Below are 67695 nucleotides of genomic sequence, written 5' to 3'. Positions count from 1 at the left end.
ACCCTGAGATGGTGTTTGCTCGTACCAGCCCCCAGCAGAAGCTGGTGATTGTGGAGAGCTGCCAGCGACTGGTGCGACCCTGCTGATGAAGGCAGGCAGGTGGGCTTGGCTGGCCCTGGGCTGCCCTCTCACTGACCAACCTCCCACCTGTACCCACTGCCTGCAGGGTGCAATCGTGGCTGTGACGGGGGATGGTGTGAATGACTCCCCAGCCCTGAAGAAGGCAGACATTGGCGTGGCCATGGGCATTGCCGGCTCGGATGCTGCTAAAAATGCAGCCGACATGATCCTGCTGGATGACAACTTTGCCTCCATTGTGACAGGCGTGGAGCAGGGTCCGGGCTGGGTCAGAGATGGGGGCAGGCGGTGTGGGCACAGGAGGAAATGGGCTCTGAGGAGACTGAGGCGCCTGCTGTACTTCCACAGGCCGACTGATCTTTGACAACCTGAAAAAGTCCATCGCCTACACACTGACCAAGAACATCCCTGAACTGACGCCGTACCTTATTTACATCACCGTCAGCGTGCCCCTGCCCCTCGGGTGCATCACCATCCTCTTCATAGAACTCTGTACCGACATCGTGAGTCTACATGATGCCCCAGCGCCCCCCACCCACACAGTGCCCAGAGACATATGCCCACAGACAGGTGTGAGGGACAAGAGACCACCACGGAAAGTCTTGAACTCAGAGTGATACAGATGTGTGTATACCAGACAGCCAGATGTGGACACACAGGCAGGCAGGAAGGTAGCCACGGACAGAATTACAGACGGGGACACATAGGTGGACACTCAGATAGGCATGGACAGATTCATGGACACACATGGACTCAGATATGGACACTCAGACAAACAGAGATTTTACAGACACGGATATCTGGCCAAACTTGGATCACAGACAGACATCCCTCAACAGACATGGACAGATAAACAGCATCAGATAGACTCCAAGGCAGAGAGACAGAAAAGATCCTCAGGTCCAGCCACAAATGCAGCCAGGTGCATGGCCATGTCACGTCTTTATTCAACAGCACTTACATAATGTCTGCTCTGGGCCAGGCACACATTAATTACTTAATTTTGTCCTCATAACTACTCTATGAGATGAGCTTTATTTCTTTATCATACCTATTTTACTGATGAGCTAACTGAGGCTTAGACAGCTTGAGCGGCTTGCCCCAGGTCACACAGCTAATAAGTGGCACAGCAGGGATTCAAGCCCAGGTATTCAGGTACCCCAGAACCTCTGCCCTCAGTCAGTGCACTCTGCTACCACTCTGTGTCCACAAACAGGTGGGGTGGGGGACAGGGAGGAGGACACATGTACACAGAGAGACAGAAGAGATTCAGAGCTAGAGAGAGACAAAGAGAGATATGGAGACAGGAACACAGAGACAAAAAAGCAGAGGCACAGTCACAGAGAAAGAGACTGGAGATAGGGACAAAGAAATGAAGAAAGTAAGGGACAGAAAGAGAGAAAGAGCGCGCAACAGGGAAACAGGCCAAGACCAGAGGACCCCAGAGAAGAAACAGACAGAGAGGAGGACAGAGAGGAGGGGGGCCAAGAAAGGCAGAGACAGAGAACACCCAATAGCAGAGGTAATGCAGATGCTTCGATGGAAACGGACACCAAGGCAGACGGGCACACACATGTGGACTGGATATGCTGACATTCCTGACAAGGGCCAGCTGGACCCAGGCTGTCCAGGCAGGTGTGGCTGTGTGGTCACCGTGGGTCCTGCCTCCTAACCTCACTTCTGTCCCTGCCCACTGCAGCGGGGAGGGGGGCTCCAGAGAGTCAGGGGCAGGGGCCCAGGCGAGCCATCAACCCCAGTTCCTTCCACTCCTGGCCAGTTCCCCTCTGTGTCCCTGGCGTACGAGAAGGCCGAGAGTGACATCATGCACCTGCGTCCACGGAACCCGAAGCGTGACCGATTGGTCAACGAGCCCCTGGCTGCCTACTCCTACTTCCAGATCGGTGTGTGCCCCGGGGTGGGGCGCGGGCTCCTCTGCAGGGCTGCTCGCCTGCCGTGGAGTCTCTAACGGGGGCTCTGCCTTGTCCTGGATCTTGGTGTCTGCATTTGACCCTGGGTCTCTGTCATTCTCTGAGTCTGTGTCTGCACACAATGGTCTCTATGGTCCCCAGTGTCCCTTCTCTGTCCCAGGCCTCATTCTCCATGACCCTGTCTCTGGGTCACTGCCTCCTGTCTTTTTTGGGTTCTCTGGGTGTGTCTCTGTTCCTGCCTCTCTCTGTGTCCTGTCTCTTGTGTCCCTGTCAATCTCTCTTGGAGTCCTTGTCTCTGTGTCTGTCTCTCCATGTCTGTCACTGTGTTCTTGTCTGTCTCCAGGCCACTGTTGCTGTGTTCCTGTCTCTGTGTGTGTGTCCCTGACCCTGTCTCTCTGTGTCTCCATCTGTGTCTCCCTGTGCCTCCTTGCCTCTCTCCCAGGTGCCATCCAGTCATTTGCTGGCTTCACTGACTACTTCACGGCCATGGCCCAGGAGGGCTGGTTCCCTTTGCTGTGTGTGGGGCTCCGGCCATACTGGGAGAACCACCACCTACAAGATCTGCAGGACAGCTATGGCCAGGAGTGGGTGAGCCCCTGCCCCATCCCATGAGTCCCATGACTCATGGGATGCCACCTACCTTGAGTGTGGCCCACACTCATTCCTCCACGTGAGACTGAGCTCAGCCAGAGCCTCCCAGACACCCAGGCTCTCTGCCAGTTCTGGGGTGAGTGGCCTTTCCCACCACTGTCCTGAGCTCCGAACTCCTGCTTCTGATGACCCCAGCTGCAGATGGGTCCTCTCTGCCCTGACAGCAACACATCGTCTCAGGTGTGGAGCCAGTACCACCCCCCCCACCCCGCCCCCAACCCCCATTCGGTTATTTTCCCCGCAGCATCACTTACACAGAGCATTTGCATGTGTGGCTGACTTGAGTGAAAGTCTGGAGCAGAGAGGCTAGATCTGGCTAGCGGGTGTGTTTAGTTTGCTCTACAGAGCGACAGATCAGGATATTCCCCTTAAACATTTACTGTCGTGGTTAAGAATATAGATCTTAGAGCCAAACTGCTTGGATTCATTGTCTGCCACCGCTCCTCACAGCTGTGTGACCCTGGGCAAGGTATTTTGCCTCTCTGTGCCTCAGTTTGCCCACCTCTAAAGTGGAGAGCATACTAATATACTGATATTATCTCAGTGATTTTCACCGCGGTGATTTTCACAGTGTGGTCCCCAGACCAGCAGCATCACCTGGGAACTTGTTTGAAATGTAGATCCTCAGTTTCCCCCTCAGACCTCTGGGATCAGAGACTCTGGGGGTGGGGCTTGCGTTTTAACCAGTTCTTCTGGGGATGCTGATGTATGCTGAAGTTTGAATACCACCAAGCCACCTCTTAGGATTATTAGGAGGATTAAATGAGATAATACATGGGAAACACTTGGGACCTGGAGCATAGTAAGTGTTCCTTACACAATTAACTGATATATATAAAAATAGTTATACTGAAGAAGTGGACTGAATAGTGGCTACCCCCTTTGAAAGGGCATGTGTCGTGTTCCTCAGAGGCCCATCTGGCCCACTTTGGTCATTTTTGCCATCTGCCCGGGTCCTGGAGTCACTGGACTTTGAAAATCCTGCCTCAGGATTCGAACTCCCTTTTCCCAGGTGCCTCCTTTCGGGTGCCCGGGACATTCTACATCACTCTTTTCATTAGGAAAGCAACTGGCCTGGCCTACCGCTTGCCCAGGCAGTGACGGCCAAGCTGCACTAGGCCAGGTTTCTAGGCCCCGCACTCTGGGGCCCTGCAAACGTGGCAGATCCTGCATCTCTCCTCTGCCCCCACCTCAGCCTCTGACGCAAGGGAAGGAGCATTTAGGGGTTCGTGGCCCTAGGCCCCGCATGCCCGGCTGCCTGCAGAGGCTCTCCGCCTGGGTTCAGGCTGCTCGTGTTCTCTCCTGGCCCACAGACGTTCGGGCAGCGCCTGTACCAGCAGTACACCTGTTACACCGTGTTCTTCATCAGCATCGAGATGTGCCAGATCGCCGACGTCCTCATCCGCAAGACACGCCGCCTCTCTGCCTTCCAGCAGGGCTTCTTCAGGTGTCCCCAGCTGGCCCCAGCCCCGCCCCCACCCTGCCCTCCGAGCCCTGGTTGCAACTCCCTGCAGGTCCTGACCAGGGCTTACCGCAGCCAGCAAACCCCAGCACTGGATGTGCTGATGTGCCGGTGCAGGTGCTGACGTTCCTTATCAATAGCTGGCCAATAGCTCCCACCTCATGCCTCTCACCTGGCCCGTCTATGTTTCATCAGCTAACGGGGTGATGCTGACAGAGTTGGTGTCCACTGCTGGAGAGGTGCGGGCCATGCCAGTGTTCGATGTTTAGAACATCTCCCTGCTGCCGCTATCTGACCTCCTCTGACCCAGTACCCTGATTCCCATCCGGTCCCCATCTCCTCATGGCCTATCTTTGTCCTGTGTCTGCCAGTCTGAGCCTCTCCCATCCTTCCCCACCTGCAGGAACAGGATCCTGGTGATCGCCATCGTGTTCCAGGTCTGCATCGGCTGCTTCCTGTGCTACTGCCCCGGAATGCCCAACATCTTCAACTTCATGCCCATTCGGTGAGGGGGTTGTGAGCCGCATCGGGGTGGGCCTGCAGGACACAGACCTGGGGATAGCCTTGACCTTGCCATCTCGCCTGTGCCTCAGGTTCCAGTGGTGGCTGGTCCCCATGCCCTTTGGCCTCCTCATCTTCGTCTATGATGAGATCCGGAAACTTGGAGTTCGCTGCTGCCCAGGGAGTGAGTGTGGAGACTGGGGACCTGGGGATGGAGGGCTGAAACTTTCTCAGAGCAGCGGCCCTGACCTTTGATTTCCAGTACTTGACCTCCAAGCCCTTGTCCCTCCATATCAAACCACCACTGAGCTATAACCTCTGAGCCCCTGGCTCCCCCCGACCCCAGCCCTGCCCCAAATCCCCCCAGCACTGAGTCTCCTTTCTCTCTCTCTCCCAGGCTGGTGGGACCAGGAACTCTACTATTAAAGGACTGCTGTCTTCAAGCCATCCTCGAATCCACCACAGTAGGGGTGGGGGTGGGGGACACATGGGACCCTCCGGACAGCCACCAAAACATCTGAGCAGTCAAGAGTCCCAGCCCCACCTGTGTCTGCTCTTGTGGCCCACGGCAACTCAACCTTGGGGAGACCCTCCCCACTCCCCTTCCCCATCCACCCTCCCGGAGGAGCAGTCACTAGGCCCAGTCCTCTGAGCTGGCCTCAGGGAAGCCCCCTCCTGAATGGTGGGGGGACTTTGAAGGGGAGTGGGAACGAGCAGCTCCCGCGACGTGGCTCTGTCCTTAGGACTCCAGGCCAGCAAGAGGGCTGCTTGGGGGGTCTTCTTTAAAAACACACTCATGTCTGCATGATAGCAATAAACCAGCTCACGTCCACTGTGTTTTTATTCAGTGCTGGCCATCGTCTTATTAAGTGTTTTTTCATGAGCCCCTTTGATCTCCCACAGCCCTACAACTTAGGGGCTATTTGTTCCTGGCTGTATCTCCAGTTTCTAGAACACAGCCTGGCACATAGTAGGTACTCAGTAAACGCTGCTTGGGGGAGTGAATTCCCATCTCTTTGCCTAGGTTACAGCATTTCTAGGTGAGCTGGATGTGGCCACGGGCCCTCTCCAGAGAGGTGCCTTTAACCGCTCCACTAGCTGAACACCACCTCTGGGCTCTCCTTTCTCAGCACCCACTCTCTCTCTCTGGTCAGAATCCTTTCCACCTCAAGCATCCCCTCCCCCCTTCACAGGAGTTTCCTCTCTGATTCCACTTATGCCTTTGCAGCTGCAATGGGCGCCCTATCACTGGTTAGTCCCAACCAACTCCTGGAGGCCACGTCACAGGTCCCCTCCTCACACCCCTCACCTGAAGTTAGCCCTCCAACTCCCCTGTTGGAGACTCCCCTGTCCACAGCACCCCAGCCACCCACCTTTGCCACTGCTTTTCCCAGTCCCCTTTCTTGCCTCTCTTCCCCTTTCTTTGACGAGTCTCTCTGGCTGGACCCCAGGCTTCTCCTTCCTCATCGGCACAGTACCCCCTGCCCCACTGGCCTCAGTTCTGTCTGCAGTGGTGCCCACATCTGTCTCCAGCCTGCCCCCAGCGTGTTCAAGGGGACGCACACTGGCCCCTGCATCATCCTCCAGACCTGACCCCACCCACTGCCCCATCATTGCAGCTCCTTCTCCCTGGGAAATGTAATGAGCCCTCGGGGAGCTTACAAACCCCCAACCTGGGTTACCCTGGGCTCCTTCACTCTTTCCTTTCTCACTGGTCATCTCCCTACTCCCCCCCCCACCTGGCCAAATAAGCTGGTCACCACCTGTCTACTCTGCTTCTAGCCACTCTCCTCCTACCCCTGCCGGCCCTGCCCTGGTCCAGGCCAGCCTTCTGCCTTGAGTCTCCCCACCCACCCAGCAGCCATGAGCTCTTCCTAAAGCCCAAACTGACTGTCCTTCGCCTGCCTAGAACTCTCCGTGGCTCCCCACTGCCCAGGCTCAGAGCCTTCTGTCATCTGGCCCCTGCTGACTTCTGCAGTCTCACAAGCCCCCGCCCCCCGAACTCATTCCAATCAGCTCTTGCTTCACTGGAAAGGCCAGGCCCTCTCTCTGACTTCAAGGCCTTTACACGGGCCTTGATACCTGCTTTCTTCTCTTTGCTCCACTAACATCCTCTTGGTCTCAGCTCACACATCCTCTCCTCCAGGACAGACATAGCCCTCTTTTCCCATCACAGCCCTGATCACTGTAGTCTAGCTAATCAGGCCCACCAGTCCCACCAGGCTTCACCCATCACAGCCCTGATCCCTCTGGCCTGTGCTCCCTTATTGTCCCTGAGCCCCATGACAGCTGGGACTGTTTCACAGACAGGTGGCTACCAGTAAGGGGCCGGGAGCAGAGTGCCTGCTCAGCAAATAGTTGTTTAACAGTCATTTCTGCAACCTTCACTGTCCCAATATGTGCAAAAGGCTACGTGGGGCACAGGATGGCGGTATGGGAGAAAGCAATGCCACTGCATATCCACCCACGTGGGCTGGGGGAGTGCCCCATCTACTCCCTTTTCATATCAAACTCAGGGTGACCTCTCACCTCCCCACCCAGGACCCCTGTGGACCCTGTCTTGACTAGGAGCGATGAGGAGGAGGTGGGGCTAGATGGTGGTTGCCCCACCTTAGGGTAAATGCTCCCTCTGAAAACACCAAGACTCACAACAGAGCTGTGCTTGGTGCCTTCCTAGGCCCAGGGTCAAATAACATTATCGCAGAACCTGGACAGCCTCGTGGAGGGAGGGAGGGGGCACTTGCCCTATCCCATGCCCTGGGGGATCCCACTGGGAACACCAGGACTGGGGAGCACCTTCCCAGGTGGGCAGGACTTGCATCCAGGTGCAGCTTAAGCATGACATTCAAAGCCCTGCTTCTAATCCATCCCCCTCAGGGATGGGGAGAGAAAGGGGCAGGAAGCTGGCCCTACTAGACCAGGGAAGGGCTGGGATGAGAAGGGTGGCATTCAGGACAACATGCAAATTGGTGGGCTCAACAGCTCTACTACTGGGCTGCAGCTGTCTCTGTACTCCACCCTAAGAAGACTCAGGCCGGGATTTAATCTGAGGATCTCAGAATCACAAAATAGGCCCTCAAGGGCAAAACCAACAGTCAAGTCACTGGACTGTTCCTGCGCAAGGAGGAGCCCCAGATGGTTGTAAGCAGGGAAGGGTGAGCTAGTAAGACTGAGGTTTCAGAGAGATCCCCTTGGCTGCCACATAAAAGGTGGATGGGGGGAATTTCCTGGCGGCGGTCCAGTGGTTAGGACTCCACACTCCCATTGCCGAGGGCCTGGGTTCAATCCCTGGTCAGGGAACCAAAATCCCACAAGCTGCGTGGTGTGCCAAAAAAAAAAAAAAAAAAAAAAGAAAGTGGATGATGGTTTGGTTTGGGGGCTGGGAACCTAGGAGGTGACCAGCCGGGGAAGGGCCATGTGGGAGAGGGCCAGGTTAAGGCTGTGAGGAGCAGCCCCCAAGAACCATCTCTTGGATTCTAGCTCCCCTCTATCACCTGTTCCCTGAGGGCCCTGGTCTCTGCCACTGCTTAAAGACTGTCTGCTTCAAGCCCTCAGTCAACTTGTGGAAAACAGGAAGCAAAGGAACTGGTCCAGGAACACAGGACAGATGAGTGCTGGCTAGTCTCCCAGCTTGTCTACCTGGCTCCAAAACAAGGGCCTCTGGGACCCAGGAGAGCACACTGTTGGTAGATAGTTCCAGACAGGGAGACAGAGGCAGAAACAACTTTCCAAATACTGTTTACTTCACTGAAACCTGGAGACAGGGAAAAGGTATGTGAAAGTCTGGGCCACCAAGCCTAGGAGTGCACGTTGACAACAGCGACATACAGGGCCAGGGTGCTGAGGGCCAGCAGCCCCGTCACCACCGCTCGGGCCAGAAGTGCCGTCCAGCTGCCCAGGGAACACAGGTGGACGAAGGTCCTGTGGGGAAACATCGCAATGAAGAAGGGAGAAGAGATAATCCAAACCATTTGGGCCCATCCTCGAGCCCCACCCAGCTCACTCCATGACGAAGGCCTTGTAGACGCTAAGGAACATCAGTAGGAGGACAGCTGGCCGGAAAGTGTGGTACAGGTCGTAGCGTGTTATCATCCACACCTGGGCAGATGCGACGATGTAATGGACCTGGAGGGAAGCGGGAGGTCAGGGCCAGGCCTCAGGAGGAGTAGAGTCACCAGCAAAAAGGCGCGTGTGTGGGAAAGCAGGACTGCGTACCAGACTGATGTTGGAGTCAATGCTCATCTGGATGTATTTCCAGTCAAACTCAATGCCCCGAGCTCCAACCCAGAGAGGGATGCAGCTGAAGAAGGCAAAGGGAAGGGTTCTCCAGTACCCAGACACCCTCAGCACCCAGAATCTGAGCCCCCACCCTCCGGCACCCTCCTGGAACCCAGGTGTCCTTTCTCAGGAATCTGGGCTCCAGGCTGCTGCACACACCGGGACATAATGAGCTCGGCGGTGGCCCAGCCCAGGGCAGCAACCATGATCTTGTATTCCCCCTTGCCGGCATTCCGGGACATGACAAGGTTTAGGCCTATCAGGTCTGCCACATCCACGCTGGCCTTCATGAACTCCTGTGGGTCAGGTTGAGGCTTGAGTAAGCACAGGTGCCAGGGGGCCCCACTCCTGCAATCCCTCCCCCTCCCTTGCCCCACTCACCCCAATGAAGTCATAGATGCCGCCTTCCCAGGTGGGAAAGAAAGTGGCCAGGAACAGCATCTGAGACCAGAAAACAGAGAGGTCACCTCAAGGTGAGGGAGACCAACCACGTGGGTTTGGTGGGAAGTTAGTGTGTTATGTGGAGGGCAGTACACTGGGGTTCTGGGGGCCCATGAGGAGAGGGACCACCAGATGGAGTCAAGAAGGCAGGAGCAGGGGAGATTGTGGGCAGGGGCTTGGAAGTCTGGGTTCTGTGGTGATCACAAGGGATTGGGGTCAGGCCTGAAGGTGCTGGGGCTGGTTGCCCACCAGGGCGGTGGTAGCAGTGCCGGTGGGACCTTGGGGGTTAGTTAGAGGCTCTTAGCAGTATCCAAACCCCTCTTAGTCATACAATTGAATGTTCTCAATGTTACTAAAAGTGCTATACAGAAGTTGCTTGCGGACCTCTCCTCGGGCTCCAGCCCATCCATGCCCGGCTCCTCCCCGGGAGGTCTGGGCGGGGGGGGGCGAAGCCCTCGCGCGGCACAGCTGGCGCCCTCACCTTGCACAGCTGCACGAAGAGGTAGGTGACCCCGGCCTGGACGCACTTCCAGAAGGCGTTGTACTCGGACCTGCGGGAGCGGGCGGTGAGGGGTCGGCCCGGCCCGCGCCCCCCTGCCCCGCAGCCGCCCCGCAGCTGCCCCGCACTCACAGGCCGCTGCACTTGTAGGTGATGAAGTAGGGGAAGTAGGCCAGGGCGAAGCAGTTCCCGAAGTGGAACAGCGTCATGGCGCCTGCCGCCCGGCTCGCCGGAGCGCGCCTCTCTGCCTCGGCTGCCTGGCGCCCGAGCCCGGGCCTGGCGCCCACCGGCCTCTGCCGCGGCGCGCGCGGCCTTCTGGGAGCCGGAGTCCGCGGCGCGGTGCGCTAACGTCACCAGGCTCCGCCGCGGTGCCCGGGCGACACGCGGGAGGCCGAGCCGGTGCCTGCGCGATCCCGACCCCGCGGGAGCCGCTCTCGGGGTCAGGGCGCGGGGCCTACCGAGCGCGTGCGGGGTGGGCCTGGAGCCCGGACCCGACCCCGCTGTGACCGGCGCGGAGACACGGGGCGCAGCTGTAAGCCCTCAGCGTTTTTATTTCACCGTTGGCCCAGCGGCGCTGGCCCCTCGCGCGGGACGCCCTCTTTCTCCCGGGGGGCCGAGGGCGGAGACGGGAGAGACGGGTACCGGCCGGGAGCACTGGGAAACTGAGGCGGGCCAACCTGCTTCACTTGTCTCGGCTGAACATGTAGCGGAGGAGGTCCACCACTCGGCGACTGTAGCCATATTCGTTGTCGTACCTGGGAAGGGAGGGATGGAGGGGATTCAGGGGATCCCTCCCGACCACCCCCAGCCTCCCTTCACGTTCTCTGACCCCTTTCTTCCCCCTTACCAGGAAATGAGCTTCACGAAGTTGTCGTTGAGCGCGATGCCACCCTTAGCATCAAAGATAGACAAATGGGTATCGCCAACAAAGTCCGTGGACACGACCCGGCCATCAGAATTTCAAAGATAAGCGTGGATCGTAGAGCAGGGACCTCCAGGAGCTCAGGCTCGTGGGCACACTGTCCATCCATTCATCTACAGTATTTGATGGAGCCCCCCTCTGTCCAGCTTCTGGGGACAGGGTATGAGGAAGACAAATGGGAGCTTTTCAGGTAGGGGACTGGCCAAAGGATACAGACTGCAAACAGCCTCTGATGCTGCACCAACAGACATCTCTTCCGGGGAAAAATGCACGTGGAATGGGTCAGCGAGAGGCCCTCCCTGAGGGGAGGCAGTGAGTCTGGCTCTGGATGATTAGGAGGATCTGGTCAACTCCAGCCCTCAGCAGGGTCTCAGGTGGAAGGAACTGCAGCACAAAGGCCCTGGGGGTTTGGTCCTAGCATGGTGGAAGGCCACAGGAAGGTTTTCAGCCCTGGGGGTGATGTGATCTGATTTCTTTAAGAGATCCTGGCAGCTGTGTGAGGGTGGACCTTCAGGAGCTAAAGCAGGGAGACAGCACCAAGGTGGACGGACAGAACTGGCAGTACTGGGAGCAAAGAGATGTGATACCCATTCCTCACAGGGAAGGCAACTGGCTGTGGCCGGCCCCGAGCAAGTGTTGAGAAATGGGAGCCCTTGTCTTGTTCACTAAGCATATATCGAGCACCTGCTATGTGCCAGGCCCTGGGAAGATGGCTGGAGCTATGGAAGTGAAAAACAAGGCCCAAAGTCTCTGCTGCCTTGGAGTGTACATGCTAGCAGGGCCAACAGTGACTATGAAATGACATTTCAGCTAAGGAAAAGGGCCACAAAAAGAACATCTCTCTGAGATGAGAGGTTGAAGTAGCAACTTGGAGAAGGTGAGGACAGACTATGTGGCCACCTGAGGGAAAAGCTTTCCAGACCGAAGGGGCAGCAAGTGCAAAGACTCTGAGGTAGGGGAGAGCTGACCTTCCCAGCCCTGCAGTTCCTATCTTGATATGCTGCAAAAAGCTCCTTGGCAAGTGGAAAATCACGTTCCCTTCCCAGAGGGCTCTTCCCAGGGTCCCTTCTGCTCAGCCCCTACCTCATCCTCAGTGTAGGCAAGGATGCCGGCCATGGGCCCCTTGGCTGCTGCTCTTATGGCCTCCTTGATGCCTGAGTACGGGGTAGGCTGGGCCAGGCGGCAGGTCAGGTCCACAGCAGACACGACTGGGGTTGGCACTCGGAACGCCATTCCAGTCAGCTTCCTGGAGAATCCCACATCAGGGGCGGGAGTCAGAACCCAGGGACTTCTCCATCATTTCCCCCTTGTCTCTGCTTTCCGCTCAGTAGACACCTCAAGAATTGGGGGCTAGTCCAGTCCTCCTGGGTTGCACCCCCCACCCTTGTTGCAGCTTCATGCCCTCATACCCTTGGAGGTCTTGGATGACTTTGCCCACAGCCTTGGCAGCCCCTGTGGGGGCCGGGATGATGTTCTGGTGGGCACCCCGTCCGTCTCGCCAGGCCTTCTTCGATGGCCCGTCCACTGTCTTCTGGGTGGCAGTGTAGGAATGGACTGTGGTCTTGGGGAAGAAGAGGGCCGAGGTGAGGCCTTCTTGCTCCCAAGCTCCCACGCCTCTTTTTCCCAGGCCCAGGGTGGTGACCCAGGGGTGGAGGCTGGCGGGGCCTCCACCACCGTCACAGGAGGGGCACATGCAGGCAGGGTCCAGAGTTTAAAAGGCTTCACCACTGGTGGGCTTCTCGTCCCCAAGCCCGCCTCTCCCTGTTAACCCCACATACTAAGCGAGTATGGGAGGAAGAGGTACAGTTTCCCAGCCGTGCCTCCTGCCCCAGCCCCTCTCCCCAGCTCACCATCAGCCCTTCCACAATCCCAAATCGCTCATGGATGACCTTGGCGAGGGGGGCCAGGCAGTTGGTGGTGCACGATGTGTTGCTGAAATGGCCCGGGTGTGCAAGGCACTGCGAGGTGAGTCGCAGAGCCACCCTTCCACCCTTACCTCCTTTCAGGGTTTGCACCCAGGCTTGGTTTTGTGAAAAGTCAGGCTGGGGATGAGGGAGCATCAGGGATGCCGTCAGACCGAACGAGGCACCAGAGGTGCAGCTGGGGGAAGCTCCCCAAGCATGTTCTCCAGAAGTCGTGCAGTTCTAACAGATGGTTTTAGAGTAACATTAACAAGATGGCTGTTAAGACTTTGGGGAGGAGAAGTGGATTGATGTGAAAAGAGCACCAGGGGCCGAGTGGGAGTGGGAGTGGGGAGGGTGAGTCGGATTCCTCCCCACCGCAGGCTGGCTTGTCCTCCAGGCACACACTTCAGAATGTTGCTGCCCATTGCCTGACAATTTTCATGGAGCTGGGGTTATAGTCCTTCTCGTTCACCCCCATGACAAACGTGGGTGCCTCTGGAGAATGCGCGCAGATGACCGCACGCAGGGCACCTGCCTCAATGTGGGCCTAGGGAAGGCTCACAGGTGTCATGAGGTGCTTCAAGTGCCACACCCCCTGGGCGGCCCTGGGCACCTGTCCCCGACTTACTGTAGTTTCCTCTAAGCACAGGTGCACCCCTGTGGCCTCCACCACAAAGGGGCTCCCGACAGACTTCCAGGGGATTTCTTTGGGCTGCTTGCTGTGGAGGGGCGGTAGCACCGTGAGTCAGTCTCTCGCCTTCATAGTCCGTGGCCTTCACCATTTGAAAGGCTGACCAGACACCTTCCTGCCTGGCCGTCTGTTCCCCTCACCCCACACACCCCTAGCTGCCCCAGATGGGTCCGACCCTGCTGGCCTTGCCTCTCATCGCTAACCCCCCTAGTGGGCCACTTTTCTTGACTGTACCTGCTATGTCTGGGTACAAGCCGCCACCTCCCCAACTCAGGCCGCAAGCCCCGCCTGGGGGACCATCTAGACTACTCCCAGCCAGGTCAGGCCCTTAGTACATATGCTGCCCAGGATGTAGACCCCAGGAGGGTGAGGCCTGCCCTACTTCTTCTGGCTTCAGCCCTGGCAACTTCATCACAGCCCTCCTAGCCCTTCTTCTCTTGACTACTCAGCTCCTGCAACAGGGATCCTGCTGCCAGAGGCCAGGCAAGTCCCTGAAAACACACAGCACATCCAGAGAGCAGCTCCCAGGGGTCTGAAGCCTTGAGGCGGCCCTGGGGCTAGCAGTGGTTTATATTGGAAAGATAAAGGAGATTTTCTGTTTCTTGTTTTATCAATATACATTTTCCACTCGATATCAAACGTTTGTGTCTGAAATATATTAAACATCTACTATTGCTGTTTTCTACTTGGCTTTAGCAAACGAACAATACGTGGGTAAACTCTATACTAATCTTTTCCCTCAGCTTTTATCACAACTGCAGGATTTGCTTTTGTGATTGTTAGTGTCTGTCTCATCTTCTAGAGCACTCCATGGCAGCAAGGCTGGGTCTGCTCCCTCCAGAGGGGTTCAGTCAATGTTTGTGTGTGGTTTTTCTTTATTAGCCATTCTACACATGTTTACTGAACACCTGCCATGTGCCTGTGTGCTGAGTGCTTTACCTGTATTGAACTCCTTTAACCCTGATGACCTGAGGTAAGTACTGTTATTACTGGCATTTTTCAGAAGAGCCAGGACAGAATTGAAAAGAGTAGAGGCAGAGCTGCCTGGGAGTACAGGCAGGCTGGCCCTAGGGATGAATGAATGAGCAGCTTCCTCTCTTCTCCCTGGGCCACCACACATGGTTCTTCATGCTCCCTGGTCAAATGTCAGGTCACACTTCATCATCTGGCCCAAGTAGCTCTTCTCTGATGCCCCCCTCATTTCCTGCCTTCCAAGTTGGGGGAAGGGCACTTCAGCAGATTCCTTTGTAGCAGTTGTTGAGCGGGCATGGGGCAGAGACTCGGTGCCCCTGGAGACCCCAGCCCCTTCCCCTATGCTGTCATGGGCCCTGCCCTCCTGCCCAGGGGCTTCTTTTGAGGATTCTGTTCATTCTTCAAGGAAGTACTGAGTCTGCCCCGGGCCAGGGCCTGCGCCTGCGGGTGCCAGAGCAGCAGGGGTGCCATAGGCTGACAGGGCCCTCCTTGCCAGGAGGCTGCGTGAGCCCTTCTCAGTGCTCCCCACACGCCTCTGGCCGTGCTCCCTGCTGTGGCTGTGGTGGGTATGCTGAGGAAACAGGCTTGGGGAAGTTCATTGCCTTGCCCAGGGTCACCCAAGTGGAAAGGGTGGAGCGGGGCAAAGTGCACACACAAGCAACGCAGCTCGTGCTGACGGCCTGGAGGATATCCGAGGATATCCGCAGTGGCGCGATGGAGAGCAGTGGGGAAGGGGGAAGACGCGTTGTAGTCACCAGGGAAGGTGGCACCTGAGCGGGGCACACACTGAGGGGGCGGCTGTGTGGGGACGGGGCAGCGCTGGGAAAATACCCCAGGTGGCAGCAACGATGGCGCCCAGGCTGAGGAAGGAAAGGACACAGTGTGTCTGAGTAATGACTGCTCTGCTGGAATTTGGAATTGTTTTTGCTGTCATGATCTCAAATTTGGGTCAAGCAGCTTCTCCCATTCTCACTGACTCTCCAGTCCCCACCTCCACCCACCCCTGACCACCTGACCACAAATAAACAGCGGGGCTGAGGGTGGACCTGCTGGGGGGAGTGCTGGGAAGGCTGCAGATCTTGCCTGGGGCTGGAGAGAGCTCACGAGTGTGCGTGTGCAAGCGTGTGTAAAATTGGAAATTGGAGGCAGCCACAGGGCCGGCAGTGGCTGATAATTTACATTAGAAAGATAAAATAGGTTTACTGTTTCCCATTTTTATTTTTTTTGGTATTTTGAAAATGTATTTGAAGCTTATTAAACATCCAGTGTTATTGCTTTTGACTTACAGATTCTAAACGTATCTTTCAGTGAAGGAGTATTTGTATCAGTGAGAGCTATGTGAAGTGGGTTTTAAGAAGAGCTGCTGGTGCAGGGTCCCGGGAGGTTGGTGGCCAGTGTCGCTGAGGTGACAAGGGAAGGCTGGGGAGCAGGGCATATAGTTGGTGGGAGGCCCCATCAGCAGCTGGGATTTTATTTGTGGGGTGATGGGAAGCCACTGGAGGGTTTAAGTGGGGGAGTAGTCAGGTCCAGTTGATGTTTTGAAAAGGTCTCTGTGGCTCCTATGTAGGAACTGAGTGGGAGCAGTTGGCTAGATGGTGATGCCATTTCCTGGGCAGGGAGATGAATAGATTTGAGGGTTGAAGGATAATCAAGAGTTGCGTTTTAGACAGGTTGGGCGGATATGCCTGAGAGAAAACACGCACATGTGTGTTAAATAAAAAAGTATTTTGAGTACAGTGGGCCCCCTCTCCAAACCAGTACCCAGAGGCGTGTGCACACACAATTTGGGGGGTTATGAGCCCCATGTGAGAATCTGGAATCCCCTTCTAGTCACCTCTACATCCCCTGCATTAGTATATTGCAGGCTTGCATAAGACAGCCGCCCTTACCGCTGGAAGACGCTGATCTCATTGTTACCGATGGCCAGCCGTCCATTCCTGTATTCCACGCTCCCCTTGTATCGGCCGTGGGTGGCGTCATACTTAAACATGTACACCTGCAGGAGACAGAATGGCTCCTACTCTTGGGCTGGACGGGGAGCGAGCATTGCCAGGGAGTCCCCACTTCAGTGACGGTTCCACATGGCAGCTGAGCGCCTTCCACAGAGCTCCCCTGAACCCCTTCCCCACCCTGGTCCCACTCTCCCCGGTCCTGCCCTTTGTCTGCTGCTCATCATGTATTCTGGGTCGGTGAACGGATCGTTCACTGCTACCACCTTAACACCCTTCTCCATGCAGGCACGCAGCACCAGGCGACCAATGCGTCCAAATCTGTCCAGGAACGAAAGCTGAGGGGATTGTCCTCAGAATCCTCAACCAGCACGCAGAGGAGGGGATGAGGGGGAAGGGGGTGACAGAGGAGAGTCCCACTCAAGGGGACTGGGTGGGGAAGAAGGCAGCCGTCCCTGTGTGGGCCAGTGTCTTGCCCAGATGACCTCACCAGCCTGTTCACTGCTTTCTGTGCTTCCTCTGACCATCTGTCCTATACCCCTATTCCCAACCTTGTAGCTGGGTGGATCTTGTAGAACTTCAGGTCAGATTATATCTCTTGACCTGAAAACCTCCACCACTCTAACAGTAAAGCCAGGTCCAGACTCCTTACCACGGTCCGCCAGGCCCCTGCCAGCTTTCCGCTGCCCTCCCTCTTCTCCCTTGCTTGTGCCACACCAGCCATGCTGAAATCCTGCCCGTCCTTATTACACTGAGCTGCCACCTACGCCCCACAGCCATTGCTTGCTGCACAGTTGTCACTCAGGCCTTACTCCAGTGTCACCTCCCAGAGGCCTTCCCGGAGTTCCCCGGCCTAACACTGCCCTCTTCTGTCTTACTGTACTTCCCACCGGAATGTGAGCTCTCTGAAGGTGGAGCCCTGTTTACCTTATCCCTGTGTTTTTCCAGGATGGGCAGAATGAAAGCATTGCTGAGACATGAAGAAATGCTCCAGTTAGTAACCGAGGAGAGGCCGGGCCCTAAAGCTTCAGGAATGGCTCAAGGGCCGGGGCGACTCACCCATTGATGCCAACAGTCAGCTCCTGAACCACAGAAACCTTCTTAGGTGCAGGAGGTGGAGGTGGTGGGACTTGCTCTTTGATTGGCTGGGGCTCCGGAGGGGGTGGTGCTCTGGTCACTGTTGGGAGTGGGGGAGGGGCAGTGAGCCGCACCGTCACTGCGACAGAATGAGCCATCTTTGCCACCCAGAACCTGCTGCTGGCTCCTGGCCCTGAGTGGCCAACCATATAGCCCAGTGTTTCCTAAACCGACCTGATCAACAGAATGAGCAGGGGGTGGGCTTGTTTTAAAATATCCATGCCAGGGTCTCTTCCCTGGAGATTCTAACTCAGTGGGTATATATTTTTAACAATTGCTTGGGGGTGATAGTCTCTGTGCCTCAGTTTCCTCCTCTGTAAAATGGAGATGATAATAGTACTTCTCTCAGAGGGTCACTGTGAGGATTAAATGAGTGATACATGTAGTGCTTATGTTAGAGTCTAGGAAACATTCCACGTACGTTAATATTTCAAAGATCATTTCCAAACTTGCCTGATAATCGATCTAGTCCAGTGGTCCCCAAACTGTTCTGGTAAGGATCACCGGGAGGCTGATTCCTAGGGAAATCTGACTCTGGGTTTGCACTGAGGCCCAGGAATCCTGTTTCCAACAAGGTGATTCTTACCCTCAGGGAAACACTTCTCATAATATATGAAACAAATGGAAACCCATATCAGCTTCTGCCTCTCCAGACACACAGATCTACACCCATGCTGCATTGGGAGCACCTGTGCTTGAAGCTGTGCCACCTGAGCTACAGATGAGGGCTTCAGGTAGGGAGGAGAAGCGTGGTGGAGACAGCAGTCAGGGGCCTAGCTGGTAGAGGATTTCAAGCCGGGGGTCAGGCCTTGATGTCAGCTCTGCCTCAGCCACCTGCCAGCTGAGTTGTTTTGAGCAAGTTAATGAAACTCTGGCCTGTTTCTTGATGTCACATCTGACCCTCCACCTGGGGGCTACTGTAAGGAGTCAGTGAGATCTCAAGGCCCAGTAGGTGCTGATTTTAATAGAGGGGAGAAAGTCTGACATGAAGTGTATTCGTGAGGAAAGGGAGAGGGAAGGGATTGGAGAGGGCCTGGAGGATGAAGGTAGGAGTTGCGCTTGGCACCAGAATCAAAGGCACCTTGGAGGGGGTGGGGTTAGGAGCTGGGGGTCAGCCGACCTGTCTCTCTCCCTGGTCTCTCCAGGCTGCCACAGGCTTTGCGGCTGGGCTGTGCGTGTTTCCAGTAGCACTACAAGTTCATAAAGGTATTGGTCAGTGTTTACTGGTGGTTATTGGTGACCTTAAGAATGTTGGTTCTGTTTCTGCTCTCATGAAAAGGGGAGATTTGTCCATATGGGTGAAGAGTGGGGATCTGAGCCCACTCAGTGACCTTTCAAAAGAAAACCCAGGTGGCCCTTCTCTCACAACTTCCCCCAGCCTTCCCTTCTCCCTTTGCTCCAGGGTGGGGTACATGGGCTGGAGGAGAGCTGCTGTGCTGGGAAGGAAGAGCCCGGAAGAGCTTCAGTGATGAAGCATCACCCCGTAGGTGAAACACCGGATCGGGTGTGCTCTCTACCAATTACTACGTCGCTCCCATTTCCCGGGCGCCACCAAGGGCTAGGTGCGGTGCTGAGCTCTTCACATGCATCAGCTCACTGAATCCTGTGAGGTATGTGCTATATACCCACTTTACAGTGGGGAAACCGAGGCCCGAGATCACTGAGCGAGTGATAAGCAGGCAGGGTTTTCAAGGCCCACAGCTGTTAACCTGCCTGCTGCTGCGTCTAGCAGGGTCTCCAGGACCCTGGAGCCCCGCCCAAACCCCGCCCCACGTCGGCCACGCCCACCCCTGCGGTGCTGAGGCCGCCGACTGCCTCGCCTGAGGCCAGGCAGGAGGCCGGGAGCGAATGGGGTGGCCCTCCGGAAGGCCTGGATTCGTCTGGCTGGAGCGTGTGCGCGCACCTCTGGCCGGGGGAGGTAGGGCGAGCAGGGACTCCGAGTCCCAACTCCCCTATTCCCGTGCTGAGACCCAGAAACGTGCTTTGTGTCCTCTTGCATCTGGTGGCCGCTCTGTAAAATGGGGACACTAAACACTGAACTCGAAGGTGGTTGTGAGGCTTCACTGAGCGCGCACACCTGTAAAGTGCTCGGCATGTGGCGGGCTCAAGTGTCCTCGCTTTGTGCGATCCAGGGAGGACAAAGTCCACCGATCCCCAAGCGGCTCTTTCGCAGCAGCGTCAATTTTATGTGAAACCTCGCTCGCCCAGGTACTTCAACAACCAGCGGCTGTCCTCAGAGGTGTCCCCTCGTAAACCCGGCTCCGGCCTCCCTCCTGGCCCCTGTTTCTACCCTTCCACCGCGCTATTGGTGCAAAACCCAACCTGGGGGCGGGAGTCTTCGTCCCCTCCACCATCGCCGTAGAAACCACTTTGCCGGCAAGCCCGGTAGTGAGGAGGGTGGGGCTGGAGGGAGCAGGGGCAGCGGCTCCGGATGGAAGAGCCCCGGCAGGCAAGGCCACCCCGCACCTCCTGCCCGGTTCCCGGTGGACACTATTGGTGCGCCGCTCGCCGTCAGGTACTCAGACCCGGCTACAGGAGCTCCCCGACCGCCCTTTCCTCCCCTCCCCGGGGTCACTCCGCCGCCTCCCTCACCTGGGCAAGGCTGTCGCAGGAGCTGGACAACGGTGACATTGGTGAGGGTGACGTCGCGTTTCGACATGGCCTCCTAAGGTTTCATGGCCCAGCCAGCTGCCCCGGCACCCGCCGCGATGTTACTGCGAGACGGGGGCTCGGGGGCTGGAGGAGCTGGAGCGTCTTTCCGTGACGTCACAGTCCAGTGACGTCACAAGAGGAGGCGGCGCGAAGGCCCCCTCCCAGTCGAGGCCTGTGGCCGTGTACCACCGTTCCAAGCCCACCCCTGGCGTCTAGAATGGAATCCAACATTTTACACTGGTCTTCAAAGCCCTTTCTCTGCTGTCTTCTTTCTTCTTTCTTCTCCATGGGCACACCGGCTCCATGCCGGTCTGGACCCTCTTCTGGAATTACCCTAGCTATTTCTTTGTGCCTGGAAGTCCTACCCAGGTCTTCCCTTGGCTGCCTCTTGGTTTCCCTCAGGTGCCGCCCTTTGAGAGGCCCTCCTAACTCCGCATCTAAAGTTCTCTCCTTTCTCAGTCACTATCACCATCACCCCCACTCCCTCCATCTGCCCGTTGTCCGGGAAGCCTTGTCTGACTTCCCATCCTGGGTTAAATATTGCAATGTGCATAACTGCTCTAGGGTTACACTCTTTATTTTCCACGCAGCACATGTCTCTCTAAAACTCATCCTGTTTATTCGTTAGCTTGCCAATTGTCTCTGCCCACTAGAGAGTGCTTGTCTGCCTTCCTCACTATTTTTTTTTTTTTAGAAAATCAGTTTTTGTTTTTTAATTAATTAATTAATTGTTTAAATTTATTCATTTTATTTATTTTTGGCTGCACTGGGTCTTTGTTGCTGCGCATGGGCTTTCTCTAGTTGCACCGAGCGGGGGCTACTCATTCTGGTGGCTTGTTGCAGAGCACAGGCTCTAAGCACGCGGGCTTCAGTAGTTGTGGTGCACGGGCTTAGTTGCTCCGTGGCACGTGGGATCTTCCTGGACCAGGGCTTGAACCCATGTACCCTGCATTGTCAGGCAGATTCTTAACCACTGCACCACCAGGGAAGCCCACGCCTTCCTCACTTTTATACCTGTTGACTAGAAGAATGTTTGGCACTTGAAAGGTACTCCCTCAATAACTAGTACCAGAATGAATGAATAAATGTCACCTCCTGAGGTTTCGTCTGGTCTCCAGTCTTAGAGCACCCCCCGAGTCCTATCCTCTCACAGCACTCTGTTCTTTTCCTTATGGTTTTTCATGTAGTTTTCCATGATCAAGTTACTGACTTACTTGTTCATTGTCTCCCTGTTGGGCCCACTCTTTTCTGTTTTGTTCACCACTGGTCCTCCAGCTCCTAGAACTGTGCCTGACACAAAGCAGGCTTTCAGTAAACATTAGCGGAAGAACAAATAGACAGATGGCTCCTGTCCCCCAAAGCATGGGAGGTGGGGGCTTGCTTGCATATCTGTGACACACAGGCAGGCACCTTCACCTGCTGTGGGCCAGTTGGCACACAGCTGTGACCAAGATTTAGGGGCTGTGGGGTTTAGGCCAGGAAGGAGTCATCATTCCAGAGAGAGGTGTGGAAGCAAGAAGGGGCAGAATGACATAACCTCTTCTTTCCCCAGACCTCCATGAGAACTGAGTTTGCTAAGCACCTGCCATGGCACAGAGTAAGGGTGAAGCCTCCTGCTTGGATGGCCCGGGAAAGGTGGAACTGAAAATGAATTGAGTGTAAAGCTGGGGAGATTTCAATGAACCAAGACCAAAAAAACAGAACAAAGGGGGACAAATTTAACATGTATAATCAAGATGGGGGGAAAGCGTACACAAATAAAACCAGGACTGAAAAGGGACCAATTTGGTACGGCTTTACAAGAATAGATATGAAAAGCTAGATGCAATTAAAATTTTCTTAGAAAATATGAGGGATCAAAACTGGTACAAAAAGAAATGGCAAATCTGAGTATGCCAATAACAAGAGAAGAACCAAGGAGTTAAGATGTATCTTCCCAAAGGCTGATTCAGATCCCGATGATTTTATGGGCAAGATTTGCTGAAGCATGGGGAACAAATATTTGCCATTCTACAGGACCTGCTGCAGAGCCGAAGCAGAGCTGGGAAGCCAAGTAGCAGCTCCTGTGCTGAGAGGCTGTGGGTAGGGCACGTGCTCTGAGGCCCTGTGGAGCGGCAAGCACACCGTGTATGAGCACATCGCATATTGCATGCTTTGTGGGTGCTGTGGTAGCTCAGCTACCGAAACCTCCTCTGTTCACTCTAGGAAACAGCACAGCCACGTTACTAAAACCAGCAGAGAAAGGACAACTCCAGGCTAATCTCATGTACGGAGATAGATGCCAAAGTCCTGAATCAAATAGTGGCAAATGGGAATGGAGCACTGAGGAGAGGGACGGAGGCTGACAGAAGATGGTAGGGTTGGGCAGAGAGAGAGGTGGAAAAGAGACATGGAGTACATTTCGAAGGAGAAATCCCACCTCTGAATCTCGGGGCGGATTAGAATTCTGAAGCTCACCCTTCCCTACCCAGCAATCTCCTGGCATGGGAAACTCCCTCATTCAGGTGCTGGACAAGGGCAGGAAAGTCACACCTAAGGTTGCCCAGAGATTTGACTTTGTCCCTGGACCGTGAAACTGGGAAACAGATTTGGTGAGCTCAAGCTTGGAGAGGTGGCACAGTTAGTCACCCTCTGTAGACAGAACCTAGAGATGGCAGAAGCTTCTGGGTCTCTGGGTCTGGGAGGTGGTTCTGGGTGGAGCCAAGTGTCCAGGATGTAGGATGGAACCTTGGGTCCTCCAAGGGGAGTGGGCCTTGTCACCCTTGTTTGAGCAAAGTCTGAAAGCATGTGCAGCTTCTCGTCACACCTGGGCACCCACACATATAACTCTGCTGACCCCACTTGCTCACACCCTACACATTCCTTTGTGCCTGGCCTTTCCACCAGCGAGCCCACCACCACCCCCTCTCCCAGGCTCTCCTCTTGGCACCCAAACCCAAATATCTTTTACCCCTGCACCCAACTGTACCCACCCACTGGCCCCTATCCTTCTGGTCTCAGGCTCCCTCCGAACTAGCTCTACAGACCTACCAACGACAGACCTACCAACCACCCCCTGCCCTTCCCTCTGATGTCCCTCTCCACACCTAGGCCACACTCTCAGCTGTTTCCCTCTCCAACCCTTGCCAATATGTCAACACTTGAGGCCTCAGCTGGGACTTAGGAGGCCTCAGGGGGAGGAGGGCAGGAGGGATGAGCTCCTGGCCCTCAGCCCAGCTTCTGGCTGACAGTCTTCTGCTGCCCTGGGTCTTCAGCCCCTCCCCACGACTGCCTCAACTGGCTTTTCAGGAGACACTGCGTCCTGCCCCTGCTCATGGCAGTCAGCCCCCTGCCCTTGCCCAAGGGCTGGGAGGTAGGACAAGAATGTGATCCTGGCTCCAAAATCTGCAACCCTCAACAAGGGACCTTGTGCTGCTCTGGGGATACAGGCAACCTTCCCTCCAGCACCCTCTGAGACTCAGGCTCAGGCCTGGACTTTCTTCCCCTGGCATCTTCTAATCCATCCATTTGTTCAAATGTTTACTGAACCCCAGGCAATGTTCTTGAAGCTGGGGACGTGACAATGATCAATACAGACAACGGCCCTCTGGAAGTTTACTATCTGATAGGTGAGACAGACAATAAAATAAGATAATTTCAGATTGTGGTAGGAGCTATAAAAACTAAAGGATGATATTACAGAGTGTAGCTGTGGGGCGGCCAGGGAAGGGTCTTTTTGGGAAGGTGACATTTGAGCCAAGAAGAGAGTGAGGAGGAAACCACCTTGTGAAGATCTGACTTCTGCATTCCAGGCAGAGACAACAGCAAGTGCAAAGGCCATGAGGCAGGAATGAGCTTGGTGTGTTTGAGGACCAGGGAGAAGACCCGTGGGGCCGGAGCTTAAGAGGTGTGGGCGTTGGGGGTCAACAAGAACAACAAACAACAAGAACAAGGTCTGATGATTCCCTCAACTCCCCGGGGTTGCTCCCCACCCCCTGACTGTGCCTCCCACCTTTCCAAAATCTTGCTGCTGGGGAAACTGGATCCTTAGGTCCCCCGAGAGGAGTGAAGATGCTGAAGAACCAGGCCTGGGTCCCAGGGATGGAGGGTGCCTGAAGGTGCAGTTGGGAGAAAGGAGGCCTGGATAGTGGGTGAGGAATAGAAAGGGGAAGTGATTGGAAGGGCAGACATCTGGGCTCTGGGGTGGAGGGCCTGAGCTGGGCAAGGAGCAAAGATGCCATGTGAGTCTTCTCCATTCATGACTCACCCACTCTTCCTCCTCCTCTTCATTGCTCAACCCCAAATCTCCCTGGGAATTACCTCACTGACTGGAGATCAAGCCAGTGCCTCACAGGGTAACTGAGTCATGAGGGGTGGAGCAGAGGAAAGGAAGCAGAGGATAAATAGTAGCTTTGCCTCCCTGGCCCCTCTCTGCATCCTCCCCACTTCCCCAACAATATGCATCTTGCCAGTTTGCTCAGCTCCTGCTTCCTCTTGCTGCTGTTGGGGCCTTTGCCTGGATGGGCGGCCGGTGCTGACCCCGTTAAGAAGGTCACTGAAGGGATCAGCAAAGGGCTGAGCAATACAGAGAGAGAGGTGGGCAAAGCCCTGGAAGGCATCAATAATGGAATCCCTCAAGCTGGAAGGGAGAAAGATTTTAGTGGGCTCAACAGTGTGGGGAGCCAGGCCGGTAAGGAGCTGGACAAGGGCGTCCAGGGGCTCAACCACAACTTGGACAAGGTAACCCATGGAATCAACAATGTCGCCGGACAAGCAGGAAAGGGAGCAGAGAAGTTTGTCCATGGGGTCAACAGTGCTACTAGACAGGTTGAGAAGGAGGCAAACAAAGTGATTCAGGGGGTCCACGATGGGGTCAACCAGGCAGGAAGTGAGGCAAGTAGGTTTGGCCAGGGGGTCCACCATGCCAGGAAAGAGGGAGAAAAAATAGTCCAGGGGGTCCATCATGGAGTTAATCAGGCTGGAAAGGAGGTGGGAAAGTTTGGTCAGGAGGTCAGCCACGCTGCAGGGCAGGCCGGGAAAGAGGGAGAAAAAATAGTCCAAGGGGGGCATCATGGAGTTAATCAGGCTGGAAAGGAGGCAGAGAAATTTGGCCACGGGGTCAGCCACGCTGCTGGTCAGGCTGGAAAGGAAGTGGAGAAACTTGGCCAAGATGTCCACCACGCTGCTGGCGAGGCCGGGAAGGAGGAGGACGGGTTGCATCAGACTGTTCATGATGGGACCAACCAAGCCGGCAAGGAAGCCAACCAGCTGCTGAATGTAGGTGAACAGGGGTGGGGAAATGGGGAGAAGGGTGTTGGGGGAGGGAGAGGTTAAACCCTTGGGACATTTGGGGCGCCCAGGTCCCTATCATTTGGTGAAAGAAGCTTGGGCAGCTCTGTAACCGTGTCCTCCTTCTCCCTTACAAAGGAGCAGCTGGTGGTCAGCTGGTCAGAAGGATTAAGCCATCTTATCTGCAAAGCCCTGTATCAGAGAATGGGAATGGGACCCAGCCCCACCTTCAGGGGGCTGCCTCCTAGTTAAGGAGATCTAAAGGGAGGAACATGAAGCCTCTCCTGGGGAACAGGAAGCAGTTACTGAGGCCAAGATCTATTACGGTGCGAAGAGAATGAGTGTTGAGAAAACCCAGAGCATCAGCTTGAGCTTGAGGAATAGTTTTGGGAGAAAAGCCCTATTCTGTTTAATGTTCATAACAAGCTTCTGAGGTAGTCGGGGTGAGGACTCCCTGATTCTCAGGTAAGGAAACGGAGGCTCAGCGAGGTTTAAGGGATTTGCCAAGGTCATGTGGCTAGCACACAGCTCTGGAGAATCACAAGTCGGAGTTCCTTCTCTTCCTCCACACCACCCCACCAGAGGAGGCCTTCTGGAGGATATCTGATCCCCACTTACATAGGGGGAATAGATACTGGAGCCCAGGAGAGGCAAGCAGAAGCACGCACAGCATAACAGGCTCCCAGGAGGAACAGGAGAAGGCTGACTCCCACCTGCCCCAGGTCCCCACTCCCCAGTCTCCACGAGGACTCTTTGGGACACCATCTTGAGGACCGGCCCAGGCCTCAAAGCCCATAGCTACAGGGGCTACCAGCCACGGAACCAGAGATGCGTGGGGTGGGGAGGAAGAAACTATGTAGAAAGTGTGCAGGGTGAAGGAGGGGCTCTGAGTTAGATGCCAGGATTCACCAAATAGAGACCAAGAGAGGGCTGTTTGTTTGGGGATTTGAGGCTGGCAGCAGCAGCACAGCAGGGGAGACACTGCTGAGTGGGGAGAGGATTAAGGACAGGGATCCCTGAGTTAGGGATCAGGTTAGCGTGTGTGTAGAAGGGGGAGCTTTGAAGTCAGGGCTGGGGTTATACTATGGTCCTGGTATTTGCGTGGCTTCTCTGGGTTCCCTTTCCAGTTGGGCCCCTTCTCAGTGACTGAGAACATCTCATTAACTGAAAGAAAAGGGAATTGAGGGAAGACTAACCAGTAGGGGCAGACGTTCTTCCTGGCTTCTCCTCCCATCTCTCACAGAATTCCCACAGCAACATGGGTTTCCTTTGTGGATAGTGAGGGGCAGGGGGTTAGCCTATGCCTTCTGCCCCAGCCCCGGTCGCCCTAGGGGAAGCTGGCCACTGGGGAAAAGGAACTTGGGAGACCCTTAGGGTCTGGGGTGGGGGGTGTAATGACAGCCTGGGCTTCATCCACAGGGCAATCCTCAAGGCAGATTCACTCACCCGAACGGAGGGGCTGCAATCACAACCTTAACATCTGGAGTAAGTCTCGCGAGCACAGGGTGGGTGGGTGGCGGTGGCGTGGAGGCTCTCCTAGGAGGGCTGGTGCGACAGATGCTGGGGACTAACCTTCTTGTCCTTGAATTTCAGGCTTCGGTCAACAAGCCCTTCATTGACCTTTCAGTTCTGTGGAAGGTGAGTGCCCATGTGGTTTCTACTTCCTACTTGGGACGTGCTCTTACATCCTCTTCCCGTTGCCTGTTCACTGACAATTGCACTGTGGACAGACACTCAGCCTCTGCAGACACCATCCAACCCATTTTCCAGCTCTGGTTTTCCTTTCCTCACTGCTCTTTGCCCTTCACATCCTGCTTTCATCTTTCGGGCGCTTTCCGTTCCCACTGAGGCACAAAAGTCCTCCAGGGGCCTGTGTACATCTCGGAGCCAGGAAGGGAGGGGCTGCTGAAACCCTCCCCTCTGTGTGCCTGTCCCCTCTCCGCGGCATCTCCCGTCAGACTCCGTCCCTGTTCTGTGCATCCCTCCGCTGCTCTGTCCCTGCTGCCTTGTGGCAACATGCTGGGTGGCGGGAACCTGTAGCTCTGTCCTCTCCCTGGTTGACAGCAACCTACCTGCCCCGCCGGCCCAGGAGAAGGGTTCCTGTGGGATGCTGGTCCTCCCTCTGGGCCCAAAGGAAAGTCCTAGCTCTTCTCTTTGCATTTAGTACATTCAGATGCCTGAGCCTGGGGCAAAAGGGTGAGGGTGTGTACCAGCCCTAAGACTGTGCCAGGAACCCAAAGGCACACCCTTGTTTGTTCCCGGGCTGTGGAGGTGGCAGGGGATCCTCTCAGGCAAAACACACAAGGCTTCTCTGTCCCTACAGAGGCCCCTGGCACCTCTGCCTGGGAGGACTATCTCCCTATTCTTCCTGAATCTAGGTGCCGCCTTCCATATGTTCTTCCCCAGAACGTAAGCAATTCCGGAGCTAGAGTAGTCAGTCTCCCTCCCATCTGTCTAGGGTGCATGAGGGTAGAGTTCTTGCGACTGTGTGCCCTGCATCCACCCCCTCTCTCCTTCTCTCTTCCAGAGCCTCACCAACATCATTCCCTAAACTGATGAACTGGCCTTGTTGAACAGACTGACATTACTGTTGTCATATCAGCTGAAGTGGCCTGAAGGAGCCGGGGGGAAGTAGGAGGATAGATTTCTGGAGTCCCTTAGGGGGCTGTACTGAGATTTGTGGATAAATACAACACACGGTACTCTCATCATGGTTCACTGTGCTCCCTCAGGAGGGATTCGTGGAGGGGAGGCTTGTCTTTTCTCCTCTTGCTTCTTCACCGGAGAAGCTGGGGGGTCCGATGTACAGGATGGGTTGAGCTGGAGATTTCAGGCTGATCCGATGGAAGAGGGCCATTACAGGGACGAGCCATGCTTCACTAGTGCAAAATTCATGCTCAGCACTGGGAGGAAATTCGTGCAGGGAAAGCCCCTCCAGGCCAGTAGCGGGGGCAGAAGCACCAGGGAAAAAGTGGCAGGAACCTTGGTGAAGCCCAAGGGGGTAGCATCCTCATTCAGGAGTGTGGCACCAAAGGGATATCAATAGTAACTTGCGTGTATTGCGCAATCAAGGCATGCGAGGCTCCCTGCGCTTTACCTGCATGACCTCACTGAATCCTCCCAACCATCCAGTTAGGTAAGAGGTACTGCTATTGCCCCATGTTATAGAAAATCACATGGAGGCTCACGCAAGTTAAGAAACATGACTAAGGACACACAATAAGTGGAGGGAGAAACAGCCTAAGAGCTACCGAGGCTATTCTGAAAACGAAGAGGTCTCTCTCCTGTTTAGTATCAGTAAGGAGGAGACTCAGTGAATAGGAGAGAGGAAAGAGGTACATGTGGGAGATCCTCTCTTGGGGACGAGGGCCGAAGGCTCAGGGGGGAAGCCACTCTGATGACAGGAGGCCTCTTTACAAGGACAGGAATAGTGACATAGAAAAGTAATGATAGCAACTACTACATACTGAGCACTTCGTAGCTTCCAGGTACTGTGTGAAGGGCTGTTCATACTCTGTAACCATTTAAGCCTCCCACAACCCAAAGGCAGAAGTTCCCTTATGATCCCCATTGTATGGATGAGGAAACTAAGGCTCAGAGGGGCCAGGGCACTTGCCGGGGGCAACCCAGGAGAAAGCAGCAGGCCTGTCTATTGCCAGAACCTGACCTTGCACAGTCGCCTATAACGTCTCTAGAACACTTGCCAAGCACGGGCCTGAGCGCTGAGACACCTACATTCCAGTCAGAACCGTGCGCCTGTAGGCCGCATCCTGCCCCTCCAGGGGCCACCATTTCCTCCCATATAAAGGGGGGTCGGTGTCTGCAGGAGAGGACTGCAAACATGGCTTCCAGCTCCAAAATTCCATCAACCGTGGGACCAGAAATAAGAGACAGCGTTCTTGCCCTTTGGGGAATTTACAGGCTTCGTGGGGAGATGAGGTATATAAACAGAACATGAAAACAAACACAAAGCGATGCATCAATAAGGACTAAATGACACACCAGGGAGGGGAGGGGCCTGACGTGCACAGTAAAGGTGATGCTCCTAGCACTTTATGTTCTCCTTGTTTTTTCCTTATCTGTAGAATACCACCATTTTTTTTTAAGTTTTATTTTTAATTTATTTTTTACTTTTTTTTTTTTTTTTCCTTTTTGGCTGCGCTGTGTGGCTTGCGGGGTCTTAGTTCCCTGACCAGGGATTGAACCCGTGCCCCCTGCAGTGGAAGCGCTGAGTCCTAACCACTGGACCGCCAGGGAAGTCCCCAGAATGCCACCATTTTAATCACATATGTTGCTTCTCTCCCCTGGCAATATTTTACTGCAAAGATGAAAGAATTTTATAGTGGATACCTGCATACCCGCCACTTAGATTCCACCACTAGCACATGACTACACTTGCTTTATCGCACTTCCACTCATCACACACCTAGCCATCTAGCCACGTACCGATACATTTTTGATGTATTTCCTAGTAAATCGCAGACCTTTGTTTCATGCATTCCAAAAAACAGAAGTGTTCATTCCTACCACACATTTCCTGAGGGTCTACTCTGTGCTGGACATCTTTTCACCTGGACTGGAGGAATCCCTTCTGAGAAGGGAATTCTGCTTTCAGAAAGTAAAAGCTTTCATTGATTTTATTGTATGCCCATTTTCTTGCTTGGTTGGGGGTCCTGGAAGTGCCACAGAGATATAGGATAATCAGTATGTGCTGGGGGTCAATCCTGGGAGGCTTCTGGAAGAGAAGAGCTGAGCCAGAACTTAAAGGTGAAAGCGGCATGGCTCAGTCCTGCCTTGAGGCCTGGTGGGCTGCTTCCTCTGCTAAGAGCATCCTCCCTGCCTCTATGCCTCTGTGTGCCCCACCTCCCCGAACCTCACCCAACCTGAACCTAGGGACGCCTCTGTTACTCTCTCATGGCATGCTGATACCGGTCTTCACAGTGCTGTGACAAGCTGTAATTATATACTTACCTGTTTCATGTCCATCCTCCCCCTAGACTAAGAGGTTCCAGAGGAGGGGTCGAGGCCGGGTACACTTGTCTGGCAACTAGTAGAGGGGAGCCTATTGGCCTGAGCGGACTTGGGAAAGGCCTTGGAATGAGGGTGAGCAAGGACCTGGCACTTGGGCCAGACAGGGAGAGCCAGGCGAGGGCATGAGAGAGAGAGGGCAGCTTCTGCAGTTGTGCAAGAACAGGGAGAGGAGTCTGGGTGGGACCCTCACAGCCATCTTTTATTGGGTGTTCACTCTGGGCTAAGCGCTTACGGACATGATTCATTCACCCTCACGACCTCCCTCGAGGTAGGTCCCACGATTACTCCCTTAGACATGGTGAAGCTGAGGCCCAGAGAAGGGAGAGAGTTGAGGGAGACCACCCAGCTAGTAAGCACTGATGGCCAGCTCCTCGTCCAGAGCAACTACCTGCTGGGGACCTCTGCTGGAGGGGCGGCAGGCTTCCCCGTGACCCTGGGGTGGGGGAGGGGCTACTTCAAAATAAGTCCCCTTTACCAAGTTCAATCTGACCCCTTTGCCTGGGTCAGATTCTGACAGCTCCATTTTTATTTATTTATTTATTTATTTGTTTTTGGCTGGGTTGGGTCTTTGTTGCTGCGCGCGGGCTTTCTCTAGTTGCGGTGAGCAGGGGCTACTCTTCGCTGCGGTGCGCGGGCTTCTCATTACGGTGGCTTCTCTTGCTGCGGAGCACGGGCTCCAGGCGCGTGGGCTTCAGTAGTTGTGGCACGTGGGCTCAGTAGTTGTGGCTCGCGGGCTCTAGAGCGCAGGCTCAGTAGTTGTGGCGCACGGGCTTAGTTGCTCCACGGCGTGCGGGATCTTCCTGGATCACAGCTCAAACCCATGTCCCCTGCAATGGCAGGCGGATTCTTAACCACTGTGCCACCAGGGAAGCCCTGACAGCTCCATTTTACCATGATCTTGTATATGATTTTGTATGTTTGTTTAACAGCTCTAGGCCTCAGTTACCTTATCTGTAACATGGGAATAATATTTATCTCTCGAGGTTTTAGTGAGGACTACATGAGATCATGCATGTGAAAGCACCTAGTCTTCTGTTTGGTTCACAACAGGTATTTAATAAATATGCCTTGAGACTGATTTGAGGTGACCCCTCAGGTCCAGGGATGTCTGAGGGTAGTTTTTCCCAGAAGGTAGAACATGGGACTGCTGGTGGCATGGGAGAATTTAGGTGGTTCGTGACTATGGCTTTGAATAAGTCTGAATCACACAGTGAGAAATTTACTCTTTTCTTAATTCTCTTTGAAGCTTTCTGATTAGGTAAAGAGGAAGACTCCATTTCTGTGCTGGTGTGCCTGGAACACCTCTCTCATACTTGCTAATCTCCCTTTTTAACAAAGAGGGTACAGGAGCTGCCGCCAGCTATAATGTAATACGATTGTTTGCTTCTCACTTTGTTTTTCTGGTTCTTTCTATTTATGGGCCAGTGAGCCTGGCTTTCCACTTAAGAGTGGTGATATAAAGTATTCTCTTAAAATATACTTAAGAAAGTAAGCTGGCTTAAAGAAAAATATTAGTAACAGAGAAGGGAGAGGGCAGCTCTACACCATGGTAAGGGTGTCCCGCGAAGGAAGTGTGGGAAGGAGTCCTGGAGTCAGTGAGCATGCACACCACCTCCTGCCCTGTGGTCCTGCCCCGCGGGAACGGGAAGCAGCAGGCTCAGGGGGCTGGGATGTCCATCACCAACCCCGGAGGCCTCAGATTTCCTCCTGCTCTCTGCCCCTTACATGGCCCCGGAGCAAAATCCAAACTAATTCTATCCAGAGAAGAATGAGGGCTTCGAAAAGCAGGGGAAGGTCTGAGACACGGAGATGACAGAATACGCTGGAAGCCAGGCTCAGGAATGAGACAGGCTGGGCTTAGCTTTGCCTCTACCGCATACTCACCATGTCCCCTCTGAGCCCCAAGTTCTCTGTCCCTAAATGTGGTGCCTGCTTCTCCACTCCCGGGAACCCCAGGTCCTCCCACTTGGCACTGCCTTGGGTCACTGGGACTCATCACCGAGTCATCCCGTGGAGAGGCAACAGGCTCTGGAGGCAGGGAGGCCGTGGGCCCCGGGGTGGGGGATGCTCTCGCCCGTGGGGTTGAGGAAGCGGCCCACGCTCTTGGAAACGCTGGGAGAGAGGCTGGCAGACAGGCTGAGAATAGGACGGTTCTCCCGGGGCCGTCTGAGCCTTAAGGGGCTTCTTAGTCCAGAGCTGGGCACATAGAAAGCCCTGGGTACGCTGCAGCTACTACTCCCACCACTATGATCATCATTAAAGAGTCGGCGATGGAATAATAAGGAGCTAGGAAGGAGCAGCGGAGGGCAGACAGGGATTGTGTTTACACGGTGAGAGGTGATGGGTGTTACGAGTTGGGGTGGAGAGAGAGACTGACGGAGAGACGCTGAGAAAGGCGGATAGAAACCGGCCCCTCCTAACTCGGCGATGAGTCCCAGCGATACAAGGCAGTGCCAAGTGGGAGGACCTGGGGTTCCTGGGAGTGGAGAAGCAGCCTCGCTCGCTGAGCAGCGATGAGACCTCGGGAGGCTGCCCGAGTTCTGCACCCTGAGCTGGGCCCAGGGGAGAGGGCCACTGGCTGACCCGGGGCTCCTGCCCCTGTGCTGACCCCTCCTCCCTTGCCAGTGCCACTCTGGCCCCTCTGGGAGGGGCTGGGGGCAGCAGTGGGGTGCGCTGGTGTAGTCCCAGCCCTCGCGGCAGGCCTTGAGCTCACACACGTGCCCCCACCAGGCCTGGTAAACAGGATGGGTGCCTGGGTCAGCAGCTCCCTCCCTAGGTCTTCCCCGCCCCCTCATTCCTTGGGGGTGGCCCGCCTGCCCAGCTCCCCAGCTCCACACCCAGCTTTCTCAGCTCAGAGCAGCCGGGATGCTAACTGAGACGCCCCGATGACCCCTCTCAGGGTCGCAGCCACTTCCTTCCCCGACAGATGCCTGGCGTCCCCACTGAGGGCGGTCCTCCGGGTCCCAGGCTCTCTGTGGCTGGAAGGTGTGGAAGTGTGAGGCAGTCACCTTTAGGTGGCAGTATGGGAGGGGACAGAGATGGGAGAGACAAAGGCCGATGGAAACGGAGAGGAAGGCTGAGGAAGGGCACCTGCAGCGGCAGGTGGCGTCCTGCCATTCTGGCGTCCCCGACCCAGGCTGGCTTACACCTAGGGTGGGTCCTATCCCGCTGGGTTCCCTACCCTCGCCCCCCTGATGAGGTCCTGCCTGATTCCTCTCTCCTAAGTCCCCCCCACCCCACCGCCTCTAGGAGATACTACCAGCCTATCACCTCAGATGCGACCCCCTACCCTGCGCCCCAGACTCCTGGGGTTGGGAAATGGGAACACTTTGGCACCGGTCTCATCCCATTTCCCCCTCCCTCCCTGATGCACGGGCTCCCTCTCTGTTTCGACACAGGCTCTCAGACTCACAATTACAGCTCACCTATGGGTGGCTGGGCCTGAGTCACTGGGGGGAGGGACTCTGGGCTGCCCAGCCCTGCCACCTTCTTCCAAGCTACAGTATAAGGAGTAGCGGCGGGGACAAGGGCTCTGGGAAAACAGGGACATCTGGGAAAGGAGAGAGAAGGCTGCAGACCTAGAGGAAGGGAGAACGAGAAGTCAGAAGGAAGGAGAGAAGGGAGGAGGGCACGCAGACGCAGGGAAAGAGAAAGGGCAAGCGAGTAAACTTGGGTGGGAAGAAGACACTCAGGAGAGAAGGAACGAGGCAGAGATGAAGCTACAGGGGTGTCTGGCCTGCCTCCTGCTGGTCCTGTGCCTGGGCAGTGGGGAGGCTGGCCTACTGCTGAGTGGAGGGAGCTCTGGAGCAGGGGCCATGGAGACCACTGGACACGGGGTGGGAGAGGCCATTGGACAAGAAATGGGAGAGGCCATCAAGCACGGGGTCGGGGAGGCCACTGGCGGAGGGGATGGAGAGGCAGCGGATTCTGGAGTCAAGGAGACCATGGGCCCCGGTGTGGGGGATGCTCTCGCCCGTGGGGTTGAGGAAGCGGCCCACGCTCTTGGAAACACTGGGAGTGAGGCTGGCAGACAGGCTGAGAATGTCATTCAGCACGGAGTGGATGCTGCCCACAGCTCCTGGCAGGGGATGCCTGGCGGCAACGGTGCTTTGGTGAGTGGCTGGAAGCCAGGTGTGGAAATGGGAGGCTGTGGGCAGCTGGGTTGAGAGTCCTGGGAAGCAGTTAATAGGAGGAAGGGCTCCCTTATTGGTGGCTGTCTGGGCCAGTTTCCTTCTATGTTAGGCATCCCTCCCCCACCACCCTGAGGTCTCTCTCCACCTGCTTCTCCCTGTGGCTCCTCTATCTGAGTTGCTCTGCCTGTCCTACCCCATCCCAGAGTGAGATGGCCACACACACTCAGTGCGGCCATGTTGTCCTTGCAGGGAACCAATGGGCAGCCTCCATCTGGAGGCCATGGCACCTCTGGCTCTCCAGGCAATCCTGGAGGTCCAGGGATTCCCTGGGACCATGTGTATTCTGGAGACTCAGGTGGCAGCTTTGGGACCAACTCTCAGGGAGGCTCCTGGGGCCACGAAGGCTATGGAGGGGCATTCAACCTAGGGACCAACACTCAGGTACATCAGGACATCAGGACATCACCCTGGCCCTGATGCCTGCCACCTCCCTCCCTTCAAGCCCACACTTTTGGCGTTTCCCCCGTGTCCTTCCCGATCCCATGCTCAGTCTCACCCTCCCTGCAGGCAGCTGTGGTCCAACCTACTTATGGCTCAAGGAGAAGCAGCGACAACCCAAATGCAGAGGTAAGAGGAAGAGTCTGGAGAAGAAGAGGTGTCTGGATGCGTGTGATAGAAAGTGGGAGAGACGAAGAGGAAAGAAAGATGGGCAGGGGAGGGGTTGAGGGAAGAGGCAGATCGGACAGGGGAGAGATAGGTGTGGGGAGGAGGCTTGGAAGAGTGAGATGGGCATGGAAGAGAGATGCGATGGGAAGGAAAGCCAAGCCAAGGAAGCAGGAGAGCCTGGCCTGTGGGGATGGCTTTGACTGAAGTCTCAAACCTCACCCGTCCCCTTCCCTCTGCAATGCACCAACCGCCCACCATCTGGCTCAGGTAGAAGCTCTAGCAGCTCTGGGGTAAGAGGACAGGACAGCCTGCGGCATTCTGCAGAAATTCTGCTCCCCTCAGGCTGGGCGGGAAATATTCCTGAGCAAGGGAGGCCGGGGAGGGAGGAAAGCAATCTTGCTGTCCTCATCTTTAGACCTCACTCTGGTCTCTTCCTGACCCTCAGGGAAGCAGCAGTAATGGCAGGAACAGCGGTGGCACCATCAGTGGTGGCAGAAGCGGCAGCAGCAACAGCAGCAGCGGTGGCAGCTCTGGGCTCCACTGGGTAAGTTCTCCTTTGTTGAAGGCAGAGGTGGGGCCCCTGGTGGTCCCTGCTGAGGAGACCCACTCCGAGGTCTTCCTGAATGCTGCCAGCCCCAGGGTAGGTGGCGTCACCGGAGTTGTCATCCTGGGCTCCCTCAGCTTCTGTTCCCCACCTTCCCAGCCTCACCAGGAAGTGTGGCTTACATGTGCCCTCTAATTTCCAGAAGAGGTGCCCTGCCTGCTGTGCTCGCTCTAGCCCCTCGTCATCCACTCCCTGGTGCCGGGGATGCCCTGTCTCCTGTCTGACCTCTAGTTCTGCAGGCGTGTCCACTTGGCGAATTGGACTAGAGCTGGGGTAGTGGATGGAGCAAGAGAGGTGGGCACAGGGAAACATGACACTTGTTTGGGAAGCTCCCAGGAGGATTGGGGCAGAACCGCACGTGGAAACTTAAGGACATTTACAGAGCTGAGGTGTGGATGCTAACAAATACAGTGTCCCTACGTGAGGGGTGAGAGGGCCAGGAGGGGACCACTACCTGGCAGCCGGATTGGGGCAGAACTCCCATCAGGGGTCCTGCTGAGAGGGGGCACAGCTGGCTTCCTTGGGGGTCTGGGAAAGGTCTCAGGCAAGAGGAGGGTCTCAGGCAAGAACAAGCCAAGTGTTAATTTACTGTTCCCTGTACTACCTACTTTCCCCCCGCACCTACAACTGACCCTTCAAAAACTCTAGAAATTTTGATCAAGGCGGTTACTCCCAGGTAAGGATTCTGGGGGTCCCTTCCCCTTTCTAGGTTCCAGGAGAGGGTGAGGGGTGAGGAGAGGCAGGAGGAGGGCTGAAGGAGCCCCAGGGTGCCAGGGTCACGGCTCTTATGAAGTTGGCCTCCAGTGGCTTTTCCACCCCTGGCATGAAGTGGAGGTTGGACAGCAGCAGCTCAGAATCCCCCAATTACCCCACGTTTCCAAATACACGTGGCCACACCTACCCTTCCCCGTGCCCCGAATAACTTCCCTCCATGACTGACCGGCTGAAGATGGGACAGTGTGGAGCTTGGGCAGGGCGTTAAAATATCATAGCGCCTCTTATGGGATGACTTCCTATTTTGGGAACGATTTGGGCCCTTCCAAGCCCTTTGGAGACCCCACATGGACTCTCGCTTTCCCTTGCTGGGATACAATACCAGCTCCTCCTTGGGTAGCAGGGGTGGAAGTGGTGGGAACAAACCCGAGGTGAGCGCCTGGAGAGGGCTTGTCTGTGCAGATCTGCCCCGAACCGTGGGAAGGAAAACAAGAGGCATTGAGGGATGGGCGGGGAACGGGCTGACTGCAGCCGGGTCGGCGGGCCCGGGCCAGCCACGGAGTTAAAATGCTGCAGTCTGGGGACTGGACTAGGTGTCTTCGTGGGAAATGAGAGTTTCTCTTTCTCTCTCCCACCGTGCGATAATCCACGCAGTGAAGTCCACGTGTCCGGGGAATCTGGGGGTCAGGTGAGAGGCGAACTTGCAGTGACGGCAGCTCATCACGGCAGCTGTGTGCCCTCCTCAATGCAACTCCGCTCCGGCGCCCCCTCCTAAGGCTAGCTCTGGTCCCAAACCCCTCTCTGGGGAATTTACAATCTAGAGGGAAGAAACCAAACACATGCTCCTAAAAAGACTAACCAGCTCCGAAGTAACAATTAATTGCAGATCCTTACATGATATACCTCACTTTATACCACAGATGGGGCTGTGAAAAATCGTATGAAAACCAATCCTTCTAGAAACATGATTGTTTCAAACGTCCTATACCCTGCGGGTAAACAGTATTCAGGTGACTTCTTTGAAGGACTTTGGAAACAGTGTTTCGAGAGCGTACATGGAAACAGTGTTTCGAGAGCGTACAATTTCCCTCCTAGTTATTCTGGAAATCTGCCTCTCCTTCAGCAACTGCTATGCTGACAGAGGAAGTGTTGGCTAAGGCTCACAGGAATCACCTAGAGGTCTTGTGAAAATACAGATTCGGATTCAGCAGGGCTGGGCTGGGGCTGAGATTCTGGTTTCTAACAGGCATCCTGGAGAGGCTGCCAGCCCGTGCCCCGGGGGGTTGAGTGGGGCCCACAGGGCGAGGAGCACGCCTAACGGGGAGGAGGAGGCGAGGGGTGGTGGTGCCACCCTGGAAGGCTCTCGGGAGAGCTCCTTGCATATCAGGGATACTAACCTTTCATGGGTAGACAGGTTTTAAGAAACCCTCTCCCAGTTTGTAATTCTATTTCTAGTTTTATACTACCAAAGTCTTCAATATATAGTGAGGTGGAAAAACAGACAAAAATGACAGAATAATCAAGGGGATATTTTTTTAAACCATATTTAAGAAGGCAGGGTTGACAAGTGGAAAGGCAGTGAACTTTGATTCAGAAGATGGGGGTTCAAACGCCAGCTGTGTTACCTGTCATCTGTGTGTCATCAGGCAAGTCGATTAACCTCTCTGAGCCCAGGCTCCCTCTTGGGTAAAATGGGGACAGCAAAGCCTAACTTGTTCACCCCCCTCGGTTACTGCAGCGCTTTTGCATCGTAATCACGTCAAGGTGGCTCAGAGTCCCAACACTGGAGTCTGACACGGAGACAGATGCTGAGAAAAGCTGTTGGACAGCTCTATGTTTCAGTTTCTCCATCTGTAAAGTGGAGGCATCTCCACGTGGGAAAGTGGCGGGTGGAGGCGCAGTGCCCTGCGCACAGTGGGACTACATATTGGCTACTAGCAGTGTTTGGGGGGGGCAGGGCATGGGGGGGGACACGAATATGGATATGATTCAAGGGACTGGGTGGGGTTATCCTGCTGAGCAAGTAGCGAGTCAGTCCAGGAAGGCTTTCTGGAGGTGGGGCTCTTAGGTGCTGTGTTGAGAAGAGGAGAAGGTGGCTCGACCAGAGACAGAGAAGGGTGGGCCAGGAGTGGGGTGATAGGTGGCATGCACGACAGGATGTAGAGCCTTGACCATCAGTTCCCTTTTCCCCACCCAGGGGCAAGGGTCTAGCGGGGGAGGGGAAGCTGTCAATAGAACCAACATCTTGGTGAATGAGGACGTCACTCCTCCTTGGGCTGGGACCGTGGTGTCAAGCAACCCCTGCCTCCGCCCGTCACCCATATCTCCTGCCCCTGCCTCGTGCTCACAGCATGGGTTCTTACTCTCATCCCGTTTCTCATCGGTCCCTTAGAACTCTCAGACGTTTCCTGGGCTCTTCAGCTTGGACACTTTCTGGAAGGTGAGTTCGACAAGAGTGCTCTGCTCGCTCTCCTTTGCAAAATCAAACCTCTGTCCCTTGGTCCCACAGGCTGAAGTCTTCTTTCTATAATGACTGTCAGCAGTGGCCCTTGACCTCTCTTGTCCTGGGGCCCTGAGCCAATTACCTTATGACCCAATTTGGTCATTCTCCTTCTTTTTCTCTGCAGAATTTAAAATCCAAGCTGGGTTTCGTGAACTGGGACACCATCAACAAGGTAAGGGCTGGAAGGCCATTCATTCTGATCTTTGTGGGAGAAGGGATATAGAGAAGAAAGCTAAACCCTTGCTTGGTGAGCCAGGGAGCAATGATGATGGTCACGAAGACAGCATTCCAGCCAGTGCTTTAAAAAGAAAAGATGAAAACAAGGAGGAAGGACAGCAGAGACCTGAAAAGAGAGGGGGAACTTGCAAGCAGCTGGGAGTGGGGGGACGAGGAGGGAATGGGCCTCTTTCATGTCTCAACATGCAGACCTGAAGTGGCCTGAACCTCAGTTTCCCCTTTGACACCAGAAGGTTAAGGGGAGAGTCAGTAGGCCTAATCCTCAGGAACCAGAGGCAGAGGCAGGGGACGGACCGAATCATCAGGCAAAGCTAAAAGACCACCTGAGGACTGATGCCCAGAGAGATGGGAAAAGCAAGCGAACACGCCGAGAGCCTGGCGGTGCCATCAGTCCGGGCCCCGCACATATGTAATGTTAGGAGTCGCTTGGGGCCCAGAACCTGCTTCTCCTTCCTCCCCGCCCACCCCTTCCTCTTGCAGCGGAAGCCCTGGCCAGGCTGATTTGACACCAGAATAGCAGATGTACCTCCAGAGCAGAGGATGTGGACTGAGAGAGGAGGTGAAGGACAAATAAACAATCCAGATACCAAAGGCAGAAGCTGCAATCTGCGGCCCACTGGCTGTTTGACTCATTTGTAAAGAACAGTACGGCAACACCGGGCCCCTCTTTCGAGAGGTAGCTGCTTCTTGCCGTGGGCACTCGCTCCCCCGTGGTCAGGCTCCCACCGCCCACCACAGTTCTTCTAGCCACCCGCCTGGCTCCTGTGGGCAGTGTAGTTTCTGACCCTTCACGTAAAAGAAGGCAGACTAGGACCCCTGCCCTCCAGAACTTGTGAGGGAGGGGGTTGGTGGCAGGCGGGGAGGCAAAGGGACAGCCCTCAGGAACGTCACTTTCTGGCGGTAAGGTGGGGAGTGAAAGACAGGAGATGCAGAAGCTCCCAGCCACAGCGGAGTCCTGTTTTGGATGAACAAAATAGACTGTTTTGTTCTGTTTCGTAAAGAACTGTCTCTGGTAGGGGTGAGACTCCCTACCATGGACCACGGGGAGACCAGGCCCCTGAGCATGGGGCACTTGGGGTCTGATGGGAGAACCAGGGCACACACAGATACTTCCCAGAGGGCCAGAGGACTGACAGCCAAACGTTTTTGCACATCCAGGGGGGCAGTAAGGGGAGTGCTTGCAGTCAGGTGGCATTCATTTGGGGTGGCTCCCCCGAGGATCGGATCTCCTAGGGAAGGGGCAGCACAGAGGTGGGCAGAGAAGAGGATGGAGCGTCCCCAGCTCCTTCACAGCGGAGGGAGGGGCGACGAGGCAGCCGAGGACTTCAGCCAGGGTGAGGAGTAAGGACAGGGGACCAAACGTTCCTGGCAAGTATGGGGGTGGGGTGGGTTTCAAGCCCAAGCTGGACTCTCTGGATTTGCCCCGATGAAAGCCGTGGGCCAAAAGGTCCCTGTGGATTTCCGGAGCAGGTGTCCAATCTACCCTTGGCTTGGTCCACTAGTCCCTGAATTCCTAGTCATTGACTTCCCCCTTAGAACTTATTTCTTTGCTCAGGACCAGAGGAGTTTTCGCACCCCGTGACCTCCAGATGGATGGGGGCCCCAACCCATTCTCTTTTTTTAAAAAATTTTTATTTACTTCTTATTTTTATTTTTGGCTGCGTTGAGTCTTCGTTGCTGTGCCCGGGCTTTTCTCTAGTTGCGGAGAGCGGGGGCTACTCTTCGTTGCAGTGCGCAGGCTTCTCATTGCGGTAGCTTCTCTTGTTGCAGAGCACGGGCTCTAGTTGCACGGGCTTCAGTAGTTGTGGCACGCGGGCTCAGTAGTTGTGGCTCGTGGGCTCTAGAGCACAGGCTCAGTAGTTGTGGCACACAGGCTTAGTTGCTCCACGGCATGTGGGATCTTCCCGGACCAGGGCTCGAACCCATGTCCCCTGCATTGGCAGGCGGATTCTTAACCACTGCGCCACCAGGGAAGCCCCCCTGACCAGGGAAGCAACTGTCTCCCCACTAATCTCAACCCTTGTCCTTGAAATAAATATCAGCTCTCCCACACTCCTGGTGTCTCCTCCTTTCTTACATCTCCACTGTTGTTCCAGGAGGGGTTAGGAAGGGGAGACTTCAGCCCTACAGCTTTGGGAGATGGGCTGGAGGTGGCACGGCAGGTGAAAAAGTGGGAATGTCAGGGGCAGATTCTGGTCCTGAGGTTTTGCCACAGCTGTGTTCTGCCTGAGGCTGGGGGGGAAACGGGGCTAGAGAAGAATGGTGTCATGTGCTGTGTATGTGGCGGAGGGGTGGTTAGTGGCTCCAGAGACCTAGCTTCTCTCTCCTTGTTTCCAGAAACAGTTTTCTGGTGTCCCTAAAGACACCCAGCTCCCCCTGGACCTTAGTCACAGTGAATCCTGTAGGCTGAGGAATGGTGGTCGCAGGAGCAGAGGGGCTTATGTGAGCAGGGGTCAGACTCCCTGCTCACCTGTTCCCCACTTTCATCCACAGAACCAAGTCCCAAGTCTCAGGACTCGCATCCTCCTCTACTTCAGTCGACTCTGGGAGGTAGGAGAATTCTCCGTCTTTGAAGAACTGAGGATCCTGGTCATCCTGTCCCTTTCCCCTCCCTCCCTCAAGGCAGCTACCCCTCCCTCCAGCCTACCTGTCACAAAATTCCCCCTCTTCTCACTTTTGAGATAGGTAATCTCACCCAAGTCTTATCACCAATGCCATCAGAAATGCTGACACCCTCAGTCTCCTGTAGGCTTATCTTTATCTAACCCCAAACTACACCCAGCCGCCAAACTTTCCCAACCAGCTGCCCCCCTCCACCCTTGGAATTCTCTTTCCTCATGGCCCACTCATCTCTCCTTCTCCCTCCAGAAGTTCAAACACAACACTCCTTTCTTGAACTGGAAAGCAATTACTGAGGTAAGGGCAGTGGGACCCCTCATTTCAGGGTCGGGAAGCTCAGCTCTGAGGACGCGGGGTTCTGGGCCCTGGGCAGTGGCTTGCAGGTTCTGTTCCGGTTCCTCCCCATCCCTGCTGAGGGGGGGGTGCCTCCCTCCCTTCCCACTTTCCTCCCTTTGTGCAACACCTCACCAGTGGAGGTGGGATGGGAGAGGGAAGCTGTGAGTCACTGAAGAAGGAGCAGAGTGGGAGGTCCTCCCTGGGATAAAAGCCGAGGTCCAGGGTTAGGGCCTCCATAGGCACAAGATCATGAAGCCAGCCACTGTCTCCGCCTGCTGCTGTTCCGGCTGGGCGTGGCCTGGCTTGGGGGAAGCCACAGCTGCTGTGAGCAGGTGGAGGGGACCATGGGGTGGGGAAGAGGGAGGGACCTGGGACTGGGGCCAACTCTCAGGGCTGGAAAGGGGTCACTAGGGAGGAAAGTTGAAGGGCGGCGGGAGGGCAGTGTGCATGGGGGGAGGACGGAGGGTCATGGTCGAGTGCAGGCAGCTGCAGGGGGTCTGATTATCTGGGTTCTGGGAAGGATGGACAGGGCCTCTGGGTCCTGTCAAAGGCCACACGTCCATTCCGCATGGCCAGTGGCCTTCGGGAATCAGGACGCTTGGGCACTGAGGCAAGGGCTGCCCACTCACTTGTCCATGTGGGCACGTGAGGCTGGACAGATGGGGCCACATTGTCTGATTTTTCAAGAAAAGCTAGAAATCTGGTTTTCAGCTAATTTAATTTAAACATGTGGACCAAGCAAAAAATGTCTGGAGGCCTGCGGTCTACCAGTTTGTGCCCACGGTGTAAGGCCTAATAGTGCGGTTAGAAGTCAGGTATGGATAAGGTAGAGAGTTAAGCCAGACTTGGGAAGAACATTCTGACCCTGAGAGAGAGAGAGAGAGAGAGAGAGAGTGTGAGTGAGAGTGTGTGTGTGTGTGTGTGTGTGTGTGTGTTTCTAGTAGAGAAGTGACAATGGCAGGAACTAAACTTCCCTCCTACTGAGGAGATTTTCCTCTTGCCTCCATCGATCGGGGCAGGGGAGGTGGCCAGCGCATCTGCAATGCTTCTTAAGGGGGCTCCATCTGCTTTCTTGTATTTCTCCCCTTCCTTTCTCTCCTTTGACCCGGAGCTAACCTAACGTACTCCACTTCGCCTCTATGAATAACAGACCATCCTTCCAAGGACCATATAGAGAACAGCATTTGGGAACAGGGATTAAAAGGCCTATGAGGGGAGCAGGGTTTGCTGCAGGCAGAAGGCGGGCTGGGGCTGAGGTGCCCAGCTCTGCCCCGGGAGCTTGTGCGGGTACCGCTCATTTGTTATTCTAGCTCCGGCTCCAGGTGCCTGGGTGGCGGAGGTGTTGCCAACCCGTTCTCTACCCTGGCTGCCCAGTGCTGAGTGTAGAAATCTGTCCTGTGTCTATCTGGGCCATCAGTTTCCTCCAGGCCTCCTCTGTAGGCAGCGCTTAACACAGACCACTGAGAGGGGTGGGGTGGGCCAGGCGGGATGCTGGGGCTCTAAAGGGAGGGCAGAGCCTGGGTGGTGGGATGCTGGAGCCTCGAGAGTCCAGCAAGGCCTGAAGCGCCACGGAGCCACCCTCACCGTGGTGCCCTCTCCCTTCGCATCCGTTCGTCATCGGACCAGAGGAGGGTAGGCGGTGCTGGTCAGGGGAGCCCCTCCCTCAGGAGGCCCTAGAAGGTCCCTGGTTCCTCTCAGCCTTGCTCCCGGGTGTGGCCAATCTGCAGTTCTCTCTCCTCATGCCCCCCGTTCTGTAATTTTCTCAGCCTGGTACAGTATGCCAAGATGCGGCAGCTGTAACTTCTAAGGTAACTGCCACCCGACCACCTGATTCAGACTTCACTTCTTTCCTTGGTCTCCTTGCCTCACCTCCCCAGGGACACTTGAGCTGGGAGAGGTGGAGGGGGACGAGGGAGGCAGGGCCATCTGGGCTGGGACCATAAAGCGAGGTGAGGGCGTGGGCTCTGGCTCAAGGAGATTCTGTAGAAGAAAACACATGACACAAGGAGGGGAGGAGGCAGGGGCTTTGAGAAAGGTCCAGCCAGGGCCGGGATGTGGGAGCAAAATGCCTTCATCCCTTCTCTCCCGCCCCCTGCTTCCTTCCGCAGAACTACGATTATAACCAGCAGACACACTCTACTGCCAGTGGGGGGCAGTACTCAGCCAAGATCCCCCCTAAGGTAAGGCTTGCAACCTTCCTGACTCCCACTGCACGGGGTCTGCCTGGGGGTGACGGGGGAGGCCTTCACTGCCAAGGTCCTCTGGGTAGGCTAGCTGAGGCCGAATCCTGTTCACTTGGATAGTCATGTCTCCCCACCCCTGTGCAGGGGGACTCCAGCTCCCTGAGAGCAGTTTGGAAGAGAAGGGTAGAAGGTTCACACCCACTCACTCAGAAAAGGTTCTAGGGGAGCCGTGGGTACATCACCTGCCATGGAGAAAACTGGGACCCAAGATCCTCTCAGTGAAGAATATAAGGCTCCAAAAAAAAAAAAAAAAAAAATCACACGGCACACGGCAAAACAGACAGACAGCTTTCCTTTGTCTGCTGACCTTTCTTGGGGAGAGGAGGCCAGCCCAGAAACTCTTGGTTGGTGGGAAAATAAATGCTTCCTTTCACAAAGGAGATAACAGGAAAAACAATTTGACGATTTTGTTTTATTCCGGTGCAAAGAAAACAATCTGATAAATTCAGTAAATGAATGTGCTACGTACTAATTAGGCTGCTTAGAAACGAACAAACAAACAGGCAGTGTTATCCCTCCATCTCTCAGAGTAGTAAAGCCCCTGCCCTTGGGGAGAGGACTTCTACTGAGAGATCAGAATCTAGCTGCTGACTGAAAGGAGGTGAAGATGCAGTTAGCACTACCTGTGGGTACCCACTTCTGCCCATTGCTCGTGGCCAATTTCTATCCCCCTAGCAGGCAGAGGGAGACCTACCTTTCCTCTTTTCACTCCCCTTGGTCAGTGTGTGCTCAGGGACCATGTTCAATATCATCTTGGGTAAAATGCACTCAGGGTGAGATATCTGCTGTGGCTGAAGGGCCACAATCAGACCAAAGGACCTTTGGGGTGATCCTGATCTGAGCCTGTCCCCGCCATGAGCCCTTCCTGAGCCCTAAGGACATGGGTCGAGTACAGAGAGGGCACTGAGGTCCTCACCTCACCTCCTCTGATCTTCTCTTTACAGGGGGGAGTCACGATTTCTTCCTCGGTAAGTACTAGGGCAGAGAAAATCCGGCTGGTGAGAGAAGGGGTCTGAGGCCAGAGGGTGTGCCGGGGACGGTGCTCTGTCCACTCAGACATTCTCCTCGTCCTGCAGGCTTCCCGGGCGCGACCTGACCTGCTGCAGTGGGTGAAGTTTTGGTAGGTGAGTGTCAGTGAGCTGTGCAAGGCTGCAGCCAGGAGCTGAGGCGCGCCGCCCCGGGGGTGGGCGGGGGGAGGGAGGGCTGGGGGCTTGGCACTCCCTTTGCTCTGGGTGGACACACTAAAGGTATTAAGGAGGAGACCCCAGCATGGGGTGTGGAGAAAGACTCATGAGAAGATGACCTAGAACACTCGGAACACCCTCTGAGTGCTGGGTGGTGGCCTGACAGAGGCAGGGCCAGAGAACAGCAGCGGGAAGGGGAGGGAGGGGGGGGGGGGGGGGGGGGGGGACTGTAGTGAGGTGAGCCTTTCGGGTTTAAAGGCTCAGAGGCAGAAAGACGCGAGTCGCCGGTGGGGAAGAGGTAATGTTTGTTTTAGGGAGGAGTGAAAGTGAGGGGACCGCAGGCGACATAGGCAGGACACGAGGGAACTGTGGGTGCAGAAGCTGGGTGAGAGGATGTCTGATTTCAGCAGCTCTAGGAGTGGCCGTGTTCTACCATTTTCTCTTTTCTTGTCTTCTAGAAAATCACTTCCAACTGCGACTGAAGCCCTGAAAACCATCAGTCATCAAGGGACCTGACTGTGCCCCTCCCCCAGCTCTTGGTATGGGTGCTAACACCTGCTTTTTCTAGGTTGGGTGCCTATCTGTCTGTCCCTTGTTTCCTCCCACCCACTGTGGTGTCTCCTTGACCGTCAGTCTCAGTGGATACACCAGCCATTGCTTCACCTGCTCCATTTTGTGACCTGAAGTTACCATGACAGAAATTCAGGAGGCGCGTCCTACTTTAGAGTTCCTCTGTGGAAATAAAACATGAGTCTTGTTTCCCTAAGGCTTTGGCAATTTTTTTTTTTTTTTTTTTTGTGGTACGCGGGCCTCTCACTTTTGTGGCCTCTCCCCTTGCGGAGCACAAGCTCCGGACGCGCAGGCTCAGCGGCCATGGCTCACGGGCCCAGCCGCTCTGCGGCATGTGGGATCTTCCCGGACCGGGGCACGAACCCGTGTCCCCTGCATCGGCAGGCGGACTCTCAACCACTGCACCACCAGGGAAGCCCAACTTTGGCAAATTTTATTCTTTAATACTACACTGATGGCCTGGATCAGGGAGGAGGGAAGAGGGAGGTTCAGGGGCAGGTAACTCGCCTTCTTCCTGAGAGGGGTATACAGGATGGGCCGAGAGAGAGAAGACTGGGACGTCCTGATGAGAAGTAGCGGATCTCACCGGGCCTGGGTTTCTCCATCTGTGAAAAATCATCTTTGCCCAATTTACATGTGACTAGCAGGCTTACTGCACTTGGAGCAGTCACGGATGTTCCGCTGGCCTGAAAAAGCCACAGGGGAGCTACTGAAATCAGGAGGTGGGAGTTAAGGGACTCTTCCAAGAGAGGAGACCCATCCTGGAGGGTCAGGGCGGGGCAGAAGGAAGAGCGAAGGAAGAGCGCGGGACCGGCAGAGAATACGCCTCAGACTCAGCCTCGTGCACACACCAAGGTGTGGACAAGGGTGAGTCTGGGTTGACGTGTTTAGGAAGCTGGGGGGAGTGGCGAGTACCCAGTCCCTTGTCACGTGCCGTAGAGGCTCTCCAGGAGACAGAGGTGTGGTGAAAAACTTCTACTCCATTCATGCACCAAGGAAACAGCCAGAAGCTGGGGCGCAGGCTGAGCCCGGGCTGATCACCAGCCGAGGAGCCCTGGGCACGGGGCGGGGAGTCTGTGCTTAGAGTCTCTGAGCAAAGTCCCGCCAAGCCCACACAGTGAGCCTAAGCTAAGGGGCCCCACCGCTCTCTGACACCTCGGAGGTCCTTGACCACCTCTCGTGGACCCAGGAAATGAAAGGAGGACAGGAAGCACCCTGCCAGCTTCAGTGACGCCCTCAGAGATTGCAAGTTCCCCGAGGGCACGACCGCTGCCTGCCTTGATCATTGTTGCGTTCCCAGGGCTTAGCCCAGGGGCTGGCACAGGGTGGGCCTCAGTTGATGAATAAATGAAAGAAGTCGGGCCCCAAAAGGACTTGGGGGAACCAACTTGATGTGCATCCTCTTCTCACTTCTGTCCTTAAACTGCGGCTCCTGGCTTCTATTCATCTTGGGTTTCCCCTGGGAAGGGAGGGCCTTGCACTACCTCCTCGCAGCCACAGGGAAGAGAGCGCGGTCCGTCCCGTCCCGGGGGCTGAGGCTCAGTCCTTCCCGCTGACTGACAGCGGGCTTCCTGGGGTGTGGGGTGAGGGCTACAGACTGCTGGACCTCGGGTCGCCACGTGCCAGTCCCTGAGGGACTGAGGGAGAAGCTGAAGTGGTCAACATTGTTTCTGGACTTGGGGCGTTCCTGGTCCAAAAGGCTGAAAGCCACCCTCTGAAGTTTAAAGCACAGGCTAAGGCCCTCAGGTGTAAAGGACTCTCATAAAACGGCAGGCCTCCCCTTTGTCCTGCCGGAGCCTCTGAAGCAGCTTCATGGCAGAGCCTCCGACTTTCGATTTTCCCCTAACGTCCATTGTCCCACGGCAGCCAGGGAGTTTCCCCTGCTCAGAATCCCCCACAAGCTCCATTAGTTGTAGAATAACATCCCCTCGGCATGGCTCAGCACCGTTTGCCTCTGGTTGCCTGTCCAATGTCAACCTGGACCTGCTGGGAAAGGCTCCCGAGGAACACCGCTGCTACCCGTCCCTGGAACCCGAGATCTTCAGAAGGTTGAAACTTTAACGACTTTTGGTCTAAATTCAAAACCCCAAGCCAGCTTAACCGAGGACAACTACCCAATCGCTATCACGTCACCTTGTTTTATTTTCTTCACAGACCTTGTCATGTTCTCGAAATGATCTTGTTTCCTAATTTTTTGTTAGGTTGTAATCTGTCTCTCTTTAACTGGAACGCGAGCGTCACAGGACAGGTACCCTGTCCATCTCAAATCCTCAGCACCAGGAGTCAAAATGGCTGTTTAATAAATATTTGGGTTGAGGATGGAAGGAGAGATCAGAATTAAGTGGGCTCAATCCAAGAGGTCTTCCTGGGAGAAGTTTAAGCAAAGCGTGCACAGGGCAGAGGGTGGGCGGTGAAGGAAGAAACCAGACCTGCTGGGCAGCGTGATTGCTTTCTTGGGTGTGACCCTAACCCTGGCAGAGGGAGGACAGGACGGGACAGGGATGCCCTGGGCTCTGCCCCCCAGTAGCCCACACCCCATCCCCCTTTCTCTCCAATGATTCTAGGCTTTTCACCTAGATATTCACCAAGACCCTGAGGCCCCAGTGTGCATCCCTTCAAATCCCCCATTCCCTCCCTGAACCCAGGAGGCTGGCTCCCAGCCCCTAGGTGTGTCTGTAATGTAGCAATCAAGGCTGGGCCTGGCCTCCTACCCACACTCAAGTTCTGGCAGATTTGGGGTGGGGTGGGCGAAGGCCTGTGGGAAAACAGGGGTTTATTGGTATTCTCGGAGTGGGAACTAGATCGAGCAGACTTGGAGCTGGGGTGATGCAGAGCCAGGCTCTGTGCCTCTGTCCGACTCCACTAACCCTCTGTGATGCAGCCGACGCTGAATCCCAGGTAGATTCTCCTGCCACCCATTACTCCAACCGCTGGGGCCCTCTGCCAGTGAGCATCCCCCTACCCTCTCTTCCCCAGCCTGCCCAACCATTGGACACTGTGCACTCGGGAACACAGACTCACTGAGGCAGTTTAGGTGGGGGAAGGGGAGGGAACTGGGAGAGAGACACCAGACTCTAGATTAGCATTTACAGCATAAATCATGTAAAGCCAAAATTACCCTTGAAAATGCCAAATGGAGATCGATCATAAGTCTAGCACAGCCAGTTTTTTTCCTCCAGAAAAAGAACAGAATTCCTTTGGTTGTGCACATGAAGTAGTAGGCTTGTATTTAGAGGCATTATATAAAAGAACCCATCTTTAAACACTAAAACTTCAAACACTAGAGCTAGAAGACTGTCTTTTAAACACACACTTGCTGTGACAAGATGCTCATACCAGAAGAGGCATCTGGAATCTGAGGCAATCACAGGTTCACCCTGAGACGTATGCTCATTGAGTACCATCAATCTCTCAGTTCTCGGTTTTCATTTGGCAAGAGCATAGTTTAACCCACTGAAACTAATGCATGTCTGCTCAGAGCTGCCACCTATGGCTGTGCAGGCTGCACACCACAAAATGACATCTGGTCGAGAGGACAAAAGGGGGCTACCTGCAGCCTTGCCCCCCGACTCTCAGGGCATGGGCCTAATTCATACAGGGCGTTAGGTGGGCTGGCCGAGGCCCTTGGTAGGACACAGTACAGCAAAGGGGCAAGACAGGGGCAGCCTCTGGAACTCTGGGGTTCTAACACTGGCCTTGCTACACCCTGGCTGTGTGACCTAGGGTGAGTTATTTAACCTCTATGTGCTGTGGTTCCCCTGCCTGCAGAATGTGGATAACTGTTAATACCTGTCTCACAGAAGCACTGTGATATTTCATGCATTTAGAATACCTAGCACAAGGCCTGCCCCAGAGTACGACATCAATAAATTGGCTAACATTATTATTAGCAGCATTAGCAGCATTAGCGTGAGGAGGAAAAAGGGAAACAGGGAAATGAATTTGTTGGAAAAGAAAGCTGAAGCCCAGCGGATGACGGTGTTGGGCTCCTCTGTTGCTCTGGAGTTACCCAGGCTGAAGTGCTCCTCCACTAGCAGGTCTGACTGGACTTCATCACTGAATATCAGCTCTCCTTTGTTGACCCTTCATTCTGCTCATTCTTCATTCAACTTCGTTCACAGTTGACGCTATGATGACAGAACGGCGGTTAATGAGCTCTTTCAGTCCCTGTTAATGAATTGGTGAGAATTCGTTACACATAAAAACTTGTGTCCTCCAGAAAAACCTTTTGGGGAGGCGCTCCACCCATCTGTCATTTTCTCGCTCGTCCCCTCTAGGAACACCAGCCTTGCATGACATGGTCATCTGTGCTTAGCGAGTTTTCCTCAAGCACCGCCTCCTCAGGTAGCTCTGCGAAAGGGGAGGTGCCATTAGAAAAACGGAGGAGGCTTCCGGAGGCTCAAGAGGGTTGGGATGTCGGGGACTGGAGAGTAGGGGCAGGAGGAGAATCGAACTGAAGTGCCAGGTTCTGGGGTTCATGAAGACTGTTGGTGGATAAGATCCAGCCCGCTACACCTCCAGGCCTGTTATCTCTGTGTATTGCATCAGGACGGGGTAAAGAGCCCATGCTGAAATGAGGTGTTGCTTTGTCCTGGCAGCACCCGTCTATGTTCCAGCACCTCCCTATTACACCAGGAACCGGTTGGGCCACCTGAGCCTCAGTTGTGGAGAACACTACTCGATTAGGATGTTCTGTCACTTTGAGGTGATACAACTGTCAAGCTGGGGGAGTCAGGTGGGGAGCAGAATAAGCTCAACGAAATGGTGTGGGTGCTCAAAGTTCAGGACCTAGAGCCCAACTGGGTAGCTCTAAGACCTATTTTTGCTTTTTTGTGTTTCTCTATTCTTTCTTTCTTTTTTTAAATTTTTGGCTGCGTTGGGTCTTCATTGATGCACAGGCTTTCTCTAGTTGCGGCACATGGGCTCAGCAGTTGTGGTTTGGGGGCTCTAGAGCTCAGGCTCAGTAGTTGCGAGGCACGGGCTTAGTTGCTCTGCGGCATGTGGGATCTTCCCTGACCAGGGATCGAACCCGTGTCCCTTGCGTTGGCAGGCGGATTCTTAACCACTGCACCGCCAGGGAAGTCCCCGTGTTTCTCTATTCTTTGTCTTCTTAGCTCAAGACAGTTACCTCTCTGACGACCCAAGAGTATAAGATGGGCAGCTGGATAATGGGTCCGGCCCCAAAGGAAGAAAGCGCACAACTTGGTGGAAGGATGCTTGAATTCTAAGATATCCAACCTAGCGTATGTTGAATCCACCTCCACTGCGTAAGGGCATGGTGCTAGGGCATGGTGATGTATAGGTGATTAAGACATAGTTCCTGACCTCAAGAACTTGCTATTCTAAGAGGGAAGAACACAAGTTACTCTAGGTACAATGCCAGAGAGATACAAATGAATCGCTACGGCAATTACAAGAAGGGAGAAGTTTGGGAAGGGGGATGACAGATGATAGGAGACATCCGGGAAGCTTAATCCAGGATGGATGTTGGGTTCTGAGAACAAGAGATGAGAGAAGGGCATTTTAGGCATAAGGGGTAGCATGGGCAGCTGCTTGGAGGAGGAAAAAGAAGGATATCTTTGGTAAGGAGTCCAGTTTGGCCAGAATGTGAAGTATGTGCAAAGGGAATGAAAGAAGGAAAAGTTAGAAGGGTGGGTTGAGGTCAGAGTATGGAAGGCCTTCAATGCCAGTATAGGGAGTTTAGACAGAACTGGATAGGGTGGGGAAAAGCCTGAATTATAAGAGAGGAATGAAGAGATATAAGGCAAAGTGAAAAAGACAAAAGGAGAGGTTGCTTGGGTGCCATGGCCAGTCTCTGGGAGGGACAGGTCCAACCTGTCTCCATCTCAGCTCCATTTGCCTGAAGAACCCCATTGCCAGCCTACCTTCCAAGTGCCCAGGGCAGAATGTGAATTGAGAAATCCAAGGTAAGTGGGAAACAGTCCACACCTCCCCTTCCCAGAGCCCCAGGGGTGGGCAACAGGATCTGGGGGTGAGTCAGTAGGGTGGGGACCCCAGTTCTGTTCAGATCTGCCTCCCTGGGAATATAAAGGGCAAGCCTTGCCTTGCCTCAGAACACCCCAAACTTGACACCATGAAGATCCCAGTTCTTGCTGCTGTGGTTCTTCTCTCTCTCCTGGCGTTCCACTCTGCTCAGGGGGCTGCCCTGGGCAGCTCTGAGGTGAGCACATCACCTGGGTTCTCCTTCTCTTATACCTGTTAGCTGACTCAATCGGTCACTGGATAAGTGGCTCTTATCTTTGGCTATTACCAGGGGCTGAATGAGAAGCTGGGGCTCTGAGGAAGGGAAGAAAGGAGGAAGGAAGGAGACAAAGCTTTCCTGGGAAGGGGCAGAGAGGCTTATATTTCTGGAAAGGATGGTAAAGTGTGGGGTAGAGGCTGGACATCCTGAGAGGAGACAGGGGCTGAAGTTGGTCGTCTGGGTTCAGCCCCACATCTGTTTTTTTTGTATCCCTGGGAATGGCTCTCAGGTGGCTAGAAGCGCCCTGCTACCTCTGGAGCTTAGGCCATACCAAGAATCCTTAGGAGCCAGTCTCCAGCCAGGAAAAATCCTGAGGTCCCTCTCTCCCCACCTTATCACACTGTGAGGGGGATGGGGGAATGCGCATGTTGGATTTGCAAGTCTACGATAGGGGCCACAGACTCCACTGCTTAGGATCCCAGCAAGTGGTGTCGATGCGCAAGAGGGCTGGTGGGGCCTCAGGGGAGGTGGAATGAATTTGCCCAACCTGGAAGGGGATAGTCTCTATGCCATCTGACTGCTGCTAAGTGGGAAAATGTACCCAGTGTGGCCAGAGTTTAAAAATTTTCAAGAGAACCTGGAAATCGGATTTATGAATTCTTACTAATTAAAAACCTTTAATTCAAATTAAAAAACAAACAAACCAAATTGTGATGAGATCTAAACATTTGGGTCTAGGCTGTAGGCTACCTGTTTGTGACCTCTGTTGTGGGAAGGAAGAAATGAGGGGTAATGAGGCTGGGCAGCTAAGGTCGGGATGGCAACAGATTGAAGGCACTGAAGTCCGGGGGTGGGAGGTGGGCTTCCCAGCTGGAGCAGGGAGACGGAGACTCAGCCTTTGGTGGCAATTCAAGTCACAAAGCAAACCAACCTCCAGAAGTAAAGGCAGACAGGGCATCTCAGAAACTTGGCCCCCACCTGCCTTCCAATCTCCCACACCAAGCTCCGTGGGCTGAGCGTGGGTGTCTCGGGAACACCCTGAGTCCACAGCAGAACCGCACTAGCTCGTTTTTCTTGGGAGGAATCCTCTTTCTCCGCCCTCTCTTCCTGCTGCCGACGGTGGATGCGGGCCTGGGCTCCGACTTCTCTGTGTCCCCCGTGCCACTCTCCCATCCCTTCTCGACATGTGCACATCTGTCAGTCATCCGCCACACTGGGACAGAGTGGGTTAACGGAGGCCCCGTGGTGGAGAATGGGACTGGCCTGTGGAGGGAAGCAGAGCTGGCAGAGAGGGTTTGGGGAAGGGGATTTGCCGTCGTGTGATCGATCATTTGTCTCCTTTCTCCCCTTCGCTTTCCAGGAAGGAAGCCCCGTTGGTAATAATGTGGCAGGAATCAAGGAGGTAAACCACCTGTTTTCCCACCATCTGACTACGAGTTCGTCCCCCATCTGTTCATGTTCCTAAATAACTTTCTGAACACCCTGCTTCTTTGCCTAGACTGCTTATGCCCAGTTTCCAAACATTGAAAAGTCACGACCTGTAAGTTTAATTCTTTAATTCGGCCCCCATAAATATCCAAATCCTAAAGGAGATTGATGCCTGGGTAGAGAGCTTGCAGAGCTGTCATGGTCCTTCACCTTTCCCAGAGGGCTAGGGGCTAAGCTCTGTCCTTCCCTGGAACTGATTCTCTTCTGGTCTCTTTCTCTCTCTGCAAAGGTTCTTAAGGCTAATGAATTCCTGAACTGGAAGGCCCTCTTCGAGGTAAGCAATTGGGCGCCCTTTTTCTCCTGACGGTTGGTCCGGGTAGAGGCGACGCATTCTAGTCTAGCCCTTTTGGTTCTTTCCTGGGCTCTAGGAGGGAGTAACTGTCCCACTTAGATGCTGCCCAACTGAAGAAAACTTCCTGGGGAGGCTGTCGTGGCCAGACCTTATTTTCCTAACGTGGCCCACAAAGACAATCTCTGAAAAGGAAGAACTTAATCAGTCAAGAGTTTATTCGAATTCCCTCATCCTCCAGGAAGACACTGAGGTTCTAAGTTGGGTGACTTACCCAAGCTTAGAAGGCTAAGTCAGTGGTAGCGCTGGAAATAGAGCCTGTAGTGCGTGACCCGCACATACTCGCTACATGCCCTCTTGCAAATGTCTTAACTTCCCTGAGCCATGGTTTCCTCATCTGTGATGTGGAGACGATGACAGTACCAACATCAAAAGACTGCTGTGGGGCTTCCCTGGTGGCGCAGTGGTTGAGAGTCTGCCTGCCGATGCAGGGGACACGGATTTGCGCCCCGGTCCGGGAAGATCCCACGTGCCGCAGAGCGGCTGGGTCCGTGAGCCATGGCCGCTGAGCCTGCGCGTCCGGAGCCTGTGCTCCGCAACGGGAGAGGCCACAGCAGTGAGAGGCCTGCATACCGCAAAAAAAAAAAAAAGACTGCTGTGAAGACCAAATGAAATCATGCCCGTAAAGCAGTCAGTATAAGGCAGGCACAGAAGAAGTGCTCAGGAAATATTAATGCTTACTGTAATTATAAAACAATGACACCGTCACCGCTAAAGAGAGCTCTTCAGCAAGCGCTTACTGATCCATGCTCACCTGACCTGTAACACATCACTCTCATTCTCTTTTTCTGTTTTAGTCTGTCAAAAGGAGACTTCCTTTCTTCAACTGGGATGCTTTTCCTAAGGTAAGAGGCAGTGGGCATTAGGAGAGAAAGGAGGCTGGGGGTGAGGGAAAAAGCAGAGGATCTCAGTGGGAGAGTGGGGAAAGTGAAAGGAGGATAAACCTTCTTCTGATCAAAGCTAAGTAAATCACACAGAGAAAGACAAATATCATATGGTATCACTTATATGTGGGATCTAAAAAGAGGCTACAAGTGAACTTACCTGCAAAACAGAAATAGAGTCACAGATGTAGAAAATAAACTTATGGTTACCTGGGGCGGGGGTAAAGGTGCGGAGGGATAAATTGGGAGATTGGGATTGACATATACATACACACTACTATATATAAAATAGATAACTAATACAGACCTACTGTACAGCACAGGGAACTCTACTCAATACTCTGTAATGGCCTATATGGGAAAAGAACCTAAAAAAGAGTGGGTATATGTATATGTATAACAGATTCACTTTGCTGTACACCTGAAACTAACACAACATTGTAAATCAACTATACTCCAATAAAGATTAAGAAAAACAAAGCTAAGGGAAATCGCAACTACTATAACTCAGAGGAGAGCAGGAACTTAGACTGGGGCAGAGATTCCTTTCCACCAGGGCCCCACCCTATCCTGGGCTTTCTTAGGACTCCGGCTCCCCGGCCCCAAGGGTCTCCAAACTGACCGTACCCTCTCTCCCCACAGCTGAGAGGACTGACGGGTGCAGCTGCCGATGCCCAATGACCAGCCCCTTCGAGACTCAGCACTGCTGATACCACTGAAAGAGGGGGCCAGTGTGGGATCTGATCACCATCCTATCTATGATCACTCTTTCCTGCCTCAGTAACTCCAATAAAATGTTTTCCAAACAAACGGCTCCTGTATCTGCGTCTCTGTCCTTATCCTACTGGGCTCTAGAAAGGAATTAAGATGGAGTGGGCTCCAAGGCTGATAGGCAGAAATCTTGACTTCTGAGAGGGTAGTAAGTAGTGAGACAGGAGAAAGTGGGAAGGGCAGGTATATCAAGCCGGCAAGAGACCCCTTGTGTCTTAGCACCTTAGTACTAGTTGATATCCTTGAGAAGCATGAAGCTGTGAGTGGTTTGGTAACATCCCCAAGGAAGCAATCCTGCCCCCCCACCCCGAACTCCTGGCACCCTCCTGACCTGCCTTCTGGGAACCTGACTCCTTTGATGGTGGCAATTTGGCATAACAGAGCTATCTGGAATCCAAGGCTCAGGACCCAGCTTAAATCATAAGAGCTCATCTGAAATCCTGTTTTTACAATTAAGTAGGTTATAAATAAAGAAAACTGGTGGTGTGACCCTGGGTCTTTCTAAGCCTCCTTTCTTTATCTGTGAAATGAGTGTGGAAATAAACAAGAATGATAATAACTACCTTGAAGTTTTGTTATGAAAGTCAAATGAGATAAGGTATATAAAGCCCTTTGCACAGGGCCAGGCATAGAGCAGGTACTCAACAATTGCTTGTTTTCTCCACTAACCGCTCCCCTCCCCCAGAGCTACCACTCATTATTCACTCACTCACTCACTCACCAATCCATCCATCCATCCATCCATCCATCCATTTACTGAAAAGATCTAGAAATGTGGAATGGATTCAGTTTCAGTTCCTGCAGGTGTACTCCGTATGGAATCTGTGTGCTCTGTGTGCCTGCTCTGTGTGCTTAAAATGTTGAATTAGTTGGGATTATTTCTGGTTTCTCTAGAAAACTGGGAAAATGAGAAAACAAGGGACCCGCGATTGGCTTAAATCCAAGTATAGCTGCCCTCTTTACATAGGACGTGGTCTCCAGATCAGCAAAGTTCCACTTGTCAAGTTTCATTTATTTAATTGTCTTTTGGCTCTTACAAGCAACTGAATTTGCAAATTATGGCCTGTAGCTTACTTGAAGAGGTAGACTACACAGGGAAATTAAACTTGTGTAGGGGGAGGAAAAACTTCCTTCTACCCTCTTAAATTCTGCAGCTGGCCTAATAATTAAACTGACATGAGACAGATTAACAGGAGAAAAGCATACAAATTTAATTTTTTTTTTTTTAACATATACGCAGGTGTCTTCACAGAAGGAAAATGAGGACCCGAAGAAGTTGTTAGGCCCAAAAGCCTGTAAGGTACATACCTTTTTACAAAAAGAATGATAAATTGTGGGGATGTGACAAAGCAAAGGTCCTTGGACTAGGGGCAGTAAATCGTGGCTCAGTGACTAGGAAGTATGTGAGGGAAACTAATGGAAGATAAGGGTTATTTTAGTAAGTTTGCTTATACAGACCGGAGTCAACTCCCAGTCTCTGATGATAAGAATGTCCTTCTCTTCCTGGTACAGGGAGGGCACCTTTCTCAAGGAAAAATTTACATCCTGCTCTTAGATAGAAAGGGGGAGAGCCCTTCCTGTATCTGCTGTTTCACAAGTGTCTTCAGCTCAAAATGATCAGTAATCAATAATTAAAGAAGAATATTTTGGGGTGGCATGTTCTGAATCCCTTCACTTGGTTCCAGCTTTCAAGGAGCTTAAAGTTTAGATGAATGCCATGTAAATGTTGTTTATACCCGTCCTTCTAGTTAACTTACAACAAGAGACACACGTACACTAATGAGAAGTAACTTATAAATGAGCTCATTAACAGAAAAGAAAAAAATGGAAAGTGGTCAAATGTCACAATCAATTAAACTATTTTGCAAAGACTGAGTGCTCATAAACTGGGTGATAGGAAATGGAGAAGAGGAAGAAGGAGGGGAAGTCCTTAAGCTACATTTATTGAGTGGCTAGGTTTTAGGGGAGGACACAAGTCATCACAGAGAAGGCAAGGGTACCTTTGAGACAAAGCAGTTCTCAAAGTGTAGTCCTGGCATCAGCAGCAACAGAACCACCGGAGAATTTCCGAGAAGCACAAATTCTTGGGCCCTACCCCAGATCTACTAAATCAGAAACTGGGCACGGGACCCAGCAATCCATGTCTTAACAAGCTCTCTAGGTGAGGCTAACGGCTTGAGAACCACCAAGAAAGGAAAGCAAGAGAATGATTAATGCAAAATTCAGGATAGTGGTTACCTCGTAGGTGGAGAGACCACCATGTGACAGGGAAGGGGCACAGGGAGGCGGATGGAAGTGACAGAAGGCTTCTATTATTAATGTTTTAATTTTTTCCTTTAACATATCAGAGGGTAGGAAAAAATATCTTTTTCTTCTACCCTTCGAGGTTCTTGGCTGGGTCTCTGTGACGAAAGACAGGTTAACAGGAGAAAAGCATACAAATTTATCTAGTATAATTTTTACGTGACATGGGAGCAATCGTAAGTAAGTGAAGACCCGAAGAAGCAGTCAAACCTGTATGTTTTTGTGCTAGTTTTTTTTTTTTTTTTTCCGGTACTCGGGCCTCTCACCGCTGTGGCCTCTCCCGTTGCGGAGCACAGGCTCCGGACGCGTGGGCCCAGCCGCTCCGCGGCACGCGGGATCCCCCCCGGACCGGGACACAAACCCACGCCCCCTGAATCGGCAGGCGGACTCCCAACCACTGCGCCACCAGGGAAGCCCTTGTGCTAGGTTTGATGGAGAGTGGGAAGTCATGGGAAAACGTGATAGGACAAAAGGGATATGAGCTCAGTGTAGGAAACTGGGGAAACTTAGCAAGGTGTGTTCACTAAGATTCCTCTTGGGGGATCCCTCTATCTTCGAGACAAGGATGATCCTTTCCCCTGGGTAGAGGGAGGGCACTTCTCACATGAGGGTCTTATGACTTGCTTCTAGGGAACGTCAGTGAGTCCTTCCTGCACCTATTTTCTCGAATTCCTTCAGCTTGAAATATCCAATATGCTAAGGCACCCTATTTTGGGGTAGGGTGTCCTGAACCCCACCAATACACATTTTACACATACTTATGTATGCAGCACTCCACACCAATATATGACCAAAACAAGAAAATGTCTTTGAGTAATTTGTGAGTGCTGAGGGGATGCAGAGTAAAGAAACAACTGGAGTCTAAGAAGACTGGAATCTGGAGGAAAAGAACTTGCAGACATGCTTGTGTAAGTGGGTAATGGATGTACTCTAGATCAAATGAAACTGACAAAATTGTACCAACATGGGTGAGATAACTCAGAGGATTCAAAGAACAGAAGACAAGATACCTACCTGTTCTCTCTGGGGAATGTGTAGGGTGAGAAAGAAGCCAAGAAGTAGCCATACTTTACTCTACACTTTATAAAAACAACCAATGCATTCTGTGTGGACATTATGCCACTCATTAAATAGGATGTAGAGATATATGTTGAAATATGGAACAATCTCGAAGATATAGTAGAATAAAAAAAAAGGGGCAGAGCTGTGTGAATAGTATATTAGAAAAAAAGATGGTACAAATATATGCTCTCATATGCATAAAGTATCTCTAGAATAAAACTCAGGAAGTAACAGTGATCACCTCTGGGGACTGATGTCCTCGCACTCTGTGCCCTTTTGGATTTTATGAAAAAAATTCTTTTTACCATGTGTACATATTCAAAAGGATAAAGTAAAAAAACAAAACCTTAATAAAACAAACACACCAAAAAACCTTCTACATTTTAAGGTGTCAGGGCCTAGCCCGTGAACTGGTCCTGCGTAGGCACTTCTTACTGAGTGAATGATATGGATTTCCCATACATTTACCACACCCTTCTGCTACTCAGAGTGTGGTCCTTGGACCAGAAGCATTAGCACCACTTGGGCTTGTGAGAAAGCAGAATCTCAGCCCACCCCAGAGCCAATGAATCAGAATATGCATTTTTATTTTTATTTATTTATTTATTTATTTACTTTAAAATTTTTTTTTTTGCGGTATGCGGGCCTCTCACTGTTGTGACCTCTCCCATTGCGGAGCACAGGCTCCGGATGCGCAGGCTCGGTGGCCATGGCTCACGGGCCCAACCGCTCCACGGCATGTGGGATCTTCCCGCACCGGGGCACGAACCCGTGTCCCCTGCATCGGCAGGCAGACTCTCAACCACTGCGCCACCAGGGAAGCCCCAGAATATGCATTTTAACAAGACCCCCCCTGCCCACCCCCATAGGATTCAAATGCACAGTGAAGTTTGAGAAATACTGACTGCCTGAGGCATTATGTTAAATGCTGTGCAGAATGCCTTCAAGGAGCTTCTGATCCAGCTGCAGTTAAAGGAAGTGCATAGGTAGAAAGCGCGGGATACAACTAGAAAAGATGCATTTAGATTCAGCAGAAGGGAGAAATTCTTTTGGAGTCAGGGTAAAAAAAACTAGGGGAGGGACTTCTCTGGCAGTCCAGTGGTGAAGACTCTGCACTTCCACTGCAGGGGGCGTGGGTTCATCCCTGGTCAGGGAACTAAGATCCCACATGCTGTGCTGCGTGGCCAAAAACAAACAAAACCCCTCCAAAAACTAGGGGAAGTAACTTTTGAGCTGGGCATTGAAGAATATTTGAAAAATATTTTTTTAAAAAGTGTGCTTTTGTTCCTTTGGAGCAAGGGGGAGGATGGTGGAGGGTCCCCCCAGCGGGCAGAGCATAAATGCAGAACTGGTAGTGTAGCAGACTGAATTGGGGACATTGTAATTCAGCCTGGCTACGGGGTAGGGGCTGAAGGCTGGAAATGCAGGTTGGGTCTGATGATGGAGGGCCGTGGATACAAGGCTGAGAAATGTCCACCCCATCCCGCGGTCAGTGAAGAGATTCCTGCGGGTGGTAACAATCACAGCAACAATAGCCACGCTTATTTGGTTCTTATCACAAGCCAGGCTTCATGCCAAGTGCTTTGCATGTATTATCTCAGTTGATCCACATAACAATGCTATTAGGTTGGCATCAATATCCCCATCTCACAAGTGAAGAAACTGAATCTCAGAGAGATGAAGTACTTTGCTTAGGCTCACACAGCCTAAACAGAGCCAGAGCTAAGCCCGCATGGACCTAGGACATTACCCCCACTTTAACTGGAGTTGTACAACATTCATTTGCTTTATAAACTGGGGTTCTATATAAGATTTTGCTGGACAAAATGCTTCCATTTCATAAAAAAGTTTGGACATCACTGCTGAGAATGCTGGGCAGCTGCTGAAGGCATCTAAGGCATTATAGCCTGGTGGTTAGAACACAAGTTTTCAAATCAGTCAGATCTGGTTTCAAATTCTGTTCCTACCACTTTACTAGCTGCGTGACCTCTGGGTGACCACTCTGTTGGGGCCTCAGTTTTATCATCTGTAAAGTGGGAATAATATCAATACTTTATAGGAGTTAAGAAACACTCAATAAATGTTAACCTAACATTCATATTAACAAAGCGTAGCTGTTATTAGTACTCTCTGTAACTCCAGTCAGATCATGACCCAGATAGATTCACACCGAGAGAGCTAATATTCACAACTGCATGCATTTGCTCTCTCCTAACAGATGAGGAAACTGAAGCTCAGACAGGTGAAGTGACTTTCCCAAGGGCATCCGGAGAGGAAGCAGCTGAGCCAGGTTTTGAACCCAGGTTCTGTTAGACTCCAAAGCCTTAGAGCTTTTAATAATTCTAATTTCCTGTCCATAACACACAAAAAGAGCGCCTACCATGTGTAAGATATTGTGTTAGTACTTTACATTTGTGATCTTATTTAATTCTTACAACTTTATGAAGTCGGTACTGTAATCAAGTCTGTCTTATACAAAGGAAAATGAAACTCAAAGGGGCAAATCATGGCTCGGTTTAACTTTCTGTCAGTGAAGTTTCTCGTCAAATTTCTGAATGATAAAACCAGGACTGAAGTACAGAGTTGTGCATACGTGCACCCCAGCAACTGCCATCCAAGGGATACACTAGAAACTTGCAAAATATGCAAAGAGGCAGGTACCCGGATTCCCACAGCAGCAATGCTTGCAATAGCTCAATGGTGGAAACCACCTGTATGTCCATCAACAAGAGAATGGATAAATAAAATGTGGTATGTCCATCTGGTGGAATGGTAGGTATCCAGCAGTGAAAATGAGATAGAGTTACATGTATCAACCAGGCTGAGGTTAAAAAATGTTAATTGAAAAATGCAAGTTGCAAAATAGTACCTGCAGTGTGAAACCATTAACACGAAGCCTAAAAACATGCAAAGCAATACTATGTGTATATGGGTACATCTACCTGCCGTAAAAGTGTAAATACCAGTGGGAAGGATTTTCACTAACTTGAGGATTGTGTTCCCTCTGGGAATGGAAGAAAATAGGTTCAAGAAAGGTACAATCAGGCTTCAGCTCTATCTATAACATTTTAGTTCTTAAAACAAGTCTGAAGCAAATAGGTCAAAATGTTAAGATGGATAAAGCTGAGGGATATGTACGCCAGGCTTTGTGAATATGGTTTCCCCTATTTTTATGTACGTTTGAAATATTTCATGTTAAAATATTTTAAAGCAACAACAATAAAGACACCTTAATTTCAACCTGCCCAAAGCCCTTCAGCCATGAAGGGGTTCTGTGGCTGACACCGCACTCCTCACGCCACCTCCTAAGTACAGTGGGTCCTGAGAGCCTGGTTTGCTTCGTTACAAACGCCCACGACACTGGCACTGTGGAGGCAGGCCAAGAACTTCGACAGATGAAATGTCCTCAGATGCTCCTGAGAAGCGAACACAATGTGGCACCCTTGACAACTATCATGTTTAATAGACCTCCCACTGCATTTCCCAACACCCAACAGATAAACCTACAGCAGAATTCCCTAAAGCCAATGACAACCCAAACAAACAAAAAGCCCCCAGTCCTCTCCCCCTAACAGGCCCCTCCCATTCCTCATATGAACCTGAGTCTCCCAGACCGGGGACTGGAGTACTGGTCCTCAGTGCCTCCTACTGCAGCTGACCTCTTTCACAACTGCCGTCCCACCAGACCCTCCAGCACCCGTGGATACACAGTCACCTCCCAGGAGCCCTGAAAGCTCCTTCTTTTACGTTAAATCAGATCATGCCGTCTTTCCACTCTTGACTCTTCGATGATTTCCTGTTACTTTCAGAATAAACCCTACCAACTTTACGATGGGCCTCTTCTCCTATCTCCCCGACTTCCCTGCTCACTCTGGTCCAGGCACCCAGCCTCTCTGGGGCTCCTCCAACAGGCCCAGCTTGCCCCCTCCCTACGTGACTCATTCCCCACTGCCCTTGCTGCCTCCCTTCATTCAGTTCTCTTGAGACGACAGCTCCTCTGAGACCTTTGCAATCTGACCACACTACCTAAAGAATCACCTGCCCTTGTGATCTTCTAATTCTGCTTGATTTCCTGTTATAGCATTTATCACTACCAGAAACATCTCTACTAACTTGTTATCTTTAGGGTCCTCAAGAGCTGTACCCTCCAGTGCAGCTATCCACTGTCCACATGTGGCTATGGAGCAGTTGAAATGGGACTCGTCCTAATTGAGATATGGGGCAACTGTAAAACATGTACGCCGGATTTTAAAGACATTACAAAAAAGAGTATACATATCTCACTAGTATTTTTATATTATATGCTGGAATAACATTTTGGATATATTGGGTTACAGAAGATATATTAAAATTTACGTCACTGGTCTTTTCTTACTTTTTCAAAATCTGGCCATTGGAAACTTTTAAATTACATATACGGCTCACATTCTATATTTTAGATAGAGCTAATCTAGAAGAAGATCAGTGCTATGAAGATAGGAACTCTTTTGCTACCCACTGTATCCCTAGCACACAGTGCCTGGCACACAGTAGGCACTCAATAAACACTTGTGAATTGAATGAAGGACCAATCCCCTCGTCCATGCCTAAGCTTACATGCACAATCAAATACCGTTCTTTCACTCCCTCTCCTACAGGCGAGGAGCCCTACCTTAAAATCCCCCAGCGCCTCTCGTGTGATTCCCTGCATTCCTGATACAATGTGTCCTCACAGGGTCACTGTGATCATCTCAACCAGAAACCCTCCCCCACCACGACAAACCTCACTCCCTACATACAGCACCCTCATCACTCATTCTCAGCGTAACATCAGCAATCAACGTCCATCTAGCATTGGTGACCTGATGCAAAGATCCCTCAAGACTTCTGATGATCACAGATCCCCCTTAAGGCTTATGGCCACGATAGCCCTCCTCACTAATTCCCAACAGAACCTCTGGGGCTCCTCCCCTAAGGAAGCAGGAACCAGAAAACTAACTTTTGACTCCCTAAATTGTCTCCAAATCAGATTATTCAGAGTTACAGAGGCAGGCTGACTGGATTGAGAAACCAAGGTCTCATTCACCATACAACTTAAAAATTGTGTCCTGGCAATTCCCTGGCAGTCCAGTGGTTTGGACTCCGCGTTCTCATTGCTGAGGGCCGGGTCGGGGAACTAATATAATCCCACACGCCACGTGGTGTGGCCAAAAAAAAATTGTATCCCATTACCAGGCCACCGTGTTATTTCTTATAAATCAAACCATCTGCACCATGATATTGCCCTGGATATATTTTTGTATAATTCATTCAGTGTAAACCTTTGCGACATGGCACGATATTTGTAACACGTTTTACCTTGGCTTTGATTCATTTCTCAATATACCTCAGAGAAACCTCCCAAGGTCTCTCCTGACCTGAGAGAAGCCCCGTCCAGCTCCCTCCCCACAAAGACACTGCCCAGGAATAAATCCTCCTCCCCTTGAGCCCCAAACTTATTTCCATCTTTTAAAATTGATTACATGTTGAGATAATATACTTTGAACATGTTGGGTTAAATAAAATATCTTAACGTTAATTTTATGTTTCTTTTTACTTCTTTAATGTAGCTATTAAAAAATTTAAAATGGCTTACATTGTATTTCCATTGGAGAGTGCCAGGGTTGATAGAAGGATACAATGCAAAGCTCTTAGCCCAGTGACTGACACATAATAAATATCTGATAAATTCTCTAAATGCATTTTTTACAGGTTGCTTCCACGTGAAAAGTTTTTTTTTGCTGTTTATTGAGGATGCAGCCATGAAAAAAATTGAACTGCCCTGTGGCGCTCAGCTCTAACTGGGGAGACACACAATAGGTAAGTGAACACAGAACAAGGCACTTTCAGATCATGATAAATACTCTCTGAAAACGAAACAAAACGGGCAGTGGAACGCAAGAATTGGCAGTGTCTCTTTAATTAAGGTATCAGGGAGGTCTCTATGAGCTGGTAACATTTGAGCTGAGACGTGGATGACTAACAAAGTAGCTGGCCCTAAAAGGCTTGGGAGCAGGAGTTGCAGGCAGAGAGAAGAGACTCTGTAAAAGCCTTGAAGTAAGAATGAAGCTTCTATAATTGAGGAACGGAAAAGAGCTCTTGTGCTCAGGAAAAAGTTAGTAGGAAATGAGCCTGCAGAGGTGGAGGTGTGGTGGCAGGCTGCTCACAAGGGCCCAGTAGGCTGTGGTCATTGATGTTTGAAGTGTGACAGGGAACTTTTGTAGCCATCTCCACCCAGTTCTTGCAGAGAATGAAGCCCTAACACTCTAAGGCATCCATTGTATGTCATGAATTAGGTCATCTCCTATCGTATTAGCAAGAGAATGGTACTAGCCAGTATCATCCTTTGGAAAACTGAGTGAACACTCACTCATACCATTCTCTGCAGGGCTTAGTTCTCTCCCAAGACCCTGAGAAAGGCCGCATGAGAGGATATTCAGCAAGAGATTTGAAAAAAGATCACTTTGACTACAGCGTAGTGAGTGGAGGGCGTAGGGGCCAAGAGGCAGGAATGGAAGCATGGCGATCTGTGAGGAGTCCTCCACTGTGGCTCAGATGAGAGATGGCAGTGCCTTCCACTGGTGCTGCAGCTGGTTAGTGAGAAATGAGTATGTATTTTGGAAGCTGGAACCAACTGGCCCCAATGCATTAGACATGGAGAGGAAAAGGAGAGAGAGAGAGGAAGGAGTCAAGGATAACTACTGAGTTTTTGGTTTAAGCAACTGGGTGGATGCCAGTGCCATGAATGGTGATTTGGATTCTAGTTCTGCTGGGGGACCCAGGGCAGATAAGTGACTTACTCTCTGCTGAGCCTCAGTTTTCTCATCTGTAAAATGGGGGCTGCCATGGAGGTTTGATGAGATCATGCACGGAAAGCACAGGTCTGGCACACGGTAAGCACTTAAACTGCTGTTATTATCATCGTGATCATTCCTGTACAATTAGCACACTGCAGCAGTTAAGAGCAAGGGCTTTGAAACCAGTCGGACCTCAGCTGAGTCCCTGCATTGTTATGTGACCTTGGCAAGGTCAATTCCTATCTCTGAGCCTTAGGTTCTTCTTCTGTAAAGGGGATTAACAACAATATCCTCCCTTCAGATCCAGTTGTGAGGATTCAGTGAGTCCTGAATATGAAATGCTTAGCACTGGGCATAGTACATAGTAATTGCTCAGTAAACAGGGCCTAAGTGCTAGAGTAATTTGACTTTTCTTCTGTGTGTGTTTGGGGGCAGAATTATTACTTAAAATAAGCCTTTTTTAAAAAAACATCTTTATTGGTAAAATAAGTATATATATATATATATATTTTTAAAGGGAACTTTATTTTTATTTATTTATTTATTTATTTTTGGCTGCATTGGGTCTTCGTTGTTGCGTGCAGGCTTTCTCTAGTTGCGGCAAGTGGCAGCTACTCTTCATTGTGGTGCGCGGGCTTCTCATTGCGGTGGCTTCTCTTGTTGCGGAGCATGGGCTCTGGCCGTGCAGGCTTCAGTAGTGGTGGCATGCGGGGTCAGTAGTTGTGGCTCACGGGCTCTAGAGTGCAGGCTCAGTAGTTGTGGCGTGTGGGCTTGGTTGCTCCACGACATGTGGGATCTTCCCAGACCAGAGCTCGAACCCGTGTCCGCTGCACTGACAGGCGGATCCTTAACCACTGCACCACCAGAGAAGCCCTAAGCCTTTATATTTTTCTTATGAAAACTATGTGCTCACTGGGAAAATGCAAAAGTACAGAATTATGTAAAGCAGCAGGTGAGAGCTGGCCTACCTCTCCTTCCCCTAACTCCGTAAGTAACCACCGTTGGTTGCTGCAGAGCCTTTCCCGATCTCTCTCTCTCTCTCTCCCCACCCCCCCACCACACATACACACCTGTGTGCGTGCACGTTCCCCTCTTCTTCCGGAGGCAGAATAAAACGATGGCTGAGAGCTCAGCCTCCAGAGTAACAACAGACCCAGGTTCTAGTCCTACTGCTGCCACTTTATTTGCCATGAGATATTGGGCAAGTGATTAACAGTCAATCTAAGATTCAGGTTCCCTTTCTGTAAAAAGAAAGGCCACGGCAGTACCGACGTTGTGGTTTAGTAAGGAATAGTGTGTGCATAGGGATTAGCACTGTGACTGCGTGTATGAAGGTCTCGGACACTTAGCTGCTACTATTATATACATAATGGATCATACTGTTTACTGTATGCTTTTATGCAACTTTTTTCTTTCCTTTTTTTTTTACACTTTAGAAAGTTTTAATTCCTATCTTTTTAATGCTCTTTTGCAATCCTTCCTTCCTTCCTTCCTTCTTTCCTTCCTTCCTTCCTTCCTTTCCTCACTTTAGAAAGTTTTAATTTCCCTTTTTTTAATTGAGGCAAAATTGGTATACAAATTTCAGGTGTATACTATTATAATTTGACATCTGTATGCACTACAAAGTGATCACCACCGTAGGTCTAG

The 67695-nt window shown here is 52.8% G+C and overlaps 5 protein-coding genes across 6 annotated transcripts in view; 3 read left to right on the top strand and 2 right to left on the bottom strand.

Annotated features, from left to right (window-relative positions):
* Window positions 1–5471, top strand: part of ATP4A (ATPase H+/K+ transporting subunit alpha) — a 13201-nt gene extending 7730 nt beyond the window's left edge. Inside the window, exons 14-22 of one of the 2 annotated variants that reach the window (XM_029201071.1) lie at window positions 1–71; window positions 167–335; window positions 427–581; window positions 1856–1979; window positions 2449–2594; window positions 3971–4104; window positions 4523–4624; window positions 4713–4804; window positions 5018–5471. The exon at window positions 1–71 is cut by the window's left edge and continues 80 nt beyond it. In XM_029201071.1, the coding sequence (XP_029056904.1) occupies window positions 1–71; window positions 167–335; window positions 427–581; window positions 1856–1979; window positions 2449–2594; window positions 3971–4104; window positions 4523–4624; window positions 4713–4804; window positions 5018–5046 (1022 nt within the window). In that variant the 3' untranslated portion in view covers window positions 5047–5471. The remainder of the gene's footprint in view (window positions 72–166; window positions 336–426; window positions 582–1855; window positions 1980–2448; window positions 2595–3970; window positions 4105–4522; window positions 4625–4712; window positions 4805–5017) is intronic. The other variant, XM_029201062.1, reaches the window with a different exon arrangement.
* A 2870-nt stretch (window positions 5472–8341) lies between these two features.
* Window positions 8342–10149, bottom strand: TMEM147 (transmembrane protein 147). The gene is made up of 7 exons (XM_029201442.1): window positions 9971–10149; window positions 9821–9890; window positions 9280–9339; window positions 9058–9194; window positions 8836–8920; window positions 8624–8745; window positions 8342–8541 (listed from the first exon to the last, which is right to left on the bottom strand). The coding sequence occupies exons 1-7, from the start codon at window positions 10045–10047 to the stop codon at window positions 8418–8420; spliced, it is 675 nt and encodes a 224-aa protein (XP_029057275.1). The 5' UTR covers window positions 10048–10149; the 3' UTR covers window positions 8342–8417.
* Window positions 10150–10520: 371 nt separating this feature from the next.
* Window positions 10521–20072, bottom strand: GAPDHS (glyceraldehyde-3-phosphate dehydrogenase, spermatogenic). The gene is made up of 11 exons (XM_029201378.1): window positions 20006–20072; window positions 17336–17453; window positions 16502–16597; window positions 16217–16324; window positions 13293–13383; window positions 13093–13211; window positions 12611–12692; window positions 12170–12321; window positions 11845–12006; window positions 10686–10784; window positions 10521–10593 (listed from the first exon to the last, which is right to left on the bottom strand). Exons 1-11 carry the CDS (start codon window positions 20070–20072, stop codon window positions 10521–10523), a joined length of 1167 nt encoding a protein of 388 aa, XP_029057211.1.
* Window positions 20073–24466: 4394 nt separating this feature from the next.
* LOC114883712 (suprabasin-like) lies at window positions 24467–46335 on the top strand. Its single transcript, XM_029201640.1, has 13 exons — window positions 24467–25321; window positions 26753–26818; window positions 26927–26971; window positions 35065–35124; window positions 35609–35707; window positions 38874–38921; window positions 39109–39156; window positions 41715–41771; window positions 42090–42137; window positions 44285–44356; window positions 45364–45387; window positions 45496–45543; window positions 46062–46335. The coding sequence occupies exons 1-12, from the start codon at window positions 24503–24505 to the stop codon at window positions 45541–45543; spliced, it is 1434 nt and encodes a 477-aa protein (XP_029057473.1). The 5' UTR covers window positions 24467–24502; the 3' UTR covers window positions 46062–46335.
* A 5932-nt stretch (window positions 46336–52267) lies between these two features.
* KRTDAP (keratinocyte differentiation associated protein) lies at window positions 52268–55777 on the top strand. Its single transcript, XM_029201626.1, has 6 exons — window positions 52268–52354; window positions 53736–53777; window positions 53874–53915; window positions 54093–54137; window positions 55010–55057; window positions 55739–55777. The coding sequence occupies exons 1-6, from the start codon at window positions 52268–52270 to the stop codon at window positions 55775–55777; spliced, it is 303 nt and encodes a 100-aa protein (XP_029057459.1).
* The last annotated feature ends 11918 nt before the right edge of the window (window positions 55778–67695 follow it).

Source organism: Monodon monoceros, unplaced genomic scaffold, assembly GCF_005190385.1.
Source record: "Monodon monoceros isolate NGI ecotype Baffin Bay Population unplaced genomic scaffold, NGI_Narwhal_1 Super_Scaffold_10, whole genome shotgun sequence".
NCBI classification, from domain to species: Eukaryota; Metazoa; Chordata; class Mammalia; order Artiodactyla; family Monodontidae; genus Monodon; species Monodon monoceros.
This window is presented reverse-complemented; position numbering and strand designations above follow the sequence as displayed.

Excerpts from the sequence above, each read along its gene's own strand:
- TMEM147 (XM_029201442.1), bottom strand. The coding sequence starts at position 10,047 with ATGACGCTGTTCCACTTCGGGAACTGCTTCGCCCTGGCCTACTTCCCC. Across the intron at positions 9,195-9,279 it reads GCATCTATGACTTCATTGGG|GAGTTCATGAAGGCCAGCGT; the intron begins GTGAGTGGGGCA and ends CCTGACCCACAG. Across the intron at positions 8,542-8,623 it reads TACAAGGCCTTCGTCATGGA|GACCTTCGTCCACCTGTGTT; the intron begins GTGAGCTGGGTG and ends GTTTCCCCACAG.
- GAPDHS (XM_029201378.1), bottom strand. The coding sequence starts at position 20,072 with ATGTCGAAACGCGACGTCACCCTCACCAATGTCACCGTTGTCCAGCTC. Across the intron at positions 12,007-12,169 it reads GTCATCCAAGACCTCCAAGG|GAAGCTGACTGGAATGGCGT; the intron begins GTATGAGGGCAT and ends GGGATTCTCCAG. Across the intron at positions 10,785-11,844 it reads CTTGCCTACACTGAGGATGA|GGTCGTGTCCACGGACTTTG; the intron begins GGTAGGGGCTGA and ends TTCTGATGGCCG.
- LOC114883712 (XM_029201640.1), top strand. The coding sequence starts at position 24,503 with ATGCATCTTGCCAGTTTGCTCAGCTCCTGCTTCCTCTTGCTGCTGTTG. Across the intron at positions 39,157-41,714 it reads ACTGGGACACCATCAACAAG|AACCAAGTCCCAAGTCTCAG; the intron begins GTAAGGGCTGGA and ends TTTCATCCACAG. Across the intron at positions 41,772-42,089 it reads ACTTCAGTCGACTCTGGGAG|AAGTTCAAACACAACACTCC; the intron begins GTAGGAGAATTC and ends TTCTCCCTCCAG.
- KRTDAP (XM_029201626.1), top strand. The coding sequence starts at position 52,268 with ATGAAGATCCCAGTTCTTGCTGCTGTGGTTCTTCTCTCTCTCCTGGCG. Across the intron at positions 53,778-53,873 it reads ATGTGGCAGGAATCAAGGAG|ACTGCTTATGCCCAGTTTCC; the intron begins GTAAACCACCTG and ends TTCTTTGCCTAG. Across the intron at positions 55,058-55,738 it reads ACTGGGATGCTTTTCCTAAG|CTGAGAGGACTGACGGGTGC; the intron begins GTAAGAGGCAGT and ends CTCTCCCCACAG.